Source organism: Mobula hypostoma, chromosome 28 (assembly GCF_963921235.1).
Source record: "Mobula hypostoma chromosome 28, sMobHyp1.1, whole genome shotgun sequence".
Classification (NCBI taxonomy): Eukaryota; Metazoa; Chordata; class Chondrichthyes; order Myliobatiformes; family Myliobatidae; genus Mobula; species Mobula hypostoma.
The window spans coordinates 33,865,261-33,936,963 of record NC_086124.1 but is presented as its reverse complement, the minus strand read 5'-3'; the positions used below and the strand labels follow the sequence as shown (position 1 = coordinate 33,936,963).

The 71,703-nt window shown below is 48.8% G+C and overlaps 2 protein-coding genes across 2 annotated transcripts; both read right to left on the bottom strand.

Moving 5' to 3' along the window:
• Positions 1–12,181: 12,181 nt before the first annotated feature.
• On the bottom strand, positions 12,182–13,779 carry LOC134338985 (zinc finger protein 787-like). Its single transcript, XM_063035207.1, has 2 exons — positions 13,690–13,779; positions 12,182–12,810 (listed from the first exon to the last, which is right to left on the bottom strand). Exons 1-2 carry the CDS (start codon positions 13,777–13,779, stop codon positions 12,235–12,237), a joined length of 666 nt encoding a protein of 221 aa, XP_062891277.1. The 3' UTR covers positions 12,182–12,234.
• Positions 13,780–18,010: 4,231 nt separating this feature from the next.
• lig1 (ligase I, DNA, ATP-dependent) lies at positions 18,011–50,019 on the bottom strand. Its single transcript, XM_063034860.1, has 26 exons — positions 49,868–50,019; positions 48,405–48,473; positions 47,969–48,179; positions 40,877–41,003; positions 33,859–33,966; positions 33,370–33,675; positions 31,927–32,038; positions 29,550–29,660; positions 29,399–29,455; positions 28,685–28,857; positions 28,307–28,473; positions 27,580–27,656; positions 27,312–27,403; positions 26,954–27,041; positions 26,464–26,549; positions 25,980–26,095; positions 25,798–25,893; positions 24,659–24,769; positions 24,304–24,375; positions 24,044–24,188; positions 23,242–23,324; positions 22,808–22,960; positions 21,979–22,032; positions 21,651–21,794; positions 18,760–18,852; positions 18,011–18,285 (listed from the first exon to the last, which is right to left on the bottom strand). Exons 1-26 carry the CDS (start codon positions 49,882–49,884, stop codon positions 18,199–18,201), a joined length of 2,955 nt encoding a protein of 984 aa, XP_062890930.1. The 5' UTR covers positions 49,885–50,019; the 3' UTR covers positions 18,011–18,198.
• Between the last annotated feature and the right edge of the window lie 21,684 nt (positions 50,020–71,703).

Below are 71,703 nucleotides of genomic sequence, written 5' to 3'. Positions count from 1 at the left end.
TGCATCAAGCTACAGCTCCTCATAGAGGGCGTTAAGGACCTGGAGCTGCATTCAGCTCAGGGCAGACTGAGGAAGTGGTAAACAGGAGCTGCAGTGCGGAGAATCACTGTGGTCATTTCCCTCAGTGCTGTTTCAGATACAGTTAGACCAGAAGACACAGGAGCAGAATGAGGCCATTCAGCCCATCGAGTCTGCTCCACCATTCCATCATGGCTGAACCCGGATCCCACTCAGCCCCATACACCTGCCTTCTTGCCATATCCTTTGATACCCTGACCGATCAAGAAACAATCAACTTCTGACTTACGTATACCCACGGACTTGGCCTCTGCCACAGTCTGTGGTAGAGCATTCCACAGATTCATTAACCCCCACCAATAGGAAACATCCTCTCCAATATCTAGTCCCTTCAGTAGGTTTCAATGAGATATAACCATACAACAATTACAGCACGGAAACAGGCCATCTCGGCCCTTCCAGTCCGTGCCGAACGCTTACTCTCACCTAGTCCCAACCCCTGCATTCTTCTAAATTCCAGTGAGTACAGGCCCAAAGCTGCCAAACATGCCTCACATATTAACCCCTTCGTTCCCAGAATCATCCTCATGAACCTCCTCTAGACTCACTTCAATGACAACACGTCCTTTCTGAGATTTGGGGCCTAAAACTCAAATGTGGCCTGACTAGTGTCTTATAAAGGCTCAGCATTATTTCCTTGTTTTTATATTCTATTCCCCTTGAAATAAATGCCAACATTGCATTTACTGCCTTTACCACAAACTCATCCTGTAAATTAACCTTCTGGGAGTCTTGCACGAGGTCTCCCGGGTCTCTCTGCACCTCTGATGTTTGAACCTTCTCCCCATTTAGATAATAGTCTGCACTATTGTTCCTTTTACCAAACTGCATTATCATACATTTCCCAACACTGTATTCCATTTGCCACGATTTTGCCTATTCTTCCAATCTGCCTAAATCCTGCTGCAATCGCATTGCTTTCTCAGCAAAACCTACTCCTTCAGCTATCTTCGTATCATCCACAAACTTTGCCACAAAACCATCAATTCCATTATCCAAATCATTGACAAACAATGTGAAAAGTAGCGGTCCCAACCTGACCCCTGAGGAACACCACTAGTCACTGGCCGCCAACCAGAAAAGGCCCTTTTATTCCCATTTGCTGCCTCCTGCCTGTCAGCCATTCTTCTATCCTTGCCTGTTTCTTTTATGCAACACCACAGGATTTTATCTTGTTAAACAGCCTCATGTGTGGCACCTTATCAAATGCCTTCTGAAAATCAAAGTTAATGACATCCATTGCCTCTCCTTTGTCCACCTTGCTTGTTACTTCCTCAAAGAACTCTAACAGATTTGTCAGGAAAGATTTCCCTTTACAGAAGACTGATGCAAGTACCCATTAAGTTCATCTGCCATTTCTTTGTCTCTCATTACTACCTTACCAGCATCATTTTCCAGTGGTCCAAGATCAACTCTCACTTCCCTTTAACTCTTTATATAGCAAAAAAAAACTTTTAGTATCCTACATTATATTATTGACTAGTTTCCCCTCATATTTCAACTTTTCCCTTCATATAGCTTTTTTAGTTGCCTTTTGTTGGATTTTAAAAGTTTCCCAATTATCCAACTTCTCACTCACTTTTGCTATCTTATGTAACCCTTTCCTTGGCTTTTATGCAGTCCTTAACTTTCCTTGTCAGCCACGGTTGCCCACCCCTGCCATTTGAGAATTTCTTCTGTGGGACATGTCTATCCTGTTCCTTGTGAACTATTCCCAGAACTTCAGCCATCTCTGTTCTGCCGTCATCCCTGCCAGTATTCCCTCCAATCCACCTGGGCAAGCTCCTCTCTCATACCTCTGTAATTCCCTTTATTCCATCATGATACTGGTACATGTGAGTTATAGAAACATAGAAACATAGAAAATAGGTGCAGGAGTAGGCCATTCGGCCCTTTGAGCCTGCACCGCCATTTATTATGATCATGGCTGATCATCCAACTCAGAACCCCGCCCCAGCCTTCCCTCCATACCCCCTGATCCCCGTAGCCACAAGGGCCATATCTAACTCCCTCTTAAATATAGCCAATGAACTGACCTCAACTGTTGCCTGTGGCAGAGAATTCCACAGATTCACCACTCTCTGTGTGAAGAAGTTTTTCCTAATCTCGGTCCTGAAAGGCTTCCCCTTTATCCTCAAACTGTGACCCCTCGTTCTGGACTTCCCCAACATCGGGAACAATCTTCCTGCATCTAGCCTGTCCAATCCCTTTAGGATTTTATACGTTTCAATCAGATCCCCCCTCAATCTTCTAAATTCCAACGAGTACAAGCCCAGTTCATCCAGACTTTCTTCTCCCTTTCAAATTGCCTCACGAATTCAATCTTATTATGATCACTACCTCCTAAGGGTTCCTTTATGTTAAACTCCCTAATAAGATCTGGGTTATTACACAACACCCAGTCTAAGATAGCCTTTCCCGGAGTAGGCTCAAGCACAAGTTGCTCTAAAAAGCCATTTCATGGGTATTCAACAAATTCCTTCTCTTGCAATCCAGCACCAATCTGATTTTCCTTTTATATTGAAGTCCCCCATTATAAATGTGTCATTACCCTTATTACATGCCTTATCCAGCTCCATTTGCAAACTCACCCACATCTTGGCTACTATTTGGAGGCCTATACATGATTCCCATTATGTTCTTTTAACCCTTGCAGTTTCTTAACTCCACCCACAAAGATTTGATATTCCCTAACCTTATGTCACCTGTTACTCAAGATGTAATTCCATCTCTTACAAACAGAGCCACACCACCAACTATGCCTTCCAGCCTGTCCTTTCAATATAAAGTATATCCTTTGATGTTAAGCTCCCAACTATGGCCTTTTTTCACCCACGACTCAGTGATACCCACAACATCATTCCGACCAATCTCTAATTGTGCCACAGGTTCATCCACCTTATTCTGAATGCTACGTGCATTGAAACACACCTTCAATCCTGCATTCTTCACCCTTTTGAATTTTTTCTCTGTGATACAACTTAACTCCTCTCTCTGTCTGTATTTGTACCCAATCATTGGCTTGTCCTTCCTTACATTCATGTTACACCCATCAGCTACTCGTAAACCTGCTAGCTCATCCTCAGCTCTACCATATTTCCCACCCCGCTGCCATATTAGTTTAAACCTCTTCCGACAGTTCTAGTAAATCTGCCACCAAGAGGGGAATGACTTGCCAGGGGGCACTGTGGCTCATGAGAGCAGAGAGGTGACGAGGACTGCGGTGTTGATAGGAGATTCCCTAGTCTGAGAAACAGAGACAAGATTCTATGGGCGCAATAGAGACACCTGGATGGTATGTTTCTTCCAAGGTGCCATGGTCTGGAATGTCTTGGATCAGGTCCATGGCGTTCTGGAGGGAGAGAGTGAGCAGCCAGAAGTCTTGGAACATATTGGCAACTTTGACCTAGGTAGGAAAGGTGAGGAGGTCCTGAAGAGGGATTTTAGGGAGCTAGGTAGAAAGCTGAGAAACATAAACTCCAGGGTAGTAATCTCTGGACTGCTGCCTTTGCCAGCACCAGTGAGGGTAAGAATAGGATGAATGCATGGCTGAGGAATTGGTGCAGGGGGCAGGGTTTCAGATTTCTGGATCATAAGGATCTCTTCTGGTTTTTATTTAGGCATCCGTGAGTCTTGCGAAACCATGGATCTGCACCTGGAAAGTCTTCACTCTCCAGGGCGCAAGCCTGGGCAAGGTTGTATGGAAGACGGGCCGTTGCCTATGCTGCAAGTCTCCCCTCTCCACGACACCAATGTTGTCCAAGGGAAGGGCATTAGGACCCACACAGCTTGGCACCAGTGTCGTCACAGAGCAATGTGTGATTAAGTGCCTTGCTCAAGGACACAACACATTCCCTTGGCTGGGGCTCAAACTCATGACCTTCAGGTCACTAGTCCAATGCCTTAACCACTTGGCCATGTGGTAGACCTTGTACAAAAGGAACGGGTTACACCTGAAGCCAAGGGGTGGCTATGAAATTGAAACTGACTGAGGAAGACATAGTTGGCCAAATTTGCCTGCCACCCATCCCTTTTTGGCTCTTTCCAGAACCAGAAGTAGAGCTATTCCTCCTTTTTCAGCTTCAAGGAAGCAGTGCAGTTTCATCAGCGTTGATCACAAATGAATATTTAAATAATAAATGGGGATCTTATCTGATGATTTTTACTGATGGCTCAGTGGACCCAGAGAGCAGTAGGGCAGGATTTGGGATGTAGGTGTCTCAACTTGGAGTTAAGATTGGTCACCGGGTTTTAGATGGTGTTTCTGTCTTTGCAACAGAATTATTAGCAATCCTCTGGGCCTTATGGTGGATAGAAGACTCTCGACCATGCAGGGTTATCGTCTGCTCAGATTCTGCTGCTGCCTTAGAGGCTGTAAAAGGGAGTAAATCAAAAGCTCGTCCTGACATAGTTATTGAGATTCTCTTCGTGTTGTTTAGAGTAGGGAAGATGGGTTGTGCAATTAGATTTTCATGGATACCTGGGCATGCTGGGGTGGAGGGAAATGAAATTGTGGATGGTATTGCAAAGTCTTCCTTACAGAGCAGGCAAGTAGAAATTAGAGTTCCCCTAGGCAGAGCAGAATTGAGAAGTAGGATTTAAAAAGGTATAGAGAAGTGGCAGGAGGATTGGAAAAATGAATTAAGGGGGAGGCATTATTTTTCTAGTCACCCACTAGTTAAAAAGGTCTCAGACTGTTACTTCTTAAATCATAGAGATATGGTGAAATTTACAAGACTTAGGTTGGGGCATTGTGGGCTAAACTATTAAAGATATTAGGAAAACATCCTACTGGATTATGCGACTGTGATAGTCCAGAGACAGTCCAGCATGTTTTGCTGAGCTGTAATCGATACAAAATTGAAAGAAGCATGTTGTTCAAGAGGCTATCTGGCTTAAATTTACTTTGGTTTTCTATTCAATCTTTGTTTGGCCATCAAGAGAATCAACATCTGATTGAAGAGTCTGTTGTTCAGTTTATACGTGAGACTAGGTTGTATTCGAGAACTTGAGTTCCTTGAAGTTCTATAATTAATTATACATCCTGCGGAGGGCTGTAATATGCCTAGATGCGGCAAAGCAGCCGGAAATAGAAGAAGAAGAAGAAGAAGGCAGCAAGGGGAACTAATACCCTTACAGGCAGCTTAGCTAGAGATGTTTAGGAGGGTTAACATTAATTTAGCGGGGGGGATGGGAACCTAAGTGATAGGATGGGGTAGTAGGTTTACAACAGAGGTAGTGTGTAAGACCATAAGATACAGGAGCAGAATTAGGCCATTTGGCCCATCGACTCTGCTCCACCATTGCACCATGGCTGATCCAAATTTTCCTCTCAGCCCGAATCTCCTGACTTCTCCCCTTATCCCTTCATGCCCTGACCAGTCAAAAATCTATCAACCTCTATCTCAAATATACATAACGACTTGACCTTCACAGCAGCCTGTGACAAAGAATTCCACAGATTCACCACTCTCTGGCTAAAGAAATTCCCCCTCAATTCAAAATGGTTGCCTCTCTATTTTGAGGCTGTGTCCTCTGGTATTAGACTCCCCGACCATAGGTAACATCCTCTCCATATCCACTTTATCAAGGCCTTTCACCATTCAATGGATTTCAATGAGGTCCTGCCTCACTTCTTCTGAATTCTACTGAATAGTGGCCCAGAGCTATCCAACTCCAACGTTGTACCGATCAATATCTGATTGTGCCACAAGTTCATCCACCTTCTTCCGAATACTATGCATATTTAAATACAGCACTTTCAGTCCTATATTCTTCGCCCTTTATACCACACCCAACACGTGTTCCTCAATCCCCTCCCCTATCCACTCTTTCATTCTCCCCTTTCCTCAATCGTTTCCTCTTCTATCCCCACTCTCGTTATCTCTCTCACCCACCCCATCTTTCCTCAGTCCCCTCTCTCACCACTGCATCTCTGTATTTTCACCGTCCCAATCAATCTGTCTCCCCCACCCCTCCCACCCTCATCTCCAACGTGGGCCACGTGATGTTGACACCAGCAATCCTGAACCGGTGCCAGAGTATCCCAGAGAGGCTGCAATCGTGTTCAGACTTCTTCATTTACTGGATGTGGGTGGCGTCTGTTAGTTCACTGGATATGGATGGGTGGGGGTCTGATAGTTCAGTGGATATGGATGGGTGGGGTCTGTTAGATCTGGTCCTAGGGTTGAGGTTCTGAGCTGGAAGAAGGCCAAATTTGAAGAAATGAGAAAGGATCTAAAAAGTGTGGATTGGGACAGGTTGTTCTCTGGCAGAGATGTGATCGGTAGGTGGGAAGCCTTCAAAGGAGAAATTTTGAGAGTGCAGAGTTTGTGTGTTCCTGTCAGGATTAAAGGCAAAGTGAATAGGAATAAGGAACCTTGGTTCTCAAGGGATATTGCAACTCTGATAAAGAAGAAGAGGGAGTTGTATGACATGTATAGGAAACAGGGAGTAAATAAGGTGCTTGAGGAGTATAAGAAGTGCAAGAAAATACTTAAGAAAGAAATCAGGAGGGCTAAAAGAAGACATGAGGTTGCCTTGGCAAAGTGAAGGATAATCCAAAGAGTTTTTACAGGTATATTAACAGCAAAAAGATTGTAAGGGATAAAATTGGTCCTCTTGAAGATCAGAATGGTCGGCTGTGTGCGGAACCAAAGGAAATGGGGGAGATCTTAAATAGGTTTTCTGTGTCTGTATTTACTAAGGAAACTGGCATGAAGTCTATGGAATTAAGGGAAACAAGTAGTGAGATCATGGAAATTGTACAGATTGAAAAGGAGGAGGTGCTTGCTGTCTTGAGGAAAATTAAGGTGGATAAATCCCTGGGACCTGACAGGGTGTTCCCTTGGACCTTGAAGGAGACTAGTGTTGAAATTGCAGGGGCCCTGGCAGAAATATTTAAAATGACGCTGTCTACAGATGAGGTGCCGGAGGATTGGAGAGTGGCTCATGTTGTTCCATTGTTTAAAAAGGGATCAAAAAGTAATCCAGGAAATTATAGGCCAGTAAGGTTAACGTCGGTAGTAGGTAAGTTATTGGAGGGAGTACTAAGAGACAGAATCTACAAGCATTTGGATAGACATAGACTTATTAGGGAGAGTCAACATGGCTTTGTGCGTGGTAGGTCATGTTTGACCAATCTATTGGAGTTTTTCAAGGAGGTTACCAGGAAAGTGGATGAAGGGAAGGCAGTGGATATTGTCTACATGGACTTCAGTAAGGCCTTTGACAAGGTCCCACATGGGAGGTTAGTTAGGAAAATTCAGTCGCTCGGTATACATGGAGAGGTGGTAAATTGGATTAGACATTGGCTCAATGGAAGAAGCCAGAGAGTGGTAGTGGAGGATTGCTTCTCTGAGTGGAGGCCTGTGACCAGTGGTGTGCCACAGGGATCAGTGCTGGGTCCATTGTTATTTATCTATATCAATGATCTGGATGATAATGTGGTAAATTGGATCAGCAAATTTGCTGATGATACAAAGATTGGAGGTGTAGTAGAGAGTGAGGAAGGTTTTCAAAGCCTGCAGAGGAACTTGGACCAGCTGGAAAAATGGGCTGAAAAATGGCAGATGGAGTTTAATACAGACAAGTGTGAGGTATTGCACTTTGGAAGGACAAACCGAGGTAGTACAGGGTTAATGGTAAGGCACTGAGGAGTGCAGTAGAACAGAGGGATCTGGGAATACAGATACAAAATTCCCTAAAAGTGGCGTCACAGGTAGATAGGGTCATAAAGAGAGCTTTTGGTACATTGGCCTTTATTAATCAAAGTATTGAGTATAAGAGCTGGAATGTTATGATGAGGTTGTATAAGGCATTGGTGAGGCCGAATCTGGAGTATTGTGTTCAGTTTTGGCCACCAAATTACAGGAAGGATATAAATAAGGTTGAAAGAGTCCAGAGAAGGTTTTAGAAACATAGAAACATAGAAAATAGGTGCAGGAGTAGGCCATTCGGCCCTTCGAGCCTGCACCGACATTTATTATGATCATGGCTGATCATCCAACTCAGAACCCAGCCTTCCCTCCATACCCCCTGACCCCTGTAGCCACAAGGGCCATATCTAACTTCCCTTTAAACATAGCTAATGAACTGGCCTCAACAGTTTGCTGTGGCAGAGAATTCCACAGATTCACCACTCTCTGTGTGAAGAAGTTTTTCCTAACCTCGGTCCTAAAAGGCTTCCCCTCTATCCTCAAACTGTGACCCCTCGTTCTAGACCTCCCCAACATCGGGAACAATCTTCCCGCATCTAGCCTGTCCAATCCCTTTAGGATCTTATACGTTTCAATCAGATCCCCCCTCAATCTTCTAAATTCCAACGAGTACAAGCCCAGTTCATCCAGTCTTTCTTCATATGAAAGACCTGCCATCCCAGGAATCAATCTGGTGAACCTTCTTTGTACTCCCTCTATGGCAAAGATGTCCTTCCTCAGATTAGGGGACCAAAACTGCACACAATACTCCAGGTGTGGTCTCACCAAGGCCTTGTACAACTGCAGTAGTACCTCCCTGCTCCTGTACTCGAATCCTCTCGCTATAAATGCCAGCATACCGTTCGCCTTTTTCACCGCCTGCTGTACCTGCATGCCCACTTTCAATGACTGGTGTATAATGACACCCAGGTCTCGTTGCACCTCCCCTTTTCCTAATCGGCCACCATTCAGATAATAATCTGTTTTCCTATTTTTGCCACCAAAGTGGATAACTTCACATTTATCCACATTAAATTGCATCTGCCATGAGTTTGCCCACTCACCCAACCTATCCAAGTCACCCTGCATCCTCTTAGCATCCTCCTCACTGCTAACACTGCCACCCAGCTTTGTGTCATCCGCAAACTTGGAGATGCTGCATTTAATTCCCTCATCCAAGTCATTAATATATATTGTAAACAACTGGGGTCCCAGCACTGAGCCTTGCGGTACCCCACTAGTCACCGCCTGCCATTCTGAAAAGGTCCCGTTTATTCCCACTCTTTGCTTCCTGTCTGCTAACCAATTCTCCACCCACACCAATACCTTACCCCCAATACCGTGTGCTTTAAGTTTGCACACTAATCTCCTGTGTGGGACCTTGTCAAAAGCCTTTTGAAAATCCAAATATACCACATCCACTGGTTCTCCCCTATCCACTCTACTAGTTACATCCTCAAAAAATTCTATGAGATTCGTCAGACATGATTTTCCTTTCACAAATCCATGCTGACTTTGTCCGATCATTTCACCGCTTTCCAAATGTGCTGTTATCACATCCTTGATAACTGACTCCAGCAGTTTCCCCACCACCGACGTTAGGCTAACTGGCCTATAATTCCCCGGTTTCTCTCTCCCTCCTTTTTTAAAAAGTGGGGTTACATTAGCCACCCTCCAATCCTCAGGAACTAGTCCAGAATCTAACGAGTTTTGAAAAATTATCACTAATGCATCCACTATTTCTTGGGCCACTTCCTTAAGCACTCTGGGATGCAGACCATCTGGCCCTGGGGATTTATCTGCCTTCAATCCCTTCAATTTACCTAACACCACTTCCCTACTAACATGTATTTCGCTCAGTTCCTCCATCTCACTGGACCCTCTGTCCCTTACTATTTCTGGAAGATTATTTATGTCCTCCTTAGTGAAGACAGAACCAAAGTAATTATTCAATTGGTCTGCCATGTCCTTGCTCCCCATAATCAATTCACCTGTTTCTGTTTGCAGGGGACCTACATTTGTCTTTATCAGTCTTTTCCTTTTTACATATCTATAAAAGCTTTTACAGTCCGTTTTTATGTTCTCTGCCAGTTTTCTTTCATAATCTTTTTTCCCCTTCCTAATTAAGCCCTTTGTCCTCCTCTGCTGAACTCTGAATTTCTCCCAGTCCTCAGGTGAGCCACTTTCTCTGGCTAATTTGTATGCTACTTCTTTGGAATTGATACTATCCCTAATTTCTCTTGTCAGCCACGGGTGCACTACCTTCCTTGATTTATTCTTTTGCCAAACTGGGATGAACAATTGTTGTAGTTCATCCATGCAACCTTTAAATGCCTGCCATTGCATATCCACCGTCAATCCTTGAAGTGTCATTTGCCAGTCTATCTTAGCTAATTCACGTCTCATACCTTCAAAGTTACCCCTCTTTAAGTTCAGAACCTTTGTTTCTGAATTAACTACAAGGATATTACAAGGATGTTGCCGGGTCTTGAGAAACTCAGTTACAGAGAAAGGTTGAATAGGTTAGGACTTTATTCTCTGGAGCGTAGAAGAATGAGGGGAGATTTGATAGAGGTGTATAAAATTATGATGGGTATAGATAGAGTGAATGCAAGCAGGCTTTTTCCACTGAGGCAAGGGGAGAAAAAAAAGAGGACATGGGTTAAGGGTGAGGGGGGAAATGTTTAAAGGGAACATTAGAGGGGGGCTTCTTCACACAGAGAGTGGTGGGAGTATGGAATGAGCTTCCAGACGAGGTGGTAAATGCGGGTTCTTTTTTAACATTTAAGAATAAATTGGACAGATACATGGATGGGAGGTGTATGGAGGGATATGGTCCGTGTGCAGGTCAGTGGGACTAGGCAGAAAATGGTTCAGCACAGCCAAGAAGGGCCAAAAGGCCTGTTTCTGTGCTGAAGTTTTTCTATGGTTTCACTGGATGTGGATGGGTGGGGGTCTGATAGTTTAGTAGGTATGGATGGGTGGCGTCTGTTAGTTCACTGGATATGGATGGGTGGGGTCTGTTAGTTCACTGGATATGGATGGGTGGGGGTCTGTTAGTGCAGTAGATATGAGTGGGGTCTGTTAGTTCAGTGGATGTGTTTTGGGGTGGGTCTGTTCAGTGGATATGGGGGGGTCTGTTAGTTCAGTGGATGTGGATTGGTTCTGTCAGTTCAATTGATGTGGGTATGGTCTGTTAATTTGGTTAGTAGATATGGGTGGGGGACTGGTTAGTAAATAGCTGTGGGTGGGGTTTGTTATTTCATTGGATGTGGGAGGGAGTCTCTAAGTGTATTGGATCTGGGGTATTTGTTAGCTCAGTATACATGCGTGGCGTCCATCTCCAGCCCTCCCAGAAACTCTGCGTTCAATGAAATGGCCGGCAGCTCGGAGACCCAGCCGCTACCTGCAGATCACACACCGGGGGCGGCAGTCTGAATGTCGGAATCACCTCCCTCCCATCTCCCCCTATCCCGTCCTCCCTCCCCCATACCACAGCACCGTGCTTTGTCCCCCCAGCGTCCGCTCCCCTGCCACCCTTCCCTGTGTCCCAAATCCCACCCCAGTTCCTCCCCAGCCCGGCGAAATCCTCCCCCCCCAACACATCTTTCCACATCCAGAAAACTCGATGATGGGGCTTCTGGGGGTCTGAATTCTATTAATTCTCCCTGTCCGTCTCTGGCGGACGAAATCACCCCTCCCCCAGCTTAATCCTGGACGTCCGACGCTTTATCCTGAGACGGTGGTCTCCCTGCAACACGGACCCAGACCCCTCAGCCGGGGGGGAAGAGGGGGAAACCGGGGCAAACAACACCCCCTCGCCCCTTACATTTGGACTGCCTACCACCACACCCCTTCACCACGGAGCCTTTTCAGTACGATTTCCTTCGTTCTCCCAGAGTCCCGTTCTGTTCTCTCTCCCCCTGTTCGGCAAATGCCGTTCCCGGGAATCATTCTGGGAAACTCCAGCCGCATTTGCTCTGCAGTGATTCGGCCCGTCCTCAGGGAGAGAGACCGGACCCGTGCACGATGCTCCGGGAGGCCGTCTCAGCAGAGTTCTTGTACCGTTGGGGTGAGACCCTCCCCGTCAGCTGCCTCCAAATCTTGTAATGTTGCACCAAGAACAGATTAGTTTGGGGTTGTACCCTAAAATCATAAGATTTAAGAGCAGAATTGGGCCATTCTGCCTATTGTGTCTGCTCCGCCATTCCATTATGACTGATTTATCACCCCTCAACCCTGTTCTCCCACCTTCTCCCCGTAACTTTGACACACTGACTATTATGAAACCTATCACCCTACGCTTTTAATATACCCAATGTCCTGTCCCAGCCTGGAACCCACTCCTGGGGATCTGTTATTCTATAATAAACCTCGAACCCCTGGATTAGATCCCAGCCTGTCACCAACTCTCAGAGAACTGTGAATCTAAATATAAACCTCTGGATCAGATCCCTGATTACTCCCCGTTCCCAGAATCTAGGAAACTCCGCGGACTGGCTCCGGTTGCCGGTACTGACCCCACCGTTAGTCGGTCAGGTGCACAGAGTCGGTTTAATGAGAGAGCGGGGATTCGCCGCCCGGGACCCGCTGCTTGGGCCGGCGCCAATGCGTGTGCAGGTGTCGGGCCAGGTTGGAGGACTGATGGAAGCCGCGGGCGCAGAGCGGGCAACGGAACGGCCGCTCGCCGGTGTTGCTGCAGACTCGAAAGCCGGTTGAAGTCCCTGCCACAGACGGCGCAGGCGAACGGCCGCTCGCCCGAATGGATACGCCGGTGCCGCGACCGGTTGGAGGACTGGGTGAAAGTCTTGCCACACTGCGGGCAGCGGCAGTCCACCGGCGGGGCGGCGTGGTCCCGCCGGAAGAGAGAGGCGCAGGCCACCCCGCGGCCGCATACTGAGCAGATAAATAACTGTCCGCCCGCCGCCGGCGCCGTCTCCTCGGCCGGCCGCCCTTCCTCCACCGGCGGACAGCTCCCATCCACCGCTCCGGCTTCCATACAACACCCGCTGTCGCATCGCGGCCGCCGCGGCCCCTGCAGGCGGGGATGTGGGAGGTGGAAAGGGGAAGTAGAGGAGGGGCCAAAGGGAGGGTGGTGTTAAGGAAGGATTGGAGGGAATGTGATGTTGAGGGATTAGAATGTGTGGCGTTGAATGAATTGGGAGTGTGCAGTTGAGGAGGGATTGGGGGTGTATGGAGTTGAAGGTTTGGGAAGAGTGTGGAGTTTGGGAAAGATTGGGGGAGTGTGGTGTTGAGGGATTAGGATGTGCGGCGTTGAATGAATTGGGAGTGTGCAGTTGAGGGATTAGGGGTGTATGGAGTTGAAGGTTTGGGAAGCATGTGGAGTTTGGGAAAGATTGGGGGAGTGTGGTGTTGAAGGATTGGGGGGAATGTAGAGTTGAAGGTTTGGGAGAGTGTGGCGTTGAGTGAATTGGGGGAGTGAGGATGGATTGGGGAGTGTGGAGGGAGATGGATGGGAGTGTGTGGAGGGGAGGATCGATTGGGTGGGATGTGGAGGGAAGAAAGGAGGGGACGGAGATGAGGGGTAAGAGTTAGAACCCGATCTAGAGTACCCTCCAATCTAGCTAGCATAGGCGGTCCCACATTATCGACCCACCCCCGGTGCTGTTCACTCTGTAGTTCCCCCTCCACGGTTGCCTCGCCCACTGATCGGTGTAGCCCCACCCCTACTGTTGTCCCAAGCGACCCAGAGTCCGAGGCGGTAGTTGCGAACCCTGGTCACAGGGATAAAACACCCGTGACAACCCCTGTCAGAGTATCCGGGTTGGAATTAGCAAACTCCGACCACTGCAAATACCGCTGTTCGTTCCCTGCCCAGGTAAAACCGATATCCGGGGAAATTGTAGCGTATCGCGGCGGATGTTTTCTAATGGCCCTGCATGCACCTTCTTACCGTAGCGAGTCCGCCTCCTAGCCAAACCCCGGCGCTGTTCCTCCGCCTCCAGCACCTCCGACAATGACGGAATCGCCGGTCCCACCTCATCCAGCCGGAGGCCTTTCGCAGACCAGTGCATGCTGGGTAATACGGCCGCCATCGTTTCCTACAGCAACTCTGCCTTTGACGGGCGACACGATGTTGGAGGGTGGGTGTGGGGGAACGATCAGTGGGGAGGAGATAGTGAGGGTGTTTTATTATAATAAGGGAGTAAACGGGGGCGGAAAGATAAGGTACCAAGATCCAGTGAGCTGGGTGGAGCCAAGGGTGTTGAGTCTTTTTAAGCGTGTGCTCAAATTGGTGATAATATTCTTAAATTTCTCTCGTGCCACTTTGAGCAGAGACGAACGTTGATCATTGAATTTGTAACGATACGGCAACAGTGTAATGTAACAGTTAATGTACTGCTTTACAGAGCCAGTGATCACCGTCCTGCATTTAATTATTCCCGTCTATAAGAAGCTCGTCCGTTCTCCGAGACTGCGTTTCTTCCGGCTGCTCTGGTTTCCAACCACATTCCAAAGATGTACGCATTCGGTTTAGTAAATTGTGGGCATACTATGTTGATGGTGTAATGCATGGCAGCATTTGTGGGCTGGCCCCTGCACAACCTCGTTGGTCATTGTCACAAAACAATGCATAATCACTATGTTTTGTTGTACATCTGAGAAATAATATTTTAATTTCTTATCATTTTCCTTTTTTAAAAAATTCCTAAAACATAGCAGAATTAGGCTATTTGATTCATTGAGTCTGCTCTGCCATTCCACCATGACTGATTTATTATCCTTCTCAACCTTGCCCTACTGCCTTTCTGTAACCTTTGACACCTTTACTAATCTGAAACATCAACACAAATATACCCCAGGATTTGGCCTCTACGACCGCCTGTAGTAATGAATTCCACAGATTCAACAACCTCAGTCTACAGCAATTCCTCCTCTCTGTTCTAAAGGGACATCCTTCTATTCTGAGACTGTACTCTCTGGTCCTAGACTCTCCCACCATTGGAAACCACCTCTCCACATCCACTGTAGGCCTTTCAATATTCACTAGGTTTCAAATGAGATTTCCCCCTCTTCTAAACTCAAGCATGTACAGGTCCAGAGAAATCAAAATCTTCATGTTAACCTTTCATTTTTAGGATCATTCTTGTGAACCTCCTCGGGACACTCTCCAGTGCCAGTATATCCTTTATGAAGGGCCCAAAACTATTCACAACACTCCAAGTGCAGACTGACAAATGCCTTATAAAGCCTCAGCATTACATTCTTGTTATTATATTCTAATTGTCTCGAAATACATGGCAGTTACCTTCCTTACCGCTGACTCAACCTGCAAGTTAACCGTTAGGGAATCCTGCACAAGGACTCCTAAGTCACTTCGCACCTCTAATTTCTGAATTTGGTCGTTTTTCAGAAAATAGTGTGTTTTTATTTCCTTCTACCAAAGTGCAAGACCATAAACTTCCCAACACTGTATCCCACCCGCCACTTCACCTGTTCTCTGAATCTGTCTCAGCTATTCTGCAGACTCTGCCTCATCAAAACTACCTGTTCCTTAGCTTACTATTGTGGGCAAAGTTTGGAGATTTAGGATCCAGGTGCACTGGGCAGGATAAAAGTCTAGCAGACTAGATGGGCTGAAGGGCCTGAGTACTAGCCTGTACTTTTTAAACCTGCTTAGGTGGTAACCCTTGTGCCTCTTTATACAAAAGCCCTTACATACTGTTTGGGTCAAATTTGACCCGTTTTGACATTTGGCAGCAGTAAAAACACCCTAAATGCCATTTTTTTAAAGCCAAAATTTGATGACTTTTCCTAAAGTGACCCAAAATGTGCAAAAATGAAAAAATTTCAGCTTAAAAAAGTGGTATTTGGGGTGTTTTTACTACTATCAAATGTCAAAACGGGTCAAATTTGACCCGAACCGTATGTCAGGGTTAAGAAAATTAGCTGGTACTTCAACAGAGCCTCACCACCCTGGCCATGCTCATTGCTAGTATCAGGGAGAAGGTACAGGAGCCTGAAGACACACTCTCAGTATTGCACTGTACTGCTGCAACAAAACAACAAACTGCATGGCCTACGTCAGTGATATTAAACCTCAATCCAATTCTGAATCCTATGATGTCCCACCCTTGTACACCAAGGCCCCTCTGTCCCTCGACACTCTCCACTGTTCATGGTGCGTGTCTACCCTCCTACACAGAAGCCCCCCGTCCATCGACATTCCCCTCCACTCATGATGTGTCCTACCCATGCACAGAGGTCCCTCAGGACTCCCCACCGTTTACAAGCTGCCTGCTATCCTCGTACACCGTGGAGAGCGTTCTGACTGGTTGCATCACTGTCCGGTACGGGGGGGCCACTGCACAGGATTTCAGGACACACAGGCGTGTAGAGCCAGCCAGCTCCATCATGATCGTAACCCTCTCCTGCACTTCAAAAGGTGGCAGCATCCATCAGGGTGCACAACAGCTTCACCAGGATGCTGCCTGGATCCGGGGGCGTGAGCTACGAGGTTGGGTTGGTTTCTCTGGAGCAGCAAAAGGGGAGATCTGACAGACGGTTATAATATTATGAGAGACACAGATACAGCAGACAGCCCGTATCTTTATCCTTGGGATGGAAATGTCTAATACTAGCAGGCAGGTATTTACAGTGAAAGAGGAAAACGTTTGAAGGAGATGTGAGGGGCACAGTGAGTGGTGGGTGCTGGCAGAGTGGTAGTAGGGAGGTGATGAAGAGTCTCTTAGACAAACACATGGATGCGCAGGAATGGAGATGGATCAAATACGGGCACAGTTTAAACTTGTATCCTGTTCAACACACTGTGGGCCAATGGGCCTATTGTACATTTCTGACTCCCCATCTCATCCACAGCCCCCCCCCCACCACCTGCTCTCCACCAGATTCCACCTCCTATCCTCCATTCAGTGGTGCTAGAACGTTAGTGATCCCTGTAGAATTCTATTTCTGCATAAATATTGTATAAAATGTGATCAGATCGTCACACAAATCCTGAAACTAGACAAATAGAACCCAATTAAACAAATAACTCAAAACATTATACTTGTTCATTTATTTATGGAGAGAAATGATCCAATATTAGATTTTTGGAAAAAGTATGTGAACCTTTGCCCTTGTACAGCAATAATTTCTACCAAACATTTCCAGTAACTGTTGATCAGTCCTGCACATCGGGTTGGAGAAATTTTAGGTAATATCTTACAAAACTGCTTCAACACTGAGACGTCGGTGGGCTTCCTTGCATGAACTGCTTGCTTCAGGCCCTTACGCAACATTTCTAAGGGTTAAGGTTAGGACTTTGACTTGGCCATTCCCAGACACAAATTTCCTTCTTTTTCAAACATTGTTGTCTTTTGGATCAACTTTTATTAATCTTCAAGTGACGGACCACTACCCTGCCCAACATTCTCCTGTAAAATATCTTGATACAAGCTTCAAGTGATGGACCACTACCCTGCCCGAAATTCTCCAGTAAAATGTTTTGATACAATTTTGAATTCATTGTTCACTGCAAGCTGTCCAGGCCCTGAGGCAGCAACGCAGTCCCAGATCATGATGCCCCTTCCACCATGGCGTGGCGCACATAAACAGGTCTTTGAGCAGAGCAGGCTCTGTCAGTAAGCTGACTTTGTGTGTCTTTTTTAATAGGGCAGGCCGCCTCTACAACCCGTACCTCCAATCTCAACCCAGCCTCATCTCACTGACTGCAACACCCGACTCCAAACAGCTGTATACCCCAGAGGCTCACGTCCTTTTACAAACAAATACATGTAATATTGGAAACAAGAGAAAATCTGCAAATGCTGGAGGAACTCAGCAGGCCAGGCAGCATCTATGGAAAAGAGTACAGTCGACGTTTCGGTCTGAATATGTAACATTGGATCATTTTTCTCAAATAAATTAACAAGTATAATGTTTTCTGAGTTTTTATTTAATTGGGTTCTCTTTATCTAGTTTTAGGACTTACATGAAGATCTAGTCACAGTTCATGTCATATTTATGCAGAAATAGAGAACATTCTACAGGGTTCTCAATTTTTCTAGCACCACTGTAGGTGAGGGAGGGGAAGGGTGAAGGGGAGGAGGAAGGGGAGGAGGAAGGGGAGGAGGAAGGGGAGGAGGAAGGGGAGGAGGAAGGGGAGGAGGAAGGGGAGGAGGAAGGGGAGGAGGAAGGGGAGGAGGAAGGGGAGGAGGAAGGGGAGGAGGATACTGTGCAAGCAGGAACTGTACAGTGTGGGTTTGCAATGGATGTGTACAATCATTGTGTTTTATTTCGGCACGGGTGCAGGGCAGTGGGCAGAGGCAGACACTGAATACACAGCAGGGCTCCCACCGTCCGTCTCAGGTGGATGGTGTCTCCTGGAGTCCTGGGAAACAACAAGTCCTCACTGCCCACCTTGTCAGTCTCAATCATTGTCACTCCCCTCCTTGTCTCTTCAGTCAGAATCGTTGGCCCCGCCACCCATCTCATCGGACACCTGCTGATTTTGAATCTGCTGCTGTTTCCGGTAGAGTTCAGCAACCTGTCGGGGAGGAGAGAGGGAAGGGGGTGAGAGAGGGGAGAGGCGTCAGTGTGGGTGGAGATAAGGGGGAGAGGACGGTAACAGGGGCAGCAAGGGGGTGGGGAAAAGGAGTGGTGGAAAAGAGATGGGGGAAGGGAGGTGTTGGGAAAGATGGTAGAGTAGGTTGAGAAAAGGGGAGGAAAATGATGGAGAGGGGGTGGGGACAGAAGGGGAGTGACAGTGAGGGGTCAGGAGTCATGGAGAGAGCAGTGGGGACGGAGGGTGAATGGCAGTGACAGTGAGAGGAGTTAGGAGTTACAGAGAAAGGGTGAGGGACAGTGAAGTGGTGGGACGGGGGGGAGGAGGAGGGGGGGAGGAGACCAGAAGGAGAGTCCACATACACGTGAGAGAGGAGACAGTGTAATTTTGTGGAGAGGGAGGAGCACCAGAGAGAGATATCTCAGCCCCAGCTCCTTATCTCCCAGCCTCATCTACCTGGCTGCTGGTGGTTGCCTCCTCTGGTTTCTTGTCCTCCCTAATCCTCAGGAAGCGGGGGAATCGCAGTGAAATGCCTTTCTCCTCATCCACCTGTGGGAGAACAGTACAGCTCAAACTGCAGCAGTCCGACACCTTCACCACCAGTCCTGTCCCTCATCTACATGCGGGATGAGGGCTGAGCACAGGTTGGAGCAGTCCTACAGCTAATCCCAGCAATGTGCCCCACTCCTCGTCCATCATGTGTCCATGCCTTCCTGCACAAGACCCCCTCCATCTCCGAGTATGTTCATACCACCCTCCCTCCCAAGGATACATTCTCCCTCCATTGCCAGAAATTCCTCACTTACACTCTCTCTCTCCCCCCCTCCTCGATGCTCTCTCCACCTCCTGGACAACCTCTATCACTTGCTCCGTTCCACTCTCCCTCCTTCCCCCGCACTGCTTCCTTCTTTCTTACCTTCTCTACTCTCTCTATCCATCTCCCGTACTGCGAGACTCTCTTCCCTTGCCTACACTCTCTATTCCTCTCCCTCCCCTAACTCTCTCTAGCCATCTCTCCCTCCCTCCTCCAGACTATCTCTCACTCCTTCCTTCCTCTAGACTATTTCTCTCCCTCCCTACTCTGGGCTCTCTGTATCCCCTTCCTCCAGACACAACTCTGCACCAACGACACACACAGTATCTGACAAGGTCTCCACGCCATTTCAGACTTCAAAGGGAAATGCAACAATGCAGCCAAAATCGCTGCCTCTCTCCTGAACGAGCTAAATCTTTTTCTTTTTTTAACGCTAATTTTGAAGTTGTTAACACTGAGCCCGAGGACAGCCGCCGACGCGACCTGCACTTTGGTCATCTCCGAGGCTGAAGTTCATAGGTCATTCCAACGCGTCAACAACCACGAGGCCACGGGTCCCAGGGCGAGGATACAAACTGTGTGCGGCACTGCTGGCTGGTGTGTTTACGGACACGTTTAATCTTTCCTCTCCCAGTGTGTAGCGCCTTCCTGCTTCAAAACATCCACCATTTTCCCTGTACCAAAGAAAACTAAGGCTGCACGTCTGCACGATCGGCATCCTGCTTTGAGAGGCTGGTCAAGGACTACACCTGCAGCATGCTACCACCCACACTGGACCCCCTACAATTCGCCAAGCGACACAACTTATCAACAGACGATGCCATAGTCGCAGCACTACACCCCATCCTCACTCACCTGGAGAAGAAGGATGCTGTTCTTAGATTACAGTTCAGCATTCAACACGATAATTCTCCCCTGGATCGGCAAGAAGCTCAAGAGACCCCGACCTGCGCCCCATTTTGTGCAGCTGGATCCTGTCAGATCACCAGTAAGTGGCAAGGATGGGCACCCTCACCTCTGCACCTCTACACGGGAGCAACCCCCCCCCTCCCCCAGGGCTGGGTCCTGAGCTCCCTCCTCTACTCCCTGTGCACCCACGACTGTGCTGCAATGCACAGCTCGAATCTGCTGATCGAATTTGCATTATTTCCAACAATGATGGAATAGCTTACAGAGTCAACGCCCTGACAAATGGTGCCAAGAAAACAACCTCACCTTCAATGTCCAAAATGCAAACGAGCTGATCATGGATGACAGGTGGAACGGGGACAGGCTAGCTCGCCCCCATTAACATCAATGGAACTGTAGTTGAGAGAGTGAGTAGTTTCAAATTCCTCGGTATACAAATTACCGAAGATCTCACCTCTACCAGCTGTGGTATACGTGGACTGTGCTGAAAAAAGCACCACAGCGTCTCTTTCACCTCAGACGGCTGAAGAAGTTTGGCATGACTCCCCAAATCCTCAGGTCTTTCTACAGGGACAAAACTGAGAGCATGCTGACCGGCGGTGTCATCGCCTGGTACAGGAATCACACCACCCTCAGTCGCAGGGCACTGCGGAGAGTGGTGCAGACAGCCCAGCACCTGAACTTTCCTCCATTCAGGACGCTTACAGCAGCAGAGGCATAAAAAGGGCCGGAGGATCATCAGGGACGCCAGGCAACCCAACCACAGACTGTTGCAGCTGCTTCCGCCCAGCAAACAGTACCACAGCGTTAAGGCACCCGGGACAGCTTCTTTCACCAGGCCATCAGAGTTATCTATACACATTGATCCGACTGTACATACAGAGAAACACAGAAAACCTGCAGCACAATACAGGCCCTTCAGCCCACAACGCTGTGCTGAACATGTACTTACTTTAGAAATGACCTAGGGTTACACATAGCCCCCTATTTTTCTAAGCTCCATGTACCTATCCAGGAGTCTCTTAATTACACAAGAATTATGTATACAATCTCAATGTTTGGGCAATATCCTCCCACATTTCCCTTTGTTATTGCGCATATATTGCGACAGAGATACAAAATAAAGATTTTTACTCCCTCGTGTTGTGAAATAAAAAATCTAATTCTAGACACTATCGCTCCCAGAAACTCTCTCTGTCCCTTCCTCCCTGAGAATCTCTCTATCGCTCGCCCCCTCCACTGCACCTTGACTCTCTATCCTTTCCCTCTCTCCCCTAAACCCATTCTATGCCCCCCTCCCTCCCCTAAACTGACTCTCTCCCTCCCCTGCACTGACCCTATCCCGCACTCCCTCCCCTAGACTGACCACCTCTCTCCCACCCCGAGACTCTCTCTATCCTTCTTCTCTCACCGAGTCTACATTCCTCTCCCCCTCCCCTGGACTCTGTTACCCTCTCTCCACCCCCCCCAGACACTCGCACTTTCTCTCCCTCCCCTGTACTCTCCCTATCCCTCTCTCTCCATCCCCTGGACTGTCTTAGACCCCCAATCCCTCACCCGTGCTGAGCACGAGCTCACCCCAGCCTCTCTCCCCACCCCCACCCCCGATCACCCGATGTCTCACCATCCCCAGGGCTGCTCTGTAGACAGGAGAGATTGACAGATCTGCACACTTCACTTCCCACAGCTGCACCGGATCAAACCAGACATCAGGCTCCACCGATGCGTCCCATCGGAAATAGGGCCGCGGCGTTTTGATCACGTGGTCCTAGAGGACAGGGGAAGAGGGCGTGAGTGGACGGAAGGACGCTGAGAGAAGGGAGCTCCATACTGAGCACCAGATGAGACGGTCACTGTGGGAAGGGACACAGCATGGGTCACATTCCCCCCACCCCGAGCAGCATCCCATCCTGGTCGTCTCTGCCGTGAGGGAGGGGGAGCCCCACACCTACCCTGAAAAACTTGGCGTGCTGTTCAAGCTCCTCGTCCGAGAACCCCGTGCCGATCTGGGAAGGGAAGAGGGAAGGGGAGGGCGATATTAGTAGGTGCTGGGATCACGTACAGATTTATTTCAAACAAAACATACGGCCCACAGATGTCGCCATTTGTGCCAACGTCGCATGCCCACAACAAAATAAAAAGCAGAAACCGCCCCGTTCCTCCTCCTCACCGCGGCCATGCACAGTCCTCCAACCCAAGGACGGGCTATCTCTGGCCTCCAGTCTCCAGTCGTCTCGGACACTGGGCCTTCAACCTCCCCAGCAGCTTTGCAGAGACTCACAGACTTGGGCCTCAACTGCCAGACACCCGGTCAACCTTCCGGCCCAAATCCTAACCTGGCCCCCAACATGCAAACATCCCACCCCTAAATCCCATCCCAACCCCCAACTCCCCTCTGTCGCCAAAATCATCCCCATGTACCTAAAAATAACTAAATTTGAATCAGGGCCTTGACAAAGACGACAGTTTGCGGGAGTAGGAGCTGTGAGAGTATGAGGGGGTTGGAGAGAAGTGGGAAAGGGGAGAGGCTGTGGGACGTGGAAGTGGGGGAGAGAGAAGGTATTTGGGAAATACGGAGAGAGTATGGAAGGAGGAGAAGGTCAGGTATAGAAGAATACCCAACCTAACTTTACAAGGGAGGGGGTATGGGGAGAGGGGTGCTGGGGACAGAAAGATGCCTGGCCACCCGTCGCCCTAACCCCAAATCTTACCAGGAAAGATGGGAAACAGTTGTTGGATACAAAAGGATGCCCACCCAGCCCCTGACCCCTCACCCCTCACCTTACAGATGGTCTGGAACTCCTCGTCTTCCTCATGGTAGCAGGCGAGGAGGAAGCCGCCATAGACCCCTGTCCGCTTCCCTCGGCCGTGAAAACCACCGATCACCACCAGGTCCAGAGAGTCTCCCACACCATCCAGGTAATCCTTCTTCAGCTGGAGGGCAGACAGACCAAGAGGAGAGGGGAGAAAGTGAGTTAGAGAGAGAGGACAGGGGCGCGGAGAGAGGAGTGGAGAGGGATCTCACACCGGGGGTGGGGGGGGGAGGTGGGAGGGGTGTGGAGAGGGACCTCATGGTCACAGATCCAGCTGCAGGGGCCGTAACAGACAGGTTGGTAGAAAGGTGAGGGCTTCTTCAGAGTAGAGCGAGGGGTTGGCCGGGGATGGATTTTACTGTTCAGCCCATCGCTGAAGCAGCTTTCCAGTGCCAGGTTTACCTTTAGCCAATTGTGGGAGCGCTTGGCGATCTCGTAGGTGGCGTCTACGTCCAGCGTCTTCACCATCAACCCCTCGCATGAATCTGTGAGGGGTGGGAACAATGAGAGGGGGAATACACCCCAAAGATATCCCACAAGCAGATGCCTGAGACTCCCCAAAGACAGACACTGCACAAATACCACAAACGGATAGGCCACAGACATCATCAGTCCTGCAGATCACTCACCGGGAGGTGGGGAACAGGAAAGCAGAAAACACTCACCACACAGTTTACATCTGCAAACATTACCAACTGCAGGCACCCCCTGATGACGGGATCCTTCACCCCCATCCCTTGCTGCATCCTTTCTGTTGTGAATGAAGATCCCTCGCTCCCCCCAACTGTGTGAGCGGAGATCCCTCGCGCCCCAACCGCGTAAGCGGAGATCCCTCGCCCCCCCAACCGTGGAGATCCCTCACCCTCAACCCAGAGATCCCTCACGCCCCCAACCGAGTGGAGATCCCTCGCCCCCCCAACCGAGTGGAGATCCCTCGCGCTCCCCCAACCGAGTGGAGATCTCTCGCCCCCCCAACCGAGTGGAGATCTCTCGCCCCCCCCAACCGAGTGGAGATCCCTCGCCCCCCTAACCAAGTGGAGATCCCTCGCTCCTCCTAACCGAGTGGCGATCCCTCGCGCCCCCTAACCGAGTGGAGATCCCTCGCGCCCCCTAACCGAGTGGAGATCCCTCGCGCCCCCTAATCGAGTGGAGATCCCTCACTCCCCCTAACCAAGTGGAGATCCCTCGCTCCCCCTAGACCCACCTCGTAGTGAGTGCTCAAGAAACTCTGCGATGTCTTCGGTGTCACTGGAGACCAGGGACTGAGCAAAGACAAACTCGCCCTCCACCTCCTTGAATGAGGTTCTCAGCAGCTCCCGCCGCCTCGAATATGGCTCCTTCACCAGCGACTGAATGTGAGGAGAGAGCGAGGGGAAACGGAGTGAGTGCAGGGGGACATTGGAGGCTCCCTCACCAGCGACGGAAGGGAGTGCCGGCAAGCGACGGATGGAGGAAGAGACTCACCTCTCCGTTCAGGTAGAGCAGATCGAAGGCATAAACACAGACCTGGACAGTAATGTTGGCAGCGTCAACGTCCTGTGGACAGAGCACAGAGCGATCCCACTGAGGAAGGTACACAGAGACGACTCGTCGTACAAGGGAAGAGGGCAGAGAGATGGCCAAGTGAGGGGGGGGGGCACAAGGAGGTCCTTCTGATCAAGGGGCACAGAGATCGCACCAAGGGAGAGGGGGCGCAAAGGGATTCCAAAGGGGTCGGGGGCCAGAGGGAGGACTGATCGTATCCCATTGAATTATTGCCCTGTGCTGGTTTTGTCTACCCACCAGCCTCACCGCCAGCCCAGTCCCCTGCCTCACTTACCTTCCGCTTGCGTGTGGTTAGCACTTGGAAGGGTTGGATCTGCTTCCTGTGACGGTCCCAGGCAACAGCCTCAGTGTCGAGAACACAGGAGCGGACCTCGGGTTTCCTCACCTGAAACGGAGCACGGGTCAACAACACCACCAGAACTGCAACCCCACACCCCGTGTCAAATCCCCACCCATGAGATTAACCCCAATCCTCAACTGTCCAGAACGTAAGATCAGACACAAGGTTTCCTCATCCAAAACGGTGCATGGTTCAGTGACAGCTACCTCGACTCTTCCAACATAACCCTAATCCCCAGCACTCCACATAAACCCCTGCATTTAGAGGCTACCAGGAAGGCCCACCAGCGCCTTTACTTCCTGAGAAAACTTGAAGAAATTTGGCCTGTCCCCTAAAACCCTCACTAATTTCTATAGATGCACCGTAGAAAGCTTCTAGGGTGCATCACAACCTGGTATGGAAGTTGTCCTGTCCAAGACGGGAAGAAGCTGCAGAAGATGGTGAACACGGCCCAGCACATCACACAAACCAACCTTCCGTCCGTGGACTCACTTTACACCGCACGCTGTCGGAGCAGTGCTGCCAGGATAATCAAGGACACGACCCACCCAGCCAACACACTTTTCGTCCCTCTTCACTCCGGGAGAAGGCTCAGGAGCTTGAAGACTCGTACGGCCAGATTTGGGAACAGCTTCTTTCCAACTGTGATAAGACTGCTGAACGGATCCTGACCCGGATCTGGGCCGTACCCTCCAAATATCCGGACCTGCCTCTCGGTTTTTTTGCACTAACTTACTTTCCATTTTTCTATTTTCTATTTATGATTTATAATTTAATTTTTTAATATTTACTAATTTTCACTATTTTTAATATTTAATATTTGTAATCCAGGGAGTGGGAAGTGCAGAACCAAATATCGCTGTGATGATTGTACATTCTAGTATCAATTGTTTGGCGACAATAGAGTATAAAGTATACCGTTGCCCCCATCTCTGTAATACCTACACATACCAACCACCTGTTCAAATTCCTCCCATTCAAACCCCTCCCATCTATCTCTGTAACTCCTGCAGTCCCCGCTGCACTGTACAAGCCCCTGGCTGTCGGATGGTGATGTCTGGTGTCTGTCTCACCTGCTCCATACGGTTGATGATATCCGGGTATTTACTCGTGTTGTTCTCCTGGTTTCGGCTGTAGATTCGGATCTCCCCCGACTCCAGCAGGTGAATCTGTAGGAGAGGTCACAAAGTCAGGGAGGGATGGAGCACGGACTCTCTGGGCTCTCGGGGATTCCATGAGAGGGGAGGGTACACACCTGCGCTCGCTCTCCGTCGTACTTGTACTCACAGACGAAGGGGGCCGTGTCGAAACGCCGCAGAACCTCAGCAATGCCCCGGGTGGGGTGAGCCAACATGGGCTTCAGGGGGATGCCTATGGCAAAGAGTGGGTATCAGCTCGTCAGGCTGTGATCCACGACCCTCCCTGACCCTCACCCTCTCACATCCCAACCTTCAACCACCTCCCCTCCCCATTCTCAACACCCTCACCTTCCATCACTCTCCTTGCCCCCGATCCTCCACTCCCTCTTCGTAACCTCGCCCACTGAATCCCCCACCGGACTCTGACCTCCCATGACCCTGGCTGACTATAATCCACCCCTTAACTTTCCCAAAGCTGACCCTACCATCACAGACGCCCAGCCCGCTGCCACGAGTGAGTGCGTGGGAGGAGAGGTACGTAGTTTGGGTGGGGGTGGTGGGAGGGGGTCAGAAAGCCAGGCGAGGATGACGATGCGGTACCTGGTGTGAGACGGCAATGCTGGGGTAACTGGTCAATTCCCTCCTTCAGTAGAACCGGGATGATCAGGTCGTAGTTCGGCAGCTCACTGCAACACAGAGACTGACTGGGGTGAGGACCAATGACCGGACCGGCCAAGGCGGTGGGGGGGACGGGGGACGTGGGGAGCAGAACGTCTGGAGCGGGGGGCCATGGACCGGACCGTCCGGGGTGCGGGGTGGGGAACAGTGATCAGTCCAACCTGCATGGGGGCCACTGTCCATCCGAGGGGTGGAGGGCCAGGGACTGGACCGACTGTGGTGAGGCCACTGTGGTAGGAGAGAAGGCGGGGGTGACTACCCACACTGCTGGTGGGGCGGTGGTCACTGGCCCGTTGGGGGTGGCTCAGTGACGAGACTGGGTGGGGGTTGGGTGAGAGGACTGAGGGTGGGGGGAAGATGAGGCACGTGGAGGGAACGGTCCCGGGAAGGAATCTGTCCTCACTTCACTCACCAGTAGGTCTGCTTGAGCAGGAGGGTCTTCTCCTCGATCCAGGCATTGCGGCTCTCCGCTGCCATTCCCCTCCCAGCGTCCAACACGTCTGCCACAGAAAGACTGATCAATGAGGATAAACCAGGGCCCGGATTCAGCCCCCTTGACCCCAGTCACTCCGCACATCCAGCCCACATTCCGTTACCTGGACTCTGACTGCGCCCGCCCTGCTCCCAACGTGCACAGATGTTTCACACAGACACAGACAACCCAGACAGCAGCACCCTGCCTGGGACAGGCCAGGAACAAGCTGAGGTACTGATATATGAACTGACCCAGACATCACGCAGACACAGAGACTGAAGCACTGTAGACTTACCCTGCCCGGGAGGGGTCAGGCACACGGCCTGGGCAAGGGCCGCCACCACCGACTGTTCTGCCAGACCGATACGGAGCTTCCCTCCAAGAGACCTGGGTGAGGGAGAGAGGCAGTGAGCGCGCGTGGGCCGGTGGCTGAGCAGGGGGACAAAGGATGAGGGGGTGAGTGTGCTGTATGGGGCTGGGGGTGTAGAGTGGTTTACAGGGGATGGGTGTAGTGCTGTACAGGGTTCCGGCTGGGGAGAGGGGAAGGGTCTCACACTCTTTACCGGATCAGGTATCGAGCCTCCGAGTGACGACAGGCTACCAGCAAACCCTTGATCACCTCGATCTTCTTCTGCATCGACTGTGGGGCAAAAAGAGGGAGCAGGTTCACACACCAGGCCCCAGACCAAAATACCCACCCTCACCATCTCTCCTCTCCCCCCCACTCCTCTTGCTGTCGCACCCTTCACACATCACATCCTCTCGACGCCACCCCCGTCCTGCTTTCTACATCCCCTCCCCTCACAAGACCTCTCTCTTCTCAGTCACTCTATCACACACAATCCACCCCCACTCAACCACTATCCCGACTCACACTCTTACTCATAACTGCGACACCCCAGCCCTCCCCATCTCACAGCACTGCCCCCTCACCCACTCACAGCAGTGTCCCCCTCCCCCCCACTCACGGCAGTGTCCCCTATCTCCCCCCCCCCACTCACGGCAGTGTCCGTATCCCCCCCCCACTCACAGCAGTGTCCCTCTCCCCCCAAATCACAGCAGTGTCCCCTCTCCCCCCCACTCACGGCAGTGTCCCCGTCTCCCCCCCCACTCGCGGCAGTGTCCCCTATCTTCCCCCCCCCACTCACGGCAGTGTCCGTATCACCCCCCCACTCGCGGCAGTGTCCCCTCCCCCCCCCACTCACAGCAGTGTCCGTATCTCCCCCCACTCACAGCAGAGTCCGTATCTCCCCCCCACTCACAGCAGTGTCCGTATCCCCCCCCACTCACAGCAGTGCCCCCCATATGGGCAATGTCCCTTAGCCGGCTGCAGACCGTGTGGATGGTGAGGGGTGCTGGGGCGAACATGGTTCTCTGGGTACTGCGGCTGCTCTCTGCCACCAGCCCCAAGTCCCCCTTCTCCTGCGCCTCCTGTTTCACCCGCTCCAGCTGGCGACCTGCAAAATGGGAGTTAAGAGAGGATGGAGCAGGGAGCGGGTAAGCAAGAGAGAGTGAAAATGCACGCGAGAGAGGGCAGATGCTGGGACGTCCTGGAGGCTGGGGGGGAGAGAGAGGGAGAGGGATGGGTGATTCCCGAGAGGGAAAAGGGGTGTGGGTGTGGGAGGGAGGGAAGCACAGGCGGGTCTGTCTGCAGCCCCTCAATCTCACCTGTGGCCTGGGCCACTGCTTTCATCAGGATGGTGTCTCCCACCCCCAGCTCCAGTCCCTCGTAGGCAGGTCCCAGCTGGTTCAGACACAGGTAGACACAGGAGAGCAGGTCATCAGGGGTCAGTGCAATCACTGATCGCAGCAGGTTACTCAACATCTCGATGTTCTTCAGCCTGAGGTACCGAAGGGCAGAGATCAGGACCAGGAACCCCTCACAGATCCAGGCACACAGGGTCGTAAAGAAGGCCGTTGGCACACTTTCCTTCCCCAGGTGAGTGAAAGAAGCTGCACTGTGGCAATCAATTATTTTGTGTTTTATATTTGTAATTAATTTAGATCACTTGGTAGAGATCTGTTTTCACTTTGACACAAGTCTTCCTCCATTGATCAGTGTTAAAAAAAAGCCAAATTAAATCCACTGTGATTCAAAGTTGTAAAACAATAGAACATGAAAACTTCCAACGGTGTGAATGCTTTTCACAGACATTGTGTGGGGTCACAGAGAAAGTGACCCCCCCCCAGTGAGGGAGGGCAGTGCTTACGTGCCACGGGGAAATACTCCCCCCACTGTATGCGTCACGGGGAAATCCCCCTCTCCCACTGCTGGATGACACGGGGAAATCTCCCCCCGCACCCCCCCCACTGGAGGAGGTCAGCGCTCCGTGTAAATCCCCTCCCATACTGCAGGCTATCATGCTGAAATCCCCTCCTTACCGAGCCGTCTCTGCCTCGATCTTCTCAAAGGTTTGCGCTACAGCCAGATACGGAACCCTGGGTGGGGAGAGAAGATGCAGAGACTATAGAAGAGTGACAAACTCCTCCCCCACCTTCACGCCAGAACTGCCAACCCATCCCCTTTCCTCACCTCTGTCCCTGACTCCAGCAGGCATCTGTAATGGGATGGTAGTGGGATTTTCCTGGATTGTACATCTGTGATACATTGGGCTCCGTGCTCTCTTTGGATTTTGAGAAGAAACTGTGAAAAGAAATTGTCAGCGTAGAGCAACCATCTGGGAGTGAAAACCACCCTCCGCGACTGGGTTAGGTTTAGGGTTACTGTGGATATACAGTACAAACAGTAAGCACAGGCACTGTGGCCATCTAGACCTGGGAATCCACACCTCCATCTCCAACTAGATCCTCAACTTCATGACCAACAGACCGCAGTCGTTAAGGACAGACAGCAACACCTCCACTCTGATTATTCTGAACATTGATGCCCCCACAAGTCTGCATCCTCAGTGCAGTGCTCTCCTCCCTGTACACTCAGGGCTGCAAGGCTAGATTCTGCTCCAATTCCAACTACGTGTTTGTAGATGACACCACCATGGTGGAGTGCATCTCAAACAATAATGATTCCAAGTACAGGAAGGAGATCAAGACAACAACCTTTCCCTCAGTGTCAGATTCAGATGCAACTATCACATGTGCATCGAAACATACAGGGAAATATGTTCTTTGCGTTGACGATCAACATGTTGAAGGATGTGCTGGAAGCCGCCACAAATTCCAGCGCCAACACAGTATGCCCATGCCCATCACGCTCAATGTCAAGAAAACAAGAGAGCTGGTGATTGACTTCAGGAGGCTGGTGGAACCTGTTCCTATCAACATCGTTTCCCTGAGGCCAAGAGGGTGTGACCATCACCAGTAGCCTCTCCTGGTACAACCACGGATTGATAGACCACAGATATTGCTGGAGAAGATTATGAAGTTAAAAGTTGCTTATTGTGGACACGTTACGCGGAGAGACAACATCTTGTTGGACTTGCTATATGGAAAGGTGGAGGGAAAGAAAGGAAGAGGAAGGCAAAGAGCAACGTGGCTGGATAACATCAAGGATTGGACGAAGCTGGACAAGACCAGGGATGTTGTGGACAAGACTAGGGTTGTTGTGGACAAGTGTGGGACAGAGCAGCGTGGAGGGAAATCGTCCGCCAACTGGAAATTCCTGATGCGACCTAACAATGACAATGGTACAACCACACTTTCACAATGGCTAAGAAAGATCAGCAGTGCCTCTACTTTCTCAGGAGACTAAACAAAGAATGGGAACATCCCACTCCCATTCTGATATGTCTATCCACGGCCTCCTCTACTGTCAAGATGAAGCCACACTCAGGTTGGAGGAACAATACCTTATATTCCATCTGGGTAGCCTCCAACCTGATGGCATGAACATTGACTTCTCTAACTTCCGCTAATGCCCCACCTCCCTCTCGTACCCCATTCGTTATTTATTTTTATACACATATTCTTTTTCTCTCTCTCCTTTTTCTCCCTCTGTCCTTCTCACTATACCCCTTGCCCATCCTCTGGGGTTTTCCCCCCTCCCCCTTTCTTTCTCCCCGGACCTCCCATCCCATTGATCCTCTCATATCCCTTTTGCCAATCACCTGTCCAGCTCTTGGCTCCATCCCTCCCCTCCTGTCTTCTCCTATCATTTCGGATCTCCCCCTCCCCCTATCAAATCTCTTACTAACTCCTCCTTCAGTTAGTCCTGACGAAGGGTCTCGGCCCGAAACGTCGACTGTACCTCTTCCTAGAGATGCTGCCTGGCCTGCTGCGTTCACCAGCAACTTTGACGTGTGTTGCTTGAAATTCCAGCATCTGCAGATTTCCTCGTGTTTGCATTTTTAAACAAAGAGGGCATCATTTTAAGGTGATTGGAGGAACGTATTGTAGGGATGTCAAAGGTAGGTTTTTTTTTGCAGCGTGTGGTAGGTGAGTGGGATTTGTTGCTGGGGTGGTGGTGGAGGCAGACACATTGCAAACATTTAAGAATCTGTCGGATGGGCAAATGGACGATAGAAAAGTGGAGAGCTATGTGGCAGGGAAGGGTTGTATTGATTTTGGAGTACATTAAAAGGTCAGAACAACATTGCAGGCTAACATTCAATTAAAGACAGCAGGAGACAGGGTCCCAATGGGCTAAGGGGGAGCAGGAGGCGAGGTGAAGGGACCCTGTGAGAAGGTGGACAATCGGGCCGCTGAGAGGGGCTGTGGGTTAGGGCCAACTGTAATGCGCTCAGCGAGAGCGGTGGGGCGGTGGCAGCTGTCGGGCAGTCAGAAGGAGCGGGAATCAGGCAGCAGGCTTCCGGGGCTCTGAAAGGGAATGAGAGGTGGGGGCCCCACTGGGTTTCAGCAGAGCAGGAGATGGGGTCCCAGTTCCGGTGGGTTTAAAGGGTAGTGGACAGCTCACATCTGCAGTGCCAACCTCGGTGTGGCGACTCTCACCCTACCTGCTGGTGCTTGTCTTTTTGGAGCTTTGGAGGGGCTTGTCGTCCGTGTTACCACTCTCTGATAAGTCTTTCTTTGACTCTGTCTGCGCTTTGGAACAGACTTTTCTGGGAGCTGTGGACAAAATGAACCCATAATCTCACTGCTTCATCTGATTGCTCAGGCATTCCTCAGCAAACACATCTGGAATAACCCATCCCAACTCTTCCCATTCACTCCCACTGTCCACATTCCCAATGGGACCCAACCCCTTCCTATTCTCTCCCACTGTTCACACTCCCAATGGGACCTCACCCCTTCCCATTCACACCCAACATCTACACTGCCAAAGGGACCCAACCCTTGCCCATTCACTCTCACCATTCACAATCCCAATGGGACCCAACCCCTTCCCATCCTCTCCCACTGTTCACACTCCCAACGGGACCTCACCCCTTCCCATTCACACCCAAGATCTACACTGCCAAAGGGACCCAACCCCTGCCCATTCACTCCCACCGGGACCCAACCCCTGCCCATTCACTCCCACCGGGACCCACCCCTTCCCATTCACCCCCACCATTCACACTCCCAGTGGGATCCCACCTCCTCCCATTCACTCCCACTGTCCACACTCCCAATGGGACCCACCCCTTCCCATTCACTCCCACCATTCACACTTCCAATGGGACCACACCCCTTACCATTCACCCCCACCATTCACACTCCCAATGGGACCCCACCCCTTCCCATTCACTCCCACCGTCCACACTCCCAATGGGACCCACCCCTTCCCGTTCACTCCCACCGTCCACACTCCCAATAGGATCCCACCCCTTCCCATTCACTCTCACTGTCCACATTCCCAATGGGACCCAACCCCTTCCCATTCTCTCCCACCGTTACCACTCCCAATGGGACCACACCCCTTCCCATTCACTTCCACCGTCACACTCCCAATGGGACCCCACCCCTTCCCATTCACCCCCACCGTTCACACTCCCAATGGGACCCACCCCTTCCCGTTCACACTCCCAATGGGACCCACCCCTTCACTCCCACCATTCACACTCTCAATGGGATCTCACCCCTTCCCATTCACCCCCACCGTTCACACTCCCAATGGGACCCACCCCTTCACTCCCACCATTCACACTCTCAATGGGACCCCACCCCTTCCCATTCACCCCCACCATTCACACTCTCAATGGGACCCCACCCCTTCCCATTCACCCCCACCATTCACACTCCCAATGGGACCCCACCCCTTCCCATTCACTCCCACTGTCCACATTCCCAATGGGACCCAACCCCTTCCCATTCTCTCCCACCGTTCACACTCCCAATTGGATTCCAATCTTTCCCATTCACACCAATGATCCACACTCCCAAGAGAATCCCATCCCCTTCCCATTCACATCCACCGTCCACTCCCGCAATGGGACCAACCCTTCCCACTCACTCACCGAAGAAGTTGTTGATCAAATGTTTGCTTTTCCCCTCCTTTTCATGGCCTTTTATATTTGACCCGCTGCTCGCGGACCCCTCTGGCGTTGTGCTTGCTTCCTTCGACCTGCCTGAGGCTGCGGGTTCTGCTTCTGCACCCTGCTGCTCCACTCCCGTCCTGACACCTTCACCACACCTGGCTTCTGCACACATCTCCCCACACTCTGTTGTTTCCATATTCTGCGTAAGATCTTGCTCCTTGTCGCCCTGGGTCTCTTCCCCGACCTCTGTCTCCATCTCAGAAATCTTATCATCTGCTTCACCTGCTGGGAGCAACCAAGGAGTACAAGGGGGGAATTTGGTCACACGGAGGAACACGGAGATCCGGAGAGCGGGATTAAAGACAACATGACCCTTCCACTTCCCATTTAGCCCAACCATCTACAGTCCCAATATGACCCACCCCACCAGTCAGGCAAATCCCCCCTCCCTCCCATTTCCCCAAATACCTTCCAGACGTTGCCGCTTTGCCGGGTTATCCTCTTCTTCCTGACTCTCGGTATCACCATTAACCTGTCTCCCCACGTCTAGCTTCCGCTTAGGTAGCTGCTTGCGGGCTGAGGGAGAGAGGGAGATTATGGTTCTGCACCTTGTAGTCTGCTTGCACTGCACTTCCTCTGTGGCTCCACATCGTTTCCTAACCCTCTGCCCATTGTTACCACCAGGGAGGAGGTCCAGGGGCACTAAGATATACACGCAAATGTTTAGGGAACAGCACCATTTCTTTTTTATGTATATAACTTTTGTTATTTATGGTAATTTTTATGTCCAACAGTGGGCACGTGGCCGAATGGTTAAGGCATTCGACTAGTGATCTGAAGGTCGTGAGTTCGAGCCCCAGCCGAGGCAGAGTGTTGTGTCCTTGAGCAAGGCACTTAGTCACACATTGCTCTGCGACGACACTGGTGCCAAGCTGTATGGGTGCTAATGCCCTTCCCTTGGACAACATCGGTGGTGTGGAGGGTGGAGACTTGCAGCATGGGCAACTGCCGGTCTTCCATACAACGTTGCCCAGGCCTGCGCCCTGGAGAGTGAAGACTTTCCAGACGCAGATCCATGGTCTCGCAAGACTAATGGATGCCTTTATTTATATTCATGTCCAACACTGTATTGCTGATATGAAACCACATATGTCAGTAGTAATAAGGCAGAATCTGATCCTACCTCAGTGCACTGTACTGATCTGATCTGTATGAATATTATGTCAGAAAATAGACCCCCCCCCCACCAACTTCCTTGGGTTAAGTCTCGGGAGTACATACTCAGGTCCTGTCAAACCCGTGAGAATGACACAGCTCTCCCACCCCAGACCCTGGTTTTGTGGATGCTGTGTAACTTGCTACCCTGTTACAAATGGGTTCCAAGAAATAAGAGACAGCACACTGCACACAATCAAAGCAATATTTATGAATCTCAACTTAACTAAAGGGTTAGTAAAGAGAAGAAAGGAAAAACAAAATGGGCCCATTGTAATTAAACTGTCAAATGTGCACAAGTTGGAGCTCAGCTCTTCCAAAAGGCATATCCACCAATCATCAGACCTCGGCACCTTGCTCTAATAAACCACAGTCCCCAACCAGGCTGAATCCGAGGACCAGTTCTCTCCAGCATCTTCTCTCTTCATCTCCCACTCACAGGCACACAACACAGTGGAGAATCTTGACAGGCCCATTCCCATCCTCTGGTTTCACCTGAAAAACTGGTACGTTTGACATCTGACTCTCCACTACATACGGCGTAGCTGCCCAACAGTCAGTCAACTAATGCTTCCCACGTAGCCCCAAATTCTTTATGAGGACTCGGTCTCCAGGCATTAATTGGGAGAACCTCACCTTCTAATTATACCTCCTCTTATTTCCTCAGCTACCAATCAGAATCAAGACCACAAGTAGCTCATAACCCTTTTTCAGCTCCCTTCTCATATCAGACACATACTTCACATAAGTCTTCTGTGGTAAATCTTCCCTGCCAATCCCAAAACAGAGGTCAACAGGCAACCTCGCTTCGCGCCCAAACATCAGATAATACATCGAGTACTCGGTAGCTTCATTCTCTGTACAATTGTAGCAGTGGACTCCACTTGTTCTTTTTATTAATCTCCAAGGTTCCAAGTACATCTAGCAAGGTCTGATTGAACCTCTTGACCTGCAGGTCACCCTGTGGGAGGTATAGCATAAACGTCAACTTCTCAACTCCAAGCATGTATGAGCATACTCTTGAAATCCTGTCCCTGATCGCTATGTATCCACCCAGGAAGGCCATGATAAACAAAATATTTCTCCCATAACACTTTGGCCACAAGGACACCCTCTGATCCTTGGTAAAAAAGGCTTGTGCATATCTGGTGTACTGATCTGTAATAACCAAGACATTCGCCATGTTGCTGGCATCTGGCTCTGTTGAAAGGAATTCATACACACCAGATCAAGTGGCTCACATTCCGCAAGTGGGATAACGGAGCTGCCCTCGTAAGCAGTATCTTCCTCAAGTGCAGAACTTGCAGTACTCTTTGACCCCCAGCTTCATTCGGGACCAGCAGAACCGATCTCTGACCAATTGTAGGTCTTGCCAACCCCCAAATGACCGGAATCATCATGATATTGCTCAGGCAGAACCAGCCGGAAACGCCAAGGCCTGTCTGGAGGCGACGTGACCCAGTATAGGATCTGGTTCAATTGGGGACATTCTCTCTGTAGTAGAGACACCGCACCGGCCGTGTCCCCTTTCACAACCGCTGACCAAAGAGTACCAATACACAGATCATCTCGCTGAGCGGCTGCCACTTCCCCAGGACTCAATTCTGGCAACTGCTTTGTCTCCAGAGCAGTCAGGCTGCAGTAAGCCTGTGGAATGGCACCATCAGGAGTTCCCAATTGATCCACCGCTCAGCTCTGTCCTTGCCTTTCCTCTGCCTTCCCCGTAATGGAAAACTGGCACAGGGCTTTGACTCCAGGGGCAGGAATGCTCTCCCACTCTCCGTCCCTATCCAGCCCTTCAGGCTGAAATCATAGGTAGACGACGCTGCCGATCACCGATGGCCCTGTGGCATCCAATTTCGCCAAGGGCAGGATACAAGTTAATGGGTTGTTGTCCGTCCTCACCTCAAACTTGGCACTATATAGTCACTTGGGCTTATCCACCACATTTCAATGCCAGGAACTCCAACTTGTGGGTGGGGTAGTTTCGCTCAGAGGGTGACAGACTCCATCTGACAAACATGACAGGTCTCAACCCTGTGCCCTGATCCTGATACAGAACACCCCCTAACCCCTCTCTGCTGGCAGCTGTATGCAATACATACGGCAACTGGGAGTCTGCAAAAGCTAGCACAGGCGTTTTCGTCAGCAGCTCCTTCAGCAACTGAAAGGCCTCTTCACATTTCGCATCCCATCTCGCTCCAAAACGCTCCGAGGGCCAAGATAATCTTTGCCATCCTCTCCTTTCTTCCTCCCCCGTTCTCCCCCAAGGGAGGGTAACCGCACAGACTTTCGCCTAGTCCTTCACGAACCCACAGGCTCCAAGGAACGAGCGCAAAGCGCTCACAGTCTGGGGCCTTGGCCATGTGGTCACCGCCTCTTAGATCCTTAAGGCTGATTTATACTTGTGTGTACGAGCTTACGCCGTAGCCTACACAAGTGGACTATGCTGTAGTGAGCATTTATACTTGTGTGTTGGTGTGTCTGCGTCACTCTGCAATTCACTGCCAAAACACTAGTTGGCGAAGGGGTTTCTATTCCACTGTGTTGAGTTTCTTCATGTTGAAACTCAACACGAAGAAACTCAAACTTCAAACAATGGCGACTGAAACTGAAGGAGGGTGAATTTTCTGTGCTTGCCCGGCCACTGAGAGACATGGACGAGGAAATGCATTTCAAATATTTTCGGATGTCGGCAGGTAGATTTGACGATTTGGTTCATCGTCTCCAACCATTTATTTCACATCTGTGTATGCACAGAGACTGGCAATCACCATTCGAATTTCAGCTTCAGGTGGAAGTCAACAGGCTGTAGCAGCTAGTACAAACCGGCGTCAAGCACAGGGTCCTCCATAATTTCGGAGGTCTGTAAAGCTTTATGGAAAGCATTGCGGCGTAGGAGGAAATGTGATGCTACCAAGTGGACCAATCACAGTTGTTGCGGTCTGCGACGCCGCGACGCATAGTTACATTTTGGGAGAGGTGCGCGTAGGGTTCGCGGCTACATCATACCTATGGCGTACACTTGACGCACAAGTATAAATCAGCCTTTAGTGACCTTAGATAAGATAAGGTAGGGACATGTTCGGCACAACTTTGTGGGCCGAAGGGCCTGTACTGTGCTGTAGGTTTTCTATGTTTCTACTCCATCCCGTAAGACCATGTGCCCAACATAGTTGACAGACATTTTGCAGAACTTGCACTTGTCCAGAGGAAGTTTTAACCCTTCAGCTTTCAGGTGGCCCAGCACCTTCAGTAACCTAGCTTCATGTTCCTTCAAGGTGGACCCGAACACTATGAAATCATCCAGGTACACCAACATCTCAAGCAAGTTCATATCCCCCATTGTTTTTTCTATGACATGCTGGAAAGTCGCTGGGGCTCCTGATATGCCCTGGGGCAGCCTTTCAAATGGGAAGATGCCAGTGGACGTATGAATGCTGTCTCCTCTTTGTCAGTTTCACACATGGGTATCTTGTAATACCCACTCCTCAAGTCCAGCACACTGAACCACGTCGCACCACTGAGGCAGGCCAATGCAACCTCGATTCTCAGGACCACGTATTGGTCAGGGACTGTACAGCTTGTCAGAGTCCAATAGTCCATGCATCTACCTTCCCATTCTTCTTCCTGGCCATCACTATTGGAGAGACACAAGGACTTCTGGACTCAGCGATGATCTCACCTTCCGCGGATGCTGCCAAGTGTCTTCCACCTCTGCAGGTGTCAGCTGCCGCGACCTTTCTGTGAACGGGGTGTCCTCTGTCACCCGGATGATGCGGCAAGTGGTCTTGGAACAACCCACATCAAACTCGTCAGTAGAAAAGACATCTTCCAGCTTCAACATCTTCTCTACCAACCGCCTCCTCCAATCTCCAGGTACCAGGGAGTCCCCATAGTTGAATGACTCGGCAGTGAACATTCCCTCTTTTGGAGAGTTTCTCCCCAGCTTATCTCACAGGGACACTAGACGTTACCATCACCAGAAAGTGGCGTGCCATTAGCATTCCCCGCCTGAGGGTGACGATCACTGTCATCTTAATTACCTGCCCAACTGAGGGCTTGAGCAGTTCGGGTCTCACCAGTACCCCAGCAGGTAAGCATGACTCCTCTTTGCGGTCTTCCCGAACATCCACCAGGAGGGTCCCGGCATCAGGCATTCCGTCACTCTCGCTACTTCCCCAGACCATAACACCACTGGTTCGGACTGGGTGGACCACACAGTCCCTCACTGATGCGCATCATCCAGCCCAGCGAGGTCACACACTTCCTCAAAAGCGGCTCGGAACACAGGGTGAATGGACAATGTTGTCAGACAGCTCTCTCCAACTTTCCCCTTCTCGACCGGATCCGGACAAACCAACACTAATGTAGAAGGAGCTCAGCTCCTCCTACATCTGCCTCCAAAAACTCCAGCTTCAAACAAGTCACCATCCATACCGCCAGTCATCTGTACTAAGACCCCAGATCTCTAGCGCATGGAGTGATGTCAATGGTAAATGCGTCAAATACCAGCTGTAAAGTGAGCAAGTAACCTGAGAGCCTGTGTCAAGTATGACTCTAGCATAAATACCCTCTATGCATAGCAACACACTGGAGCTTGGCCCCACTAAGCCTTCAGGGATAGGGGTTTTTGCTTTACGGTGTTCCTTGATATATTATATATTACTGGAATGTGTCCCCCCCTCCCCCCCCCACCCCTCCGAGACCTCAGACCATTCCCTCACTGGGTCGATCTCTCTTCACTCAGGTACCTAGGGGCTCACTCTCCAAAGGCTTTCCTGGCCTCCACACTCCCGCCTGGTGTCCCTCGTCCCCAGAAACACCAGACAATACCAGTCGCTCCCCTTCTCGCGGGACCCCGCTCACTAGCAGCCCTCTGCTTAGTCCGTCCTCTCAGGGGATCCGACTCCCTGTCGGCTTTGTCAAGTGGAGTGGCTGCACCCACCGGTAACAACCAGGACATCTCAGTTCTAAACCCTACCGTCCCCTGCAAAGGAGGCTACTACACTCGGACTGTACCCTGCTGACAGCGAACTCGCGGGCCTCCATCGCATTCTCCTCCTCTCGCCTCTGATCAGCTCGACAAACGAGGGAGGGGAGCACATCTTACAAGACATTTGGAGATCCCAGGCGATCATGTCCTGTGACTGTGTGCCTTTCCCCACTTGGCCCACTCTTTCCCGATTCACCTCAGCCGTTCGGACGCCCCCTCTACGTCGCAAGCAACTCAGCCATCTCTCTAGCTGAAAGCGTAGGCAGAGAGTTTCTTCCCTTTCTCCTGAAACATGTTCCGAAACCCCATAAGCTTTGTTGGGCTTCCGGTTGTGCCAAATCATCTCCTAGCGCCTGCACGTAGCCCGCGGAGGTAGCAAACAGGTTCTGTCTCTTTAAGGATCTCACTACGTCAGCGGCCTGCCCCCTCAGACTCTCTACCAGTCGCAGTCTTTTCACATCATCAGAGCATTGCCACTCATCCAGCGTCTGAGTCTCATATTCCTCTTCCCCATCAGGGGTGGGCGTACTCCCCGAGATCCTCAGCCTATGGTAACTAGGACTCTGCCTGTGCACGTGGCCATTTATTCACCAGGGAGGCAAGGGCCAATACCAACTCAGAATGCTCACCCTTCGCCGGAGAACTCGGTAAAACCTTCCAAACCAGACCACTCCTTCCCCTTGCCCTGCAGAAGCGAGAGCAACTTCTCTTTAAAGTCTCCGCCCCCAGCTGGACATGTACACGTGACAAACCTAGTTCTCTAGGATGCTGGGAGCTGGGGATGAGCCGTTTGATATCGCGGCATCCGCTGAGCTTGGAAATTAAGTTGCAGGCGCTTCATCACCGGTCGAGGAGCCACGATCAGTGCACAGCTGTTGGCATTTCCCTCTGGGAGTGCTCACGTTTATACAGGCCCCCAGTTCCTTGTTCCTGATTGGCTAACCATTCAGTTGACCTTTGCCTTCAGGGCTCATAGTTGGTTTCTATCTCGATATGTTTGTTGATGGAGTTATCAGAAGGGAACCATGCTGTTAAAAATTCTTGAACAGGGGCCTGTATAAACACGAGCACACCCAGAGAAACAATAACAGCTGAGTACTGAGGCTGTCACCTTGACGTGTGCGTGCAAGCTAACTGCCAAGCATGGCAAACACCAGAACACCAGCTCTAATTCTACCTCAGTGCACCGTGTAACGACTGGCACCATAGGAACAATATGCAGGGTGAGCTCTTCCCCAGACAACCGTACGTGTATCAGTGAAAAGCACTGCCAACCTGTACGGCGGCGTGGGAAGCCGCGGTGAGTCGTGAGGCCGGCGTCTACCGGGCTGTCGTCCGCTGGCACGGCAGAAGCTGGTGGGGGAGAGGCGCTGACCGAAGAGGCAGCTGGACGTCCGGGAGGCTGGAGGAGGAGGAGAAGCAGGTCAGTGCAGAACCCAGCGGGAACACAGTGAAAAGAAACCAAGTCTGTCCAACCGCTCATTCTAGCCCGTACCCTCTAATCCAGGTGAACCTTCCCCGCGCCCCCCACACCTTTCCCGTCGAAGGGCGATCAGAACTGCACACAATACTGCAAGTGTGGCCCAGCCAGAGTTTACACTGCCGCAACATGACAACCCAACTCCTGTACTCAACACCCCAACCTACGAAGGCGAGCATGCTGTACGTCGTCTTTACTGCCCTGTCCACTTGTGCGGCCACTTTCAGCAACATAGAAATGATCACAGTACAGACCCTTCGGCCCACAATGTTGTGCTGACCTTGTAACCTACTCAAAGGTCAATCTAATCCTCCCCTCCAACACAGCCCTCCATTTGTCTATCATCCACGTACCTGTTTCCCAAATGTCCCTAACGTATCTGCCCAACTACCACCCCTGCCTGGCTGTGCGTTCCACACATGCACCACTCTTACCTCTGACACCCACACTATATTTTTCTGCAATCATTTTAAAATGTTGCCCTCTCGTCCTAGCCTGGGAAAAAGACAGCAAAGCCCTAGCTCACATGCTCTCTAATCCAGGCAGGACCTCTCCAAAGCTTTCACACACTTCCTATAACGAGACGACCAGAACTGAATGCAACACTCCGAGTGTGGTCTAACCGGAGTTTTTCAGAGCTGCAATGTCGTCTTGTGGCTTCTGAAATGTTTCCTGACTAAAGGCGACCAGCACACCATATGCCTTCTTAACCACAATATCAACTTTTGAGGGATCTTGCCACTAGCTGTGTATACTGCCTTCCAATGTGAATGACTCGCACTTTTCCGGGTTGAACACCATCTGTCACTCATCAGCGCAGTTCGGCATTCTGTCAACATCCTGTTGCAACCTACAACAACACTCCACACTATCCACAACTCCTCCGACCTTTGTGACATCTGCAAACTTACTAGCCCACCCTTCCACTTACTCAGGCAAGTCAGTTATAAAAATGACAGAACAGATCACTGGTCACTGACCTCCAAGCAGAATATTCTCCATCTAACACTCCGTCTTCTGTGAGCAAGCCAATTCTGCATCCATGTAGCCAAGTTTTCCCGGATCCCATGCCCCCTTACTTTTTGAATCTGGAACCTTTATCAAACGCCTTACTAAAATCCATACACACAACATCCACTGCTCTACCTTCAGCAATGTGCACTGTCCCATCCTCAAGCAATTCAATCGTACTCGTGTGGCACGACCTGCCCTTCACAAAGCCACATTGACTATCCCTAGTCAGGTGATGCTTCCACAAATGCTTGTAAATCCTGTCTCTAAGAACCTTCTCCAATAACTTACCCATAGCTGAAGTGAGATTCACTGTTCTATAATTCCTAGGTTATCCCTACTCGCTTCCTCCAATCATCTGGTTCTACTTCTACATCCAGTGAGGATGCAAAGATCATCACTAAAGGTGCAGCAATCTCTTCTTTTGCTTCCTGTAATAACCTGGGGTATAGTCTGTCCTGCACCTAATGTTATCCAGAAGTTCCAGCCTATCTTCTTTCTAAACATTGACATGTTCAAGCACATCAGGCTGTCCTCACAGTCATCAAGGTCCCTCTCATTGGTGAATACGGAAGGAATGTATTCATTACAGACCTCCCCTACCTCCTGACTCCAGGCACATGTGCCCTCCTGGTCATCCTCCTGTTCTTCAGAAACTCCTCAGAGTTTTGCCTAATCCTACTCTCCAAGGCCTTCTCATGGCCTCTTTTAGCTCTCCTAAGCCGATTGCTCAGTCTCTTCCTGGCTACCTTGTAACTCTCTAGGCAATGGTTCCCAACCTGGGGTCCAGAGACCCCTCGGTAAATGCTACGGTTCCATGGCATAAGGAAAGCTGGAAACCCCTGCTATATCTGATCCTTCCTTCTTCCTCTTGTCTAAATGTTCCACATCTCTTGTCAATGATTCCCTCACCCTCTCATCCCTTCCCTGCTTCAATTGGCAAACCTAACCAGAACTCCATACAAGTGCTCTTGAAACAATCTCCACATTTCCATTGTCATTTCCCACAGTACATCTTTTCCCAATTTACGCTACCTAGTTCCTGCCGAAAAGCATCATAGTTCTCCCTCCAGCAATTAAATACCTCCCCGTACCGTCTGCCCCTATCCCTCTGCAAAGGTGTGGTAAAGGTCAGGGAGTTGTGATCACTGTCTCAGAAATGCTGAACCACCGAGACCTTGATCACTGCCCTCCACCAGATCCAGTATATTGGACTGTCTACGTATCGAGTCAGGAATCACTTAAATACCAGCCCATCCCAACCTTTTCCACTAAAGAGGTGCCAATCAATATCAGGGAAGTCGAAGTCACCCATGACCACAACACAGTTATTTTAGCACATCCAAGATCGGGCTCCCGACCTGCTCGACAGTGTCTCTGTTGCTCTTGGGGTTGGGGTCTGTAGAACACTCCCAATACAGTGATTGCTCACTTCCTGTTTCTGACTTCCACCCACACTGACTCAGAGTAGACAATCGTCTGCGATGTTCTCCCTTTCTGCAGGAGCTGTGTACTTGGACCCCAGAATACCCTTGCGATCGACACTGATAAGGGCCCTGCCATTTACTACGTCCTGTCCCCCTTACAGCTGACGTGCCAAAGTCCAACATCTCACGCTTGCCCGGGTTAAACTCCAACAGCCATTTCTTCACAGAGATCTGTAACTAATCGGCATCTGCGTCAAGTGCACTAAGATGCAGCTCCTCAGAGACCGTGTTAGGGATCTGGAGCTGCAGCTTGATGACCTACTGCTCATCAGGGAAAGTGAAGAGGTGATAGACAGGAGCTACAGGGAGGTAGTCATCCCTAGGCTACAGGGGTCAGAAAACTGGATGACTGTCAGGAGAGGGAAGGGAAATGCCCGGATAGTGGAGAGCACCCCTGTGGCTGTCCCCCTCAGCAACAAGTACCTTGTTCTGGATGCTGTTGAGGGGGATGACCTGACAGGGGACGCCCACGGTGACCGGGTCTCTGGCACTGTTGTGCAGGAGGGAAGGAGGGAGAAGAGGAATGTGGTAGTCATAGGGGATTCCATAGTCAGGGGACCAGACAGGAGATTCTGTGAGCCTGATAGAGATACCCGCATGGTGTGTTGCTTCCCAGGTGCCAGGGTACGGGATGTGTCAGATCGGGTCCAGAATATTCAGCAGGGAGAGGGCGAGCAGCCAGTTGTCTTGGTACATGTTGGTACCAATGATATAGATAGGAAAAGGGAAGAGGTCCTGAAGAGAGATTTCCGGGAGTTAGGAAGGAAGCTGAGAAGCAGGACCTCCAGGGTAGTAATCTCGGGATTGCTACCTGTGCCACGTGCTTGCGAGGGCAAGAATAGTAGGATCAGGCAGATGAATGCGTGGCAGAGAGACTGGTGCGGCGGGCAGGGCTTCAGATTCTTGGATAATTGGGATCTTTTCTGGGGGAAGTATGACCTGTTCAAAATGGACGGGTTGCACCTGAACCCGAAGGGGACCAATATCCTGGCGGGAAGGTTTAATAGAGCTGTTAGGGAGGGTTTAAACTAATTTGGCAGGGGGATGGCAACCGGAATGATAGAACAGAGGAAGGGGAAAACAGAAATAAATCTAAGATAGTGAGCAGTAAAGATGTCAGGAAGGACAGGCAGGTGATGGGGCAAATTTGCAGCCATTGGGATGAGTTGCAGTGCAATCAAAGCAAAAAGTACCAAATACTGGTCTTAAGGTGTTATACTTAAATGCACGCAGCATAAGGAATAAGGTGGATGATCTTGTCCTACAGCTACAGATTGGTAGGTATGATATTGTGGCCATCACTGAGACGTGGCTAAAGGATGCATGACTCTGGGAGCTGAACTCCGGGATATGGGGAGAAGGCAGGAAAAGGGTACTGATTGTGGATGATCAGCCACGATCACAGTGAATGGCGGTGCTGGCTCGAAGGGCTGAATGGCCTACTCCTGCACCTATTGTCTACTGAACGTCCAAGGATACACAGTGTATCGGAAGGATAGGAAGGTAGGCAGAGGGGGAGGCGTGGCTTTATTGGTAAGAAATGATATTAAATCATTAGAAAGAGGTGGCATAGGATCGGAAGGTGAAGAATCTTTATGGGTTGAGCTAAGGAATAGCAGGGGTAAAAGGACCCTGATGTCAGTTATTTATAGGCCTCCAAACAGCTGCAGGGATGTGGACTACAAATTACAACAGGAAATAGAAAAGGCTTGTCAGAAGGGCAGTGTTATGATAATTGTGGGAGATTCTAACATGTGAGTGGATTTGGAAAATCAGGTTGGCACTGGATCTCAAGAGAAAGAATTTGTAGAATGTCTGCGAGATGGCTTTTTAGAACAGCTTGTTGTTGAGCCCACTAGGGGATCGGCTGTACTGGATTGGGTATTGTGTAATGAACCAGAGGTGATTAGAGAGATTGAGGTGAAGGCACCTTTAGGAGGCAGTGATCATAACATGATTGAGTTCACTGTGAAATTTGAGAAAGAGAAGCCGAAATCTGATGTGTCGGTATTTCAGTGGAGTAAAGGAAATTACAGTGGCATGAGAGAGGAACTGGCCAAAGTTGACTGGAAAGGGACACTGGCCGGAAAGACGGCAGAGCAGCAGTGGCTGGAGTTTATGCGAGAAGTGAGGAAGGTGCAAGACAGATATATTCCAAAAAAGAAATTTTCGAAGGGAAAAAGGATGCAACCCTGGTTGACAAGTCAAAGCCAAACTTAAAGCAAAAGAGAGGGCATACAAGGAAGCAAAAATTAGTGGGAAGACAGAGGATTGGGAAGTTTTTAAAAGCTTACAAAAGGAAACTAAGAAGGTCATTAAGAGGGAAAAGATGAACTATGAAAGGAAGCTAGCAAATAATATCAAAGAGGAAACTAAAAGCTTTTTCAAATATATAAAGAGCAAAAGACAGGTGAGAGTAGATATAGGACCGATAGAAAATGATGGAGAAATTGTAATGGAAGATAAGGAGATGGAGAGGAACTGAACGAGTATTTTGCATCAGTCTTCACTGAGGAAGACATCAGCAGTATACCGGACATTCAAGGGTGGCAAGGGAAGAGAAGTGTGCGCAGTCACAATTACAACACAGAAAGTACTCAGGAAGCTGAATAGTCTAAAGGTAGATAAATCTCCCGGACCAGATGGAATGCACCCTCATGTTCTGAAAGAAGTAGCCGTGGAGATTGCAGAGGCATTAGCGATGATCTTTCAAAAGTCAATAGATTCTGGCATGGTTCCGGAGGACTGGAAGATTGCAAATTTCACTCCGCTATATAAGAAGGGGACAAGGAAGCAAAATGGAAATTATAGACCTGTTAGCTTGACATCGGTGGTTGGGAAGTTGTTGGAGTCGATTGTCAAGGATGAGGTTACGGAGTACCTGGAGACATATGACAAGATAGGTAGAACTCAGCATGGATTCCTTAAAGGAAAACCCTGCCTGACAAACCTATTACAATTTTTTGAGGAAATTACAAGTAGGCTAGACAAGGGAGATGCAGTGGATGTTGTATATTTGGATTTTCAGGTCTTTGACAAGGTGCCACACATGAGGCTACTTAACAAGATAAGAGCCCGTGGAGTTACATACGTGGATAGGGCGTTGGCTGATTGGCAGGAAACAGAGAGTGGGAATAAAGGGATCCTATTCTGGTTGGCTGCCGGTTACCAGTGGTGTTCCACAGGGGTCCATGTTGGGGCCACTTCTTTTTACGTTGTACGTCAACGATTTGGATTATGGAATAGACGGCTTTGTGGCTAAGTTTGCTGATGATACAAAGGGAAGTGGAGGGGCCGGTAGTGCTGAGGAAACAGAGAGTCTGCAAAGAGACTTGGATAAATTGTAAGGATGCGCAAAGAAGTGGCAAATGAAATACAATGTTGGAAAGTGTATGGTTATGCACTTTGGCAGAAGAAATAAACGGGCAAACTATTATTTAAATGGGGAAAGAATTCAAAGTTCTGAGATGCAACGGAACTTGGGAGTCCTCGTACAGGATACCCTTAAGGTTAACCTCCAGGTTGAGTCAGTAGTGAAGAAGGCGAATGCAATGTTGGCTTTCATTTCTAAAGGAAGAGTATAGGAACAGGGATGTGATGTTGAGGCTCTATAAGGTGCTGGTGAGACCTCACTTGGAGTACTGTGGGCAGTTTTGGGCTCCTTATTTAAGAAAGGATGTGCTGGCGTTGGAAAGGGTACAGAGAGGATTCACTAGAATGATTCCGGGAATGAGAGGGTTAACATATGAGGAACGTTTGTCCGCTCTTGGACTGTATTCCTTGGAGTTTAGAAGAATGAGGGAGACCTCATAGAAACATTTCGAATGTTGAAAGGCATGGACAGAGTGGATGTGGCAAAGTTGTTTCCCATGATGGGGGAGTCTAGTACGAGAGGGCATGATTTAAGGATTGAAGGGCGCCCATTCAGAACAGAGATGCGAAGACATTTTTTAGTCAGAGGGTGGTGAATCTGTGGAATTTGTTGCCATGGGCGGCAGTGGAGGCCAAGTCATTGGGTGTATTTAAGGCAGAGATTGAGATCTGAGTAGCCAGGGCATCAAAGGTTATGGTGAGAAGGCGGGGGACTGGGACTAAATGGGAGAATGGATCAGCTCATGATAAAATGGCAGAGCAGACTCGATGGGCCGAATGGCCGACCTGCTCCTTTGTCTTATGGTCTAATCGCCATCCCGCTGTATCATTTGGCAATGTTTTACACCGTCCACATCACGAAACTCCGCATTGCCTGTGAACTTGCTAACATCCCCCCCCCCACCGTCTACATTTTTATCCGTGACATTTACATCACAGATAACAGAGCCTAGTCTCACTGCCGAGTGGGGCAGGATGGGAGGGTCCAGGGTCCGGACAGGGACGAGTCAAGATCACCTCTCCTGCCTCTGGTGCCAAGGTCTTCCTTTCATCCGAGGGGACGTCAGCTGGTTCTGGCACTTCCTCCTCATCGCTCCCACTCATTGCAGCCTCCTCATCCTCGCTCTCCAGAACCCTGCCAGCCCTGCGGCCACGGGGCTTCACCGGAGACACGGACCCCTCCCTCTCGGTCGGGAGGGTCCCAGGCTTCAGTGGGGACGCGGGACGTCTGCGGACAGGGAGCAAGGACACAGTCAGTGGAGGTGGTGGGCTGGAGGGAGCAGGATAGAGAAGGGGAGATTTCAGGGAGGTAAGGGGTCGGTTAGGGGATGCAGTACAGGGAGACAGAAGGGGCAGGAGGGGGAGGGAACTCTACAATGGGGGGAAAGGGGATTTTCAGCTGGCAGAGAGGAGGTGGGGAAGTCGGGGAATAGACCGGAAGGGCAAGACTCACCGCCCTTCTGCGGGATCTTCCTGACATCTGTTGATCTGCCCCTCTCCCCTCCGGGGCTGAAAGAACGATCTGTATGGGGGCAGAATGAGTGGCAGTTACTGAACACACAGGTCCAGCATGTCTCTGAACAGTATTATACCCCCACCACCCCTGGGGATGGAAGTACACCCCCCCTCCCAGGAATGAAAATACATCTCTCCACCATCCCCAGGGATGGGCATATACACCCCCCCCCACCAACAGAAATATATCCCCCCACCCTGGGAACAGAAATATAACCAACCACCCTGGGAATGGAAATATATCCCCCTAAAACAGGAATATATCCACCCCCTCTGGAAACAAGAGTATATTCCCCTCCCCCAAACTCCCAGGAATGGAAATAGATCCCACTACACCCACCCCTGGAAATGGGAATAGATCCCCCACCATCCCTGACAACAGGAATATATCCCACCACCCCTATGAACAGGAATATATAACCCCCGCCCCCCACTCCCAGGAACAGGAATAAACCCAACCACTCTGGGAACGGAAATATATCCCACCACCCACAGGAATGGGAATACACCAACACCCCTGGAAATAGCAACAGAATCAGGAATGACCTCCACCTCCAGGGATCTGACCCTGTCCTCGTGCTCATACCATAATGCATTGTACGGGAATGAGTAACCCAGGACCAGGAATACACCCCACACTCAGGAACCGGAATATACCCCTACCCCGGAAAACAGGATGAGAAATACCCCCCACTTATCCCGGGGAACAGGAACAGGATGGGGAATAACCCCCCAACATCAAAGGGAAGGGGGGAAGAGGAGGGGAGGGGAAGGAAAGAGAAGAGGAGGGGGAGGGGAGAGGAGAGGGAAGAGGGGGGAGGGGAGGGGAAGAGGAGGAGAGGGGAGGGGAGGGGAAGAGGGAGGGGAGAGGAGGGGGAGGGGGAGAGGAGGGGGAGGGGGAGGGGGAGAGGAGGGGAGGTGAAGAGGAGGGGGAGGGGAGGGGAGGTGAAGAGGAGGGAGGGAGAGGGGAGGTGAAGAGGAGGGGGGGAGAGGGGAGGGGAAGAGGAGGGGGGGAGAGGGGAGGGGAAGAGGAGGGGGGAGAGGGGAGGGGAAGAGGAGGGGGAGGGGAAGAGGAGGGGAGGGGAAGAGGAGGGGAGGGGAAGAGGAGGGGAGGGGAAGAGGAGGGGAGGGGAAGAGGAGGGGGAGGGGAGGGGAAGAGGAGGGGAGGGGAAGAGGAGGGGAGGGGAAGAGGAGGGGGAGGGGAGGGGGAGGGGAGGGGAAGGGGAGGGGGAGGGGAGGGGAAGAGGGAGGGGAAGAGGGAGGGGGAGGGAGGGGAAGAGGAGGGGGAGGGGAGGGGAGGTGAAGAGGAGGGGAAGGGCGAGGAGGAGGGGAATACCCCCCCAAAAAAGGGGAATACGTCCGCCCTCGGGGATCTGTCTCTGCCCCTGTCCCCCTCCTTACGCGATACTCCGTTGCATGGTAACCCGCGATCCGGAGTAAAACCAGGCTCCGTTCTGCGCGCCAAAATACGACTTCCAGGTTATGGCTCCACGGCTTCCGTCACATCTTCTCACCGGCCAATCGTAACTCGAAAGGGGCGCCAGTGCGGACACACACACACACGCATCCAATCACAGCAAGAGCTCCTGAAGTACGCGTAAGAAACATCCAATTAGAACGGGGAGCTGATGCACAGGCAATCAGCGTCCAGAGATCGACGCCAATCAAGATGTTCGGGGGTTCAGGGTTGTAGCCAATCAGTGACCGGGCTGCTGGAAATTAAATTGGAAGTTGGACTGGAGTTCGGATGATAATAAATTTGTTTTTCTCCCTTCGGGAATTGCAGGAAGCTGTCCAGCCAGGTTCAGACGCTAATCCTGGTAGGGATGGACTGTGTTGTGAATCGCTTAAGCATTGAGATGCCTCTGTATTAATAGAAATGCTAGCTTTGTGTAATTCAGTGTGGAAAGAAGGAACATTACCATGAAGCATGCGGTGCTAGTTCCAGTTCTAAAGCCAGGTAAAGACGCGTCTAGTCCTGGTTCGTATCGGCCTGCAGCTCCAACGTCAGTGCTTTGTAAAACTGTGGAATGAAAGGTCACCAACAGACTTGTTTATTTTTGTTAGAAAATAAGGGACATTTTGCTGCCTATCAAAATGGTTTTAGAACTGGAAGATCAACAATAGAATCTGTTGCCCTTTTAGATCATGATATTAAAGAAGTGTTTCAAAATAGAGAAGTAATGGTAAGTATATTTCTAGATATTGATATGACTCACTTGGAAGGGTGGTTTATTAATTCAGCTCTGTGATGCGGGAATTAGAGATAGAATGCTTAATTGGATCAAAGATTTTCTTAAGGAAAGGACAATTCAAGTAAGAATAGCCGGAACAAGCTCCCAGTCAGTTAAAATAGGTACTCTGTACATAGTTTTCTTTCGATTGTTCTTTCTTTCCCCTCCTTTCTATAAGTGTATACCTCAGATAAATATTATGTGGGGATTTGTGACAAATATGATACATGTGCACAGTTATCTGAAATACATCTTACGGAAATGTTTGTTTGATGATGAAACTCATTAAAAATAATTTACGAAAGCGTCTTTAGTCCAGTTCTTTATAATGTCACGATAAACGATATCTTTGATCAGGTAGGGACAGGATTGGGCAAATCGTTGTTTGCAGGCAATGGTGCAATCTGGAAAAGAGGAAGAAACATCAAGTATATATTAAGGCAGGTACAAAAGGCTTTACGATCAGTTGAAAACTGGGCTAATAAACGGGGTTTCAGGATTTCTGCTTCTAAGTCCAAATATATGATTTTTGTCTTTAGAAGAAAGAATTGTGAATTGTGTCTATATGATTTTCTATTAGAAAAAGTCAAGGTATTCACAGAAACATAGAAAATAGGTGCAGGAGTAGGCCATTCGGCCCTTCGAGCCTGCACCGCCATTTATTATGATCATGGCTGATCATCCAACTCAGAACCCTGCACCAGCCTTCCCTCCATACCCCCTGATCCCCGTAGCCACAAGGGCCATATCTAACTCCCTCTTAAATATAGCCAATGAACTGACCTCAACTGTTTCCTGTGGCAGAGAATTCCACAGATTCACCACTCTCTGTGTGGAAGAAGTTTTTCCTAATCTCGGTCCTAAAAGGCTTCCCCTTTATCCTCAAACTGTGACCCCTCGTTCTGGACTTCCCCAACATCGGGAACAATCTTCCTGCATCGAGCCTGTCCAATCCCTTTAGGATTTTATACGTTTCAATCAGATCCCCCCTCAATCTTCTAAATTCCAACGAGTACAAGCCCAGTTCATCCAGTCTTTCTTCATATGAAAGTCCTGCCATCCCAGGAATCAATCTGGTGAACCTTCTTTGTACTCCCTCTATGGCAAGGATGTCTTTCCTCAGATTAGGGGACCAAAACTGCACACAATACTCCAGGTGTGGTCTCACCAAGGCCTTGTACAACTGCAGTAGTACCTCCCTGCTCCTGTACTCGAATCCTCTCGCTATAAATGCCCGCATACCATTCGCCTTTTTCACCGCCTGCTGTACCTGCATGCCCACTTTCAATGACTGGTGTATAATGACACCCAGGTCTCGTTGCACCTCCCCTTTTCCTAATCGGCCACCATTCAGATAATAATCTGTTTTCCTATTTTTGCCACCAAAGTGGATAACTTCACATTTATCCACATTAAATTGCATCTGCCATGAATTTGCCCACTCACCCAACCTATCCAAGTCACCCTGCATCCTCTTAGCATCCTCCTCACAGCTAACACTGCCACCCAGCTTCGTGTCATCCGCAAACTTGGAGATGCTGCATTTAATTCCCTCATCCAAGTCATTAATATATATTGTAAACAACTGGGGTCCCAGCACTGCGCCTTGCGGTACCCCACTAGTCACTGCCTGCCATTTTGAAAAGGTCCCGTTTATTCCCACTCTTTGCTTCCTGTCTGCTAACCAATTCTCCACCCACACCAATACCTTACCCCCAATACCGTGTGCTTTAAGTTTGCACACTAATCTCCTGTGTGGGACCTTGTCAAAAGCCTTTTGAAAATCCAAATATACCACATCCACTGGTTCTCCCCTATCCACTCTACTAGTTACATCCTCAAAAAATTCTATGAGATTCGTCAGACATGATTTTCCTTTCACAAATCCATGCTGACTTTGTCCGATGATTTCACTGCTTTCCAAATGTGCTGTTATCACATCTTTGATAACTGACTCCAGCAGTTTCCCTGCCACCAACGTTAGGCTAACCGGTCTATAATTCCCCGGTTTCTCTCTCCCTCCTTTTTTAAAAAGTGGGGTTACATTAGCCACCCTCCAATCCTCAGGAACTAGTCCAGAATCTAACGAGTTTTGAAAAATTATCACTAATGCATCCACTATTTCTTGGGCTACTTCCTTAAGCACTCTGGGATGCAGACCATCTGGCCCTGGGGATTTATCTGCCTTTAATCCCTTCAATTTACCTAACACCACTTCCCTACTAACATGTATTTCGCTCAGTTCCTCCATCTCACTGGACCCTCTGTCCCCTACTATTTCTGGAAGATTATTTATGTCTTCCTTAGTGAAGACAGAACCAAAGTAATTATTCAATTGGTCTGCCATGTCCTTGCTCCCCATAATCAATTCACCTGTTTCTGTCTGTAGGGGACCTACGTTTGTCTTTACCAGTCTTTTCCTTTTTACATATCTATAAAAGCTTTTACAGTCAGTTTTTATGTTCCCTGCCCGTTTTCTCTCATAATCTTTTTTCCCCTTCCTAATTAAGCCCTTTGTCCTCCTCTGCTGAACTCTGAATTTCTCCCAGTCCTCAGGTGAGCCACTTTTTCTGGCTAATTTGTATGCTTCTTCTTTGGAATTGATACTATCCCTAATTTCTCTTGTCAGCCACGGGTGCACTACCTTCCTTGATTTATTCTTTTGCCAAACTGGGATGAACAATTGTTGTAGTTCATCCATGCAATCCTTAAATGCTTGCCATTGCATATCCACCGTCAATCCTTTAAGTGTCATTTGCCAATCTATCTTAGCTAATTCACGTCTCATACCTTCAAAGTTACCCCTCTTTAAGTTCAGAACCTTTGTTTCTGAATTAACTATGTCACTCTCCATCTTAATGAAGAATTCCACCATATTATGGTCACTCTTACCCAAGGGGCCTCTCACGACAAGATTGCTAATTAACCCTTCCTCATTGCTCAAAACCCAGTCTAGAATAGCCTGCTCTCTCGTTGGTTCCTCGACATGTTGGTTCAAAAAACCATCCCGCATACATTCCAAGAAATCCTCTTCCTCAGCACCTTTACCAATTTGGTTCACCCAATCTACATGTAGATTGAAGTCACCCATTATAACTGCTGTTCCTTTATTGCACACATTTCTAATTTCCTGTTTAATACCATCTCCGACCTCACTACTACTGTTAGGTGGCCTGTACACAACTCCCACCAGCGTTTTCTGCCCCTTAGTGTTATGCAGCTCTACCCATATCGATTCCACATCTTCCCGGCTTATGTCCTTCCTTTCTATTGCGTTAATCTCATCTTTAACCAGCAACGCCACCCCACCTCCTTTTCTTTCATGTCTATCCCTCCTGAATATTAAATATCCCTGAATGTTGAGCTCCCATCCCTGGTCACCCTGGAGCCATGTCTCTGTGATCCCAACTATATCATAATCATTAATAACAATCTGCACTTTCAATTCATCCACCTTGTTACGAATGCTCCTTGCATTGACACACAAAGCCTTCAGGTGCTCTTTTACAACTCTCTTAGCCCTTATACAATTATGTTGAAAAGTGGCCCTTTTTGATGCTTGCCCTGGATTTGTCGGCCTGCCACTTTTACTTTTCTCCTTACTACTTTTTGCTTCTACCCTCACTTTACACCCCTCTGTCTGTCTGCACTGGTTCCCATCCCCCTGTTGTGAACTAACCTCCTCTCGCCTAGCCTCTTTAATTTGATTCCCACCCCCCAACCATTCTAGTTTAAAGTTACCTCAGTAGCCCTCGCTAATCTCCCTGCCAGGATATTGGTCCCCCTAGGATTCAAGTGTAACCCGTCCTTTTTGTACAGGTCACGCCTGCGCCAAAAGAGGTCCCAATGATCCAAAAACTTGAATCCCTGCCTCCTGCTCCAAATCCTCAGCCACGCATTTATCCTCCACCTCATCGCATTCCTACTCTCACTGTCGCGTGGCACAGGCAGTAATCCTGAGATTACTACCTTTGCAGTCCTTTTTCTCAACTCCCTTCCTAACTCCCTATATTCTCCTTTCAGGACCTCTCCTCTTTTCCTACCTATCTCATTGGTACCTATATGTACCAGGACCTCTGGCTCCTCACTCTCCCACTTCAGGATATCTTGAACATGAACAGAAATATCCCGGACCCTGGCACCAGGGAGGCAAACTACCATCCGGGTCTCCGGACTGCGTCCACAGAATCGTCTATCTGACCCCCTTACTATCGAGTCCCCTATCACAACTGCCCTCCTCTTCCTTTCCCTACCCTTCTGAGCTACAGGGTCAGACTCTGTGCCGGAGGCACGGCCACTGTCGTTTCCCCCGGGTAAGCTGTCCCCCCCAACAGTACTCAAACAGGAGTACCTGTTGTTAAGGGGCACAGCCACCGGGGTACTCTCTATTACCTGACTCTTCCCCTTCCCCCTCCTAACCGTGACCCACTTGTCTGCCTCCCGTGGCCCCGGCGTGACCACCTGCCTTCCACTCCTCTCTATCACCTCCTCACTCTCCCTGACCAGAGGAAGGTCATCGAGCTGCAGCTCCAGTTCCGTAACGCGGTCCCTTAGGAGCTGCATCTCGATGCACTTGGCGCAGATGTAGACGTCTGGGAGGCTTGGAGACTCCTGGGCCTCCCACATCCGACACCGAGAACAGCAAACTGCCCTCACAGTCATAATGCCCCTCTCCTCAAATAACAACAGAAAATGAATGTCAAACCTTCCTCGCCTCGCCCGTTTCCACCTAAGCCCGGTGAGCCGAAGCCCCTAAGTCTTCACTCTGCTCCCGGCTCACTCCGACGCCCGCAAACTACGCTGCCCGCTCTATGAGGCTTTGTTCCTTTTAAATCTGCCGCGCTGCACTGCCCGACGTCACACGCCTGCGCAGTCCCGCCTCTCTGAACGCCGTTGGAGAAAAAAACCCAAAAATTTCAAAAATGTCTTTCTCCGCACTCCCGCTCCGACTCTCAGACTTCCTTCTTCGAATCAAACCCGAAGCAGGATTTCTGCCCTTTTAAGTTTTTAGGTGTCTGGTTTGATGAAAGACTTACTTGGAGAGTTCATATAGATAAAACAATTGGAAAGTGTGAGAAAGTTTTAAATGTTATGAGAAGTATTGCTGGATGTGACTGGGGAGCAGGGTGGGAAACTATTTAATACTATTTAATATTATCTAGCTATGATTAGACCAGTTATAGATTATGGTTGTATTGCTTATGGTTCCGCTGCTACGGCAGTGCTTGAAAAATTAGACACTGCGCAGTCCAAAGCACTTAGACTCTGTTGTGGAGCTTTGAGAACAACATCAGTCCCGGCGTTATGTGTGGAGATGGGAGTAGTGCCTCTACATTTAAGATGAGTTCAGTTGGGCCTGCAGTATTGGGTAAAACTAAATGGATTCAATCACAGCTGTCCTCCAAAGTGTCTTTCGCAGGGGAGGTCAGAGCGCCAAAGTAAAATGAAAGGATATCCATTTTTAGATTTGGTTAACAACTGGGCTGTGAAATTGAAACTGACTGCGGAAGACATTAGCTGACCAAATTTGCTTGCCACCTGTTCCTTTTTGACTTTCGCCAGAACCAGAAGTAGACCTGTTCCTCCTTTTTCAGCTTCAAGGAAGCTGAGCGATTTCATCAGTGTCGATCATAAATGAATACTTAAATAATAAATGGGGATCTTATCTGATGATTTTTACTGATGGCTCAGACGACCCAGAGAGCAGTAGGGCAGGATTTGGGATGTATCTCAACTTGGAGTTAATATTGGTCACCGGGTTTCAGATGGTGTTTCTGTCTTTACAACAGAATTATTAGCAATCCTCTGGGCCTTATGGTGGATAGAAGACTCTCGACCATGCAGGGTTATCGTCTGCTCAGATTCTGCTGCTGCCTTAGAGGCTGTAAGAGGGAGTAAATCAAAAGCTCGTCCTGACATAGTTGTTGAGATTCTCTTAGGGTTGTTTAGAGTAGGGAAGATGGGTTGTACAGTCAGATTTACATGGATACCTGGGCATGCTGGGGTGGAGGGAAATGAAATTGTGGATGGTATTGCAAAGTCTCCCTTACAGAGCAGGCAAGTAGAAATTAGAGTTCCCCTAGGCAGAGCAGAATTGAGAAGTAGGATTAAAAAAGGTATAGAGAAGTGGCAGGAGGATTGGAAAAATGAATTAAGGGGCAGGCATTATTTTTCTAGTCACCCACTGGTTAAAAAGGTCTCAGACTGTTACTTTTTAAGTCGTAGAGATATGGTGAAATTAACAAGACTTAGGTTGGGGCATTGTGGGCTAAACTATTAAAGATAATAGGAAAACATCCTACTGGATTATGCGACTGTGGTAGTCCAGAGACAGTCCAGCATGTTTTGCTGAGCTGTAATCGATACAAAATTGAAAGAAGCATATTGTTCAAGAGGCTGTCTGACTTAAATGTATTTTGTTTTTCTATTAAATCCTTGTTTGGCCAGCAAGAGAAGATTGAAGAGTTTATTATTCAGTTTATACGTGCGACTAGTTTACATTCGAGAATTTGAGGTTCTTGAAATTGTATAATTAATTTTGCATGCTGTGGAGGGTAGTGGAACGCCGAGATGCGTCTGAACTGCCGGAAATAGAAGAGGAAGCAGAAGAAGTGACCAGGCTGTGAAGCCAAACAGAGAAAGAACGCAGAGCAACTCGCACAAAGTGCTGGAGGAACTCGGAGGTCAGGTGGCAAGTCTGGAAAAGTGGGACCTTTCATCAGGACTGGGGAGAAGAGATGAGAAGTCAGGGGAAACTCGGGCTCTCCCATTCCCATTCCGATATGTCATTCCATGCTGTGATGAGGCTACACTCAGCTTGGACGAACAACACTTTCTATTCCATCTGGGTAGCCTCCAACCTGACAGCAGGAACGTGGATTTCTCCAACTTCCGGTAATTCCCCCCACTTCACCATTCCACATCCCCATTTCCCTTTTCACCCTGCTGTCACCCCTGTCAGCTCACCTCTCATCCTCCGTCACCCCAAGGAGAAAAGGCTGACTCATAAGGCATGCTCCCCAATCCAGGCAACATCCTTGTAAATCTCCTCTGCACCCTTTCAATGGTTTCCACACCCTTCCTGTAGTGAGGCGACCAGAACTGAGCACAGTCCTCCAAGTGGGGTCTGACCAAGGTCCTATATAGCTGTAACATTACCTCTTGGCTCCTAAACTCAGTCCCACGGTTGATGAAGTCCAATGCACCGTATGCCTTCTTAACCACAGAGTCAACCTGCGCAGCAGCTTTGAGTGTCCGATGGACTCAAACCCCAAGATCCCTCTGGTCCTCCATACTGCCAAGAGTTTACCATTAATACTATATTCTGCCATCATATTTGACCTACCAAAATGAACCACTTCACACTTATCAGGGTTGAACTCCATCTGCCACTTCTCAGCCCAGTTTTTCATCCTATCAATGTCCCGCTGTAACCTCTGGCAGCCCTCCACACTATCCACAACACCCCCAACCTTTGTGTCATCAGCAAATCTACTAACCCATCCCTCCACTTCCTCATCCAGGTCATTTATAAAAATCATGAAGAGCAGGGGTCCCAGAACAGATCCCTGAGGTACACCTCTGGTCACTGACCTCCATGCAGAATATGACCTGTCTACAACTACTCTTTGCCTTCTGTGGGCAAACCAGTTCTGGATCCACAAAGCAATGTCCCCTTGGATCCTATGCCTTCTCACTTTCTCAATAAGCCTTGCATGGGGTACTTATCAAATGCCTTGCTGAAATCCATATAAAGTCGTCCCTTGGAATCCACAGGGATTGGTTCCGGGACCCCCCGCGGATACCAAGATCCGCGGATGCTTAAGTCTCTTATATAAAATGGCGTAGTATTTGCATATAACCTACGCACATCCTCCCGTATACTTTAAATCATTTCTAGATTACTTATAATACCTAATACAATGTAAATGCTATGTAAATCGTTGTTATACTGTGTTGTTTAGGGAATAATGACAAGAAAAAAAAGTCTGTACATGTTCAGTACAGACGCGACCATCGTAGCTCTTCTGGGAACGCTGATCCTGCCTCGGCATCATCCGATGCTGATTCTCCCGTGATCTTTCAAGTTCTTGAGGCCGTAGCGCTTTACACAGCTAGCCAGCCATCCCTTACTAGCCTTAAACTCCTTCCTCTCGCTCAGAACACAAGTAGCGAACGAACAAGACGTGAGGGGAACAGTGCTCAAACAACGAGTGGGAGAGAGACTGAGGATCTGTGAAATGGCGGGAGGCTACAGCAGGGTATGCCTACACATCACTTCATTCGCGTGGATTCAGCGTAGTGCTCGGCACGCGGAAAATTCAAATTTTGCTTTTTGGAACTTTCTGGAATTTTTTTTCGAATCTTTTCGATTTGGTTGAATCCGCGGATGCAGAGGGCCGACTGTATACTACATCTACTACTCTACCTTCATCAATGTCACATCCTCAGAAAATTCAATCAGGCTCATAAGGCAGGACCTGTATTTGACAAAGCCATGCTGACTATTCCTAATCATATTATGCCTCTCCAAATGTTCATAAATCCTGCCTCTCAGGATCTTCTCCATCAACTTACCAACCACTGAAGTAAGACTCACTGGTCTATAATTTCCTGGGCTATCTCTACTCCCTTCCTTGAATAAGGGAACAACATCTGCAACCCTCCAATCCTCTGGAACCTCTCCCATCCCCTTTGATGATGCAAAGATCATTTCCAGAGACTCAGCAATCTCCTCCCTCACCTCCCACAGCAGCCTGGGGTACATCTGAAAACAGGTTGAGTGAACTCGGCCTTTTCTCCTTGGAGTGATGGAGGATGAGAGGTATATAAGATGATGAGAGTCATTGATTGTGTGGATAGTCAGAGGCTTTTTCCCAGGGCTAAAATTGTTGCCACAAGAGGACACAGATTTAAGGTGCTGGGGGGTAGGTACAGAGGAGATGTCAGGGGTAAGTTTTTTACTCAGAGAGTGGTGAGTGCGTGGAATGAGCTGCCGGCAACGGTGGTGGAGGTGGATACGATAGGGTCTTTTAGGAGACTTTTGAATAGGTACATGGAGCTTAGAAAAATAGAGAGCTATGGGTAAGCCTCGTAATTTCTCAGGTAGGGACATGTTCGGCACAACTTTGTGGGCCGAAGGGCCTGTATTGTGCTGTAGGTTTTCTATGTTTTATGTTTTCTATCTTGTCCAGACCCGGTGACTTATCCAACTTGATGCTTTCCAAAAGCTCCAGCACATCCTCTTTCTTAATGTCTACATGCTCAAGCTTTTCAAGCTGCTGTAGGTCATCCCTACAAGTGCCAATATCCTTTTCCGTGGTGAATACTGAAGCAAAATATTCATTAAGTACATCAGCTATCTCCTCTGGTTCCATACACACTTTTCCACTGTCACACTTGATTGGTCCTATTCGCTCGTGTCTTACCCTCTTGCTCTTCACATACTTGTAGAATGCCTTGGGGTCTTCTTTAATCCAGCTAGCTTTATAATCTTCTAGATCTCTACCATTACCTGGTTTTTTGAACCTTTTGCAAGCTTTTCTGTTCTTCTTGACTAGATTTTCAACAGCTTTTGTACACCACAGTTCCTGCATCCTACCATCCTTCCCGTGTCTCATTGGAACGTACCTATGCAGAACTCCATGCGTATATCGCCTAAACATTTGCCACATTTCTGCCGTGCATTTTCCTGAGAACATCTGTTCCCAATTTAGGCTTCCAAGTTCCTGCCTGATAGCCTCATGTTTCCCCTTACTCCAATTAAACACTTTCCTAACTTGTCTGTTCCTATTCCTCACCAATGCTATTGGTAAAGGAGATAGAATTGTGATCACCATCTCCAAAATGCTCTCCCACTGAGAGACCTGACACCTGACCAGGTTCAATACCAGATCAAGTACGGCCTCTCGTCTTGTAGGCTTATCTACATACTGTGTCAGGAAACCTTCCTGAACATACCTAACAAACTCCACCCCATCTAAACCCCTTGCTCTAGGAAGATGCCAATCAATATTTGGGAAATTAAAATCTCCCACCACAACAACCCTGTTATAGAACATAGAAAACCTACAGCACAATACAGGCCCTTTGGCCCACAAAACTGTGCCGAACATGTACTGACTTTAGAAATTACAGAGGGTTACCCATAGCCCTCTATTTCTCTAAGCTCCATGTACCTATCCAGGAGTCTCTTAAAAGACCCTATCGTATCCGCCTCCACCACCGTCACCAGCAGCCCATTCCACACACTCACCACTCTGTGTAAAAGAAAAAAAAAACAAACTTACCCCTGACATCCCCTCTGTACCTTCTTCCAAGCACTTTAAAACTGTGGCCTCTCGTGTTAGCCATTTCAGCTCTGGGAAAAAGCCTCTGACTATCCACACAATCAATGCCTCTCATCATTATTATTACACCTTTCCAGAAACTGTATCCCTATCTGCACCTCAATGTCCCTGTTACTATTGGGTGGTCTATAAAAAACACCCAGTAGAGTTATTGACCCCTTTTTGTTTCTAACTTGCACCCACAGAAACTCAGTAGACAATCCCTCCGTGACTTCCTCCTTTTCTACAGCCATGACACTATCTCTGATCAGCAGTGCCACACCCCCACCTCTTTTGCCTCCCTCCCTGTCCTTTCTGAAACATCTAAAGCCTGACACTCTAAGTAACCATTCCTGCCCCTGAGTCATCCAAGTCTCTGTAATGGCCACAACATCATAGCTCCAAGTACTGATCCACACTCTAAGCTTATCCACTTTGTTCATGATGCTTCTTGCATTAAAATAGAAACATCTCAAACCATCGGTCTGAGCATTTCCCTTCTCTATCACCTGCCTATCCTCCTTCTCGCACTATCTCCAAGCTTTCTATATTTGTGAGCCAACCACCCCTTCCTCCATCTTTTCAGTTCGGTTCCCACCGGCCAGCAATTCTAGTTTAAACTCTCCCCAATAGCCTTAGCAAACCTCCCAGTCAGTATGTTGGGCCCCCTCAGATTCAAGTGCAACCTGTCCTTTGTGTACAGGTCGCACCTGCCCCAAAAGAGGTCCAGAAATCTGAAACCCTGCCCCCTGCTCCAATCCCTCAGCCACGCATTTATCCTCCACCTCACTCGATTCCTATACTCACTGTCACGAGGCACAGGCAGTAATCCCGAGATGACTACCTTTGAGGTCCTGCTTCTCAACTTCCTTCCTAACTCCCTGTAGTCTGTTTTCAGGACCTCTTCCCTTTTCCCACCTATGTTGTTGGTATCAATATGTACCACGACCTCTGGCTGTTCACCTTCCCACTGAGGGATATTGTGGATGCGATCAGAAACATCCTGGACCCTGGCACCTGGGAGGCAAACTACCATCCGTGTTTCTTTCCTGCGTCCACGGAATCGCCTGTCTGACCCCCTAACTACAGAGTCCCCTATTACTGCTGCCATCCTCTTCCTTCCCCTACCCTCCTGAGCCACAGGGCCAGACTCTGTGCCAGAGGCACAGCCACTGTTGCTTCCCCCACCCCCAACAGTACTCAAAGAGGAGTACTTCTTGCTAAGGGGGACAGCCACAGAGGTACATCGCTAGTATCTGACTCCTGACTGTTACTCACGTATCCGTCTCCCGAGGCCCCGGTGTGACCACTTGCCTATAGCTCCTCTCTATCACCTCCTCACTTTCCCTGACCAGACGAAGGTCATCGAGCTGCATCTCCAGTTCCCTAATGTGGTCCCTAAACTTTTCTTCTTAACTAGATTTTCTACATCCTTTGTACTCCATGGTTCCTCTGCTCTAACGTCCTTTCCCTGTCTCAATGGAACATACCTATGCAAACCGCCGTGTGAATGTTCCCAGAACATTTGCCACATTTCTAACATGCATTTCCATGAGAACATCTGCTCCCAAGTTCCTGCATGGTATTTCCCCTCTTCCTCGAATAAATGTTTTCCCAAATTGTCTGCTCTTATCCCTCTCAAGCGAGGAACCCTGGAGCACATCCTCAGTGGCTGTGCAAGGGCACTTGGTGAGGGATGGTACAGGTGGAGGCATGATCAGGTCCTGAAGACCATCGCTGAAGCTGTCAGTGCAGGAGTTGAGTGGGCGAAGCGGTCCCGATCCTCCAAGCAGACCATTGCCTTTGTCAGAGCTGGGGAGCAGCCAATACCTGCCAAAAGAACATCTGCAGGCATTCTGACCTCTGCAAGGGACTGGCAGCTGTTGGTGGACCTCGAACGGCAGCTGAAGTTCCCCAACCATATCGCAGCCACCACCCTGCGACCAGACATTGTCCTAGTGTCTGAGTCTACTAAGCAAGTGGTGCTGCTGGAGCTGACAGTCCCATGGGAAGACAGCTTGGAAGAGGCCTTTGAAAGGAAGCTCTCCAAGTACGCAGGACTGCTCAGCAACTGTCAGCAGGCTGGATGGAGAGCGGGGCGTCTCCCAGTGGAGGTTGGTTGTAGGGGGATTCATAGCCCGTTGTTTAGTTAGAGCCTTCAGCATTTTGGACATCGAAGGAGAGAGGAAGAGGAGAGCCATCCGCAGAACCACCGATGCGGCAGAGAGGGCCTCAAGATGGCTGTGGCTCAAAAGAGGGGAGCCATGGAGTCATAAGTAGCTAGCCATCTGGACACAAGCTGGGGTCTGATCAGCCCCGGCTGGGTCACCTGGAGGAGGTTGTATGATGTTGAAAGACCCGAAACACTTGATGGTTCCAGGAACATCACTGAAGATGTGTCCAGAAGCTTCGATAGATGTATGTACACAGCAGGCTCTATGGCAAAGGAGATAGAGTTGTGATCACTAACTCCAAAATACTCTCCCATCGGGAGATCTGACACATGACATCACACTATTACAGCGAGGTTCAACCCAAGCTGGGGGAAGAAACCTTCTTTCCTGCTGGGCACGGTGCAGGCATCTGAACTGACTATCAAAGTCTTCCATCAGTTTTCCTGTCTGTATAAGAATGGGACATTTCTGCCTGTTTTCAATCAGTTTGACTCTCTCTGAGGGCTATGCAGTAGGGAAACTCTCGGCAGCTTCTAGAGTAGGTTACATGGTCAGCACAACATTGTGGGCCGAAGGGCCTGTAACCTGCTGTAGATTTCTTTCTTTTTAAATCTTTTTATTAATTTTCAGAATTATAAACACAATAACAATGTTGATACAAAGAGATTGGAATAATCTTATTGTTAATAAACATATACAAAAAAGATTTCAAATAACATAGACTTCCAAACTCATGATGAAATTAATCATAAAGAAGAAAAAGAAATAAAAAGAAAAAAAAATATACAAAGAAAACCCCCCCAAAAAAAGAACTAAATACTAAACCCAAAAAAAGCAAACAGAACAAAACAGGGCTAGACCGATATCTTGAATCGAACACGTTCAGTAATGTCGTCAACTCCGCTCCTCTAGTCATATATTTTGAGTTAATAAAGAAGATTCGGAAAGGTCAAATTACATCATATGAAAATGTTGCATGAAAGGTTTCCAAGTTTCTTCAAATTTAACCGAAGGATCAAAAATATCACTTCTATTTTTTTTCTAAATTTAAACTGTAGATTTCTGTTTCTATATTCAAGTTTGCAGATGGCACCACCAGGTGGTGATGAGTCAGCTTACAGGAGGGACATTGAAAATTTGGCTGAGTGGTGTCATAACAACAAACTCTCTCGTTATCTACAAGGCCAAGGAGCTGATTATTGACTTCAGAAGAGGGAAACCAAAGGTCCATTAGCCAGTTCTGATTGGAGGTCTGGAGGTAGAGAGGGTCAGTAACTTTAACCTTCTGGATGTCACTATCTCGGAGGGCCTGTCCTGGATCGATTATATAAATGTAATTGGAAAGAAAGCACGGCAGCACTTCCACTTGCTTAGGAGATTCGGCGTGTCATCAAAAACGTTGACAAACTTCCACAGAGGTTATAGCCTGGTATGGGAACACCAATGCCTTTCAATGGAAAATCCAACCAAAGGTAATGGACTTGGTTCAGTATGTGACGGATGAGGCCCTCACAACCATTAAGCGCATCTACATGAAACACTGTCCTAGGAAAGCAGCATCCATCATCAAAGATCCTCACCACCCAGGCCATTCTCTTTTCTCACCTCTACTATCAGGCAGAAGGTACACGAACCTCAGGACTCACACCACCAGCTTCAAAAGCAGTTATTATCCCTCAAACATCAGGCCCTTGAACAAAAGTAGATAATTACTTTCATCAATTCAGATGTTCCCACAACCAAGGATCTCACTTTGCAGACTCTTAATCTTGTTATTTCATGCCCTTGATATTTATTGCTATCTATTTACCGTTGCACTCAACAACTTCTTGTCTTCTGTGCCCGTGCTCGTTCATCGATCCTGTTTACTGTTACTGTTCTATAGATTTGCTGAGTATGGCCGCAGGGAAGAGAATCTCAGGACTGTATGTGACATGCATGTACTCTGATAATAAATTTTACTTTGAACTTTTGAACTATATTTCTGTTCCAAGGTCCTGATCCTTAGATTTAGATAGCTGAAGCTCGGCAGTGTATCGGAGATTTCCCCCACTCTCCCCCCACCCACCCTCTGCTTTCCGCAGGGATCACTCCCTACACGATTCCCTTGTCCATTCGTCCCTCCCCACCGACCTCCCTCCTGGCACTTATCCTTGCAAGCGGAACAAGTGTTACACCTGCCTCCACAGCTCCTTTCTCACTACCATTCAGGGCCATAAACAGTCCTTCCACCCCAGGCAACAGTTCACCTGTGAGTCTGTTGGGGTCATATACTGTGATCGATGCTCCTGGCGTGGCCTCCTGTATATCAGTGAGACCTGACGCGGATTGGGAGACCGCTTCGCCGAGCGCCTACGCTCTGCCCGCCAGAAGAAGTGGGATCTCCCAGTGGCCACCCATTTTAATTCCACTTCCCATTCCCATTCCCATTCCGATATGTCAGTCCACAGCCTCTGTGATGAGACCACACTCAGCTTAGAGGAGCAACAGCTGATATTCTGTCCAGCTAGCCTTCAACCTGATAGCGTGAACACCCATTTCTCCAACGTCCGGTAATTGCACACCACACCCCCTTCACCACTCCCCATTTCTGTTTCCCTCTCTCACCTTCTCTCTCTTCCTGCCCATCACCTCCCTCTGGTGTTCCTCCGCCTTCCCTTTCTTCCATGGTGTCCTATCCTCTCCTATCAACTTCCCAGCTCTCCACTTCCCCCCTCCCCTCTCTCCCAGTTTCACCTCTCACCTGCCACCGTGCACTTCTGCCACCCGCCCCCCCCCCACCTTCTTACTCTGACTTCTCCCCTTCGTTCTCAGTTCTGAAGAAGTGTCTCGGCCAGAAACAATTGACTGCTGCTCTTCTCCATAGCTCCCGCCTGGCCTGATGGGCTCCTCCAGCATTCTGTGTGTTTTGCTTTGGATTCCCAGCATCTGCAAATCCTTCTCTTGCTGGAGAAGTCCAAGGCGGTTGGTGGCGCTGGACTGTGAAGGGTGGGGGATGTTTGCGAAGTGGTGGTGTAGGTTCATGTGGTGGGGAGGTTCATGTGGAAGAGTAGGCTAGAGGAGAGCAACGCACATCAAAGTTGCTGGTGAACGCAGCAGGCCAGGCAGCATCTCTAGGAAGAGGTACAGTCGACGTTTCGGGCCGAGACCCTTCGTCAGGACTAACTGAAGGAAGAGCTAGTAAGAGATCTGAAAGTGGGAGGGGGAGGGGGAGATCCAAAATGATAGGAGAAGACAGGAGGGGGAGGGATGGAGCCGAGAGCTGGACAGGTGATTGGCAAAAGGGATATGAGAGGATCATGGGACAGGAGACCCAGGGAGCAGAAAAAGGGGGAGGGGGGAAAATTCCCAGAGGATGGCAAGGGGTATAGTGAGAGGGACAGAGGGAAAAAAAAGGAGAGAGAGAAAGAATGTGTGTATATAAATAAATAATGGATGGGGTACGAGGGGGAGGTGGGGCATTAGCGGAAGTTAGAGAAGTCAATGTTCATGCCATCAGGTTGGAGGCTACCCAGACGGAATATAAGGTGTTGTTCCTCCAACCTGAGTGTGGCTTCACCTTTACAGTAGAGGAGGCCGTGGATAGACATATTAGAATGGGAATGAGCACAAATTGGTGGGAGGAGGTCTGAATGAAGTTGAATCTAGATGTGGAAAACAGACTAAGAAACATAATATTGGAGTGATTTCTGGTGATAGAGAGAAAGGGTTGGATTTTTGGGGAAACAAAGGAAGACTTTAAGGTATTAAATTTGACCCAAATCAGCCTTCTTCATCCAATCCCATTAAGTTAACAAGAGTGTTGAAATCTGCTATAAGGGATATAGATTGTGGTCGTACTTTGAGAGGAGAGAATGTGTTAATCATTTGTAAGGATAAGAAACAGAGTAAGAAGGCATTACGTCTGAAGACTTTGCTTGGTAATAAGCTAGTATCTATGCTGATTTAAGAAAATAGAGTATTAGGGGTGTTATAATGGGTGTTCCGGTGGAGATTTCAATAGAAGAGGTTCAATCTCATTCATTGGTGGTAAGGTTAATGATGTAAGCAGATTGCAAGTGATTACAAATGAGGGAAAGACGGATAGTTTATCTGTATTGATTTATTTTGATGAGGTGAAGCCCCTTGATAAAGTAGGTTTAGGGTATGTTAGGTATAATCCACCACCACTTAGATGTTATAAATGTCAGTGTTTTGGGCATGTTGCAGCAGTAAGTCATGGGAAACTAAGTGGTCTGAAGATTGTGGAGAAGGTGTAATGTTTAACTGTTGTAATTGTGGAGGAGAACATAGTGCAGCTTATAGAGAATGTGAAGTGCTTAAGAAGGCAGCTGCAGTTCAACAGGTTAAAGTACAGTCTGGGTGTGTTTTCTGCAAAGGCCTTGCAAAAAGTTAAGCCGAATGTTGATAAAGCATTACCAGTCAGAGAACAGAGGGTGAAGTCAGTAGATATGTGTTGGCATCACAGTACTTTATAAAGGATAATTTACTGGTGCATAAAATAAAGTTTGTGATGTTTATAATGGATGTGATGAATCGTACTGCTCAGACATCTAGTCGTATTGAGGAAATTAAAATTATTGTGAAAGCTGCGGAAGAGTATCTTCATATAACGGTGTTATGTGGGAAGCTGTAAATGAAGCTCTGATTGGTGACATATCTGTGTACCAGTCCACTTGTGAAGGTACAGACTGGGATTAAAATATTGCAGTGGAATGCAAGAAGCCTGATTTCTAATGGTCAAGACTTTAAAAAGTTTACTTCTGATTTGTCAGATCCTCCCGATGTTATTTGGCTTTGAGAATCCTGTTGTTACTACATTCAAGTTCTTTTCTTGGCAGGATTATATTGTCATTAGGTGTGATAGGTTAGTTGGTAGATGGGGTGGTGTTACCAGTTTAATAAGGAAAGAAGCAGGGTATACAGGTGTGAATGTAAATTAAATGAATCAGGCACTTGTGGAAATATTTGATTCAACAGATAGGAGTATTAAGTTGCTTAGTTTTTACAATCCTTATGGAAAACTTTCTATTAATATATAAAGTTCCATCTCACTGAGGGTTGTATGGTTTGGGGATTTTTTACGCACATAGTTCACTGGGGTCGTTTGTGGAATGATAATGGTTTGGTTGTGGAAGAGATGTTCGATATTTCTCATCTTGTGTGTCTGAATGATGGGGTGGAACATAATAGTTCTGAAACCGCTACAGATTAAATTTTAGTTTTGGACACTGGCTCGGGTGAGTGTGTAGGATGGTATGGGAGATGAGACCTGGGGTGGGGATGGTGATCATGTTCCTATATTTATAAACTTGGGTTTGGATTTACATAGGGGACAAGCAGCCACTTTGAGGAGCTGGAATTTCAGTAAAGCAAATTGGGAGAAGTTTAAGCTTTTGTATGATGAACGTCTGATAGGGCTGAAGGTTTATCAGGGCTGAATGTGGATTTTTGTAATGGAAGGTTATGTCACAGGATGCATTAAATTGCATTGGAAGTGATTCCTATTAAAAAGTGCATTAATAGAGGAAAGTCTGAACCATGGTGGACTGATGTGTGTATGCAGGCAATTGGGGAGAGAAGTGAGGCACTCAGGAAAGTTAAGGACTATCAGTCTCCGAGTGATCTTATTAAGTGTAAAACAGCACAGACCGTGGTAAAGAAAGTGTGTGTGTGGGGGGTGGGGGGAGGGAGGTTCGTAGGGATCATAATATTCCAGTATTGATTGGTGAGGGTAAAATGATTGTTAGTGAAATAGTAAAGGTTGTGTTACTGGCCGCGATTCATAATCAAGATCATTTAAGTGAAGATGTTAAACAATGTGGGGGTAATGTTCTCAGTGATACCCTGATGCGTTGGAAGTGAGCTGCAGCAACGATAGTATCACTGATATAAACTTCACATTGTGAGAGTTTAAGAAGACTATTATTAATGCAGGTCAGACATCTACGGGAAAGAATGATATATGTTATTATATGATTGGACATATGACTGTCAATGCTCTTGAGATGATGTTTGGAATCATATTTGGAGGTTAGGGAATATTGGTGTGGCTGTTTTTTGTGCCTGAAAGAGCAACAGAAGGTAACCAAAAAGGCAATACGCGGAGAAAAAATGAGGTACGAAGGTAAGCTAGCCAAGAATATAAAGGAGGATAGTAAAAGCTTCTTTAGGTATGTGAAAAGGCAAAAAATAGTTAAGACCAAAATTGGGCCCTTGAAGACGGAAGCGGGTGAATTTATTATGGGGAACGAGGAAATGGCAGACGAGTTGAACAGGTAGTTTGGATCCGTCTTCACTAGGGAAGACACAAACAATCTCCCAGATGTAATAGTGGCCAAAGGACCTAGGGAAATGGATGAATTGAAGGAAATTTATATTAGGCAGGAAATGGTGTTGGATAGGCTGTTGGGTCTGAAGGCTGATAAGTCCCCGGGACCTGATGGTCTGCATCCCAGGGTACTTAAGGAGGTGGCTTTAGAAATCGTGGATGCATTGATAATCATTTTCCAATGTTCTATAGATTCAGGATCAGTTCCTGTGGATTGGAGGGTGGCTAATGTTGTCCCTCTCTTCAAGAAGGGAGGAAGAGAGAAAACAGGGAATTATAGACTGGTTAGCCTGATGTCAGTGGTGGGAAAGATGCTGGAGTCAATTATAGAAGATGAAATTACAACACATCTGGGTAGCAGTAACAGGATTGGTCCGAGTCAGCATGGATTTACGAAGGGGAAATCGTGCTTGACTAATCTTCGGGAATTTTTTGAGGATGTAACTATGAAAATGGACAAGGGAGAGCCAGTGGATGTAGTGTACCTGAACTTTCAGAAAGTCTTTGATAAAGTCCCACATAGGAGATTAGTGGGCAAAATTAGGGCACATGGTATTGGGGGCAGAACACTGACATGGATTGAAAATTGGCTGGCTGACAGAAAACAAAGAGTAGCGATTAACGGGTCCCTTTCAGAATGGCAGGCATTGACCAGTGGGGTACCATAGGGTTCAGTGCTGGGACCGCAGCTGTTTACAATATATAGTAATGATTTAGATGAGAGAATTAAAAGTAACATTAGCAAATTTGCCGATGACACAAAGCTGGGTGGCAGTGTGAAATGTGAGGAGGATGTTATGAGAATGCAGGGTGACTTGGACAGGCTGGGTGAAGTGGGCAGATGCAGTTTAATGTGGATAAATGTGAGGTTATCCACTTTGGTGGTAAGAACAGGAAGGCAGATTATTATCTAAATGGGGTCAAGTTAGGAAAAGGGGAAGTACAATGAGATCTAGGTGTTCTTGTACATCAGTCACTGAAAGCAAGCATGCAAGTACAGCAGGCAGTGAAGAAAGCTAATGGCATGCTGGCCTTCATAACAAGGGGAATTAAGTATAGGAGCAAAGAGGTCCTTCTGCAGCTGTACTGGGCCCTGGTGAGACCACACCTGGAGTACTGTGTGCAGTTTTGGTCTCCAAATTTGAGGAAGGACATTCTTGCTATTGAGGGAGTGCAGCGTAGGTTCACTGGGTTAATTCCCAGGATGGCGGGACTGTCATATGTCGAAAGATTGGAGCGACTGAGTTTGTATACTCTGGAATTTAGAAGGCTGAGAGGGGATCTTATTGAAACATATAAGATTATTAAGGGATTGGACATGCTGGAGGCAGGAAGCATGTTCCTGCTGATGGGTGAGTCCAGAACCAGAGGCCACAGTTTAAGAATAAGGGGTAGGCCATTTAGAACGGAGTTGAGGAAAAACTTTTTCACCCAGAGAGTGGTGGATATATGGAATGCTCTGCCCCAGAAGGCTGTGGAGGCCAAGTCTCTGGATGCTTTCAAGAAAGAGATGGATAGAACTCTTAAAGATAGCGGAATCAAAGGTTATGGGGATAAGGCAGGAACTGGATACTGATTGTGGATGATCAGCCATGATCACAGTGAATGGCGGTGCTGGCTCGAAGGACCAAATGGCCTACACCTGCACCTATTGTCTATTGTCTATTTAACCTGTAAATTAACCTTTTGAGAGTCTTACATGAGGACACCCAAGTCCCTCTGCACCTCTGATTTTTGAATTACTTTGGTTTACTTTATTGTCGCCAAACAATTGATAGTAGAGCGTACAATCATCACAGAGATATTTGATTCAGTGCTTTGTGCAGAGAATTTTCTCCCCATTTAGATAATAGTCTGCACTACTGTTGAGTGAACCCAGCCTTTTCTCCTTGGAGTGATGGAGGATGAGAAGTGAACTGATAGAGGTGTATAAGATGATGAGAGGCATCAATCGTGTGGATAGTCAAAGGCTTTTCCCCAGGGCTGAAATGGCTAACACAAGAGGGCACAGTTTTAAGGTGCTTGGAAGCAGGTACAGAGGAGATGTCGGGGGTAAGTTTTTTACATAGAGAGTGGTGAATGCGTGGAATGGGCTGCCGGCGGCAGAGGTGGAGGCGGATACGATAGGGTCTTTTAAGAGTCTCCTGAATAGGTACATGGAGCTTAGAAA

Excerpts from the sequence above, each read along its gene's own strand:
- LOC134338985 (XM_063035207.1), bottom strand. The coding sequence starts at position 13,779 with ATGAGGTGGGACCGGCGATTCCGTCATTGTCGGAGGTGCTGGAGGCGG. Across the intron at positions 12,811-13,689 it reads TAGGAGGCGGACTCGCTACG|GGGCCGCGGCGGCCGCGATG; the intron begins GTAAGAAGGTGC and ends CCCCGCCTGCAG.
- lig1 (XM_063034860.1), bottom strand. Across the intron at positions 28,474-28,684 it reads AGCAGTGGCCCAGGCCACAG|GTCGCCAGCTGGAGCGGGTG; the intron begins GTGAGATTGAGG and ends CCCATTTTGCAG. Across the intron at positions 27,042-27,311 it reads CCTGACCCCTCCCGGGCAGG|ACGTGTTGGACGCTGGGAGG; the intron begins GTAAGTCTACAG and ends TTTCTGTGGCAG.